The 71,900-nt window shown below is 48.1% G+C and overlaps 1 protein-coding gene across 1 annotated transcript; it reads left to right on the top strand.

The window, feature by feature from the left end:
• Nucleotides 1–18,074: 18,074 nt before the first annotated feature.
• Nucleotides 18,075–46,819, top strand: LOC311241002 (keratin, type I cytoskeletal 50 kDa-like). The gene is made up of 8 exons (XM_084329651.1): nt 18,075–18,573; nt 21,799–21,881; nt 32,025–32,181; nt 33,017–33,178; nt 34,875–35,000; nt 37,569–37,643; nt 44,369–44,520; nt 46,591–46,819. Exons 1-8 carry the CDS (start codon nt 18,121–18,123, stop codon nt 46,700–46,702), a joined length of 1,320 nt encoding a protein of 439 aa, XP_084185777.1. The 5' UTR covers nt 18,075–18,120; the 3' UTR covers nt 46,703–46,819.
• The last annotated feature ends 25,081 nt before the right edge of the window (nt 46,820–71,900 follow it).

Here is a 71,900-nt window from a genome sequence, read left to right as displayed (position 1 = left end):
AACATGGCCGCTGTAGCCAGGGCTTGCTTAGTGTTTTTAAAAGCTCCCTCCATCTCCTCCTTCCAGGTGAGAGTGAGCTTAGCAGGTTTGCCCTTCAGTGCCTCGTAGAGGGGCTGCATGAGCTGGGCTGCGCCAGGCACAAAGCGATGATAAAAATTCACCATACCCAAAAATTCCTGTAGTGCCCGGACGGTGGAGGGCTGCGGAAACTCGCTCACAGCCTGCACTTTTGATGGCAGAGGCAATGCCCCATCCTTTGTGATGCGGTGCCCGAGGAAATCAATTATTCGCAGGCCAAACTGGCACCAAGCTGGGTTAAGAATCAAGCCATGCTGACTCAGGCACTCAAAAAGGGTGCGGAGGTGAACCATGTGTTCAGCCCTGGAGGAGCTGGCGATGAGGATGTCATCTAAATAAATGAACAGGAAAGGCAGGTCCCTTAACACACTGTCCATGAGGCGCTGAAATGCTTGGGCAGCGTTCTTGAGCCCAAAAGGCATGCGGAGGAACTCAAAAAGCCCAAAAGGGGTGATTACCGCGGTCTTGGAAATGTCCTGTGACTGCACCGGCACCTGGTGATAACCACGAACCAGGTCCACTTTAGAAAATATGACCTTCCCCGCAAGGCGAGATGAAAAGTCCTGAATGTGTGGTATAGGATAGCGGTCAGGGGTCGTAGCATCATTCAGGCGGCGATAATCACCACACGGGCGCCAACCTCCGGCGGCCTTTGGCACCATATGGAGTGGCGAGGCCCAGGGGCTATTTGACCGGCGCACTATGCCGAGGCACTCCATCGCCTCAAACTCCGCTTTAGCAATAGCCAGTTTACCTGGATCCAGGCGCCGTACACGGGCATGTACTGGCGGGCCTGCAGTCGGTATATAATGTTCCACACCGTGCTTAGCTGTAGCTGCTGAAAAAGTTGGCATGGTAAGAACTGGGAACTCCGCCAACATACTCGAGAACTCAGAGGCAGTAAGGGTACTGGACAGCCTTGAGGAGCTAGAACCACTGAGTTCACATGGGAATGAGCTAAAAGTCTCTGCGCTGACCAAGCGCCGGTTTTTAATGTCCACCAGCAGCCCATGGGCACACAAAAAATCTGCACCTAACAATGGGTTAGACACCTCAGCGGTAACAAACGTCCATGAGAAATGTTGTCCCTCCAAACACAATGTCACATGCCGTTCACCATAGGTCCGTATGGGACTGCCGTTGGCCGCCTCTAGTGGTGAACCCCGTACTCCGGCTTGTATATCCAAAACAGATGCGGGTAAAACGCTCACAGTGGCCCCAGTGTCGCACAAAAAACGCCGCCCAGAAAGTGTGTCTCTAATAAATAATAAACTGCCTTCATGGCCAACACTCATGGCAGCTAGCGGGTGCTGGCCCTCTCTTTTCCCGACCCCTTGGCATGGGGGTAGTTACATGGGGGTAGGCATTTTCTAGCCTTAGAGCCAAACTGTGCATGGTAGAAACACATACCTGTGGGCTTTTGTCTCTGGGCCGGGGCGGGGGCTCTGGACAGGGCAGCAGCAACAGCAGGGGGCGGAGAGTCATCCACCTGGTACACAATATTGTTAGCCACCTGACACTGTTGTGTAGCAGAGAAAAACCTATCAGCCTCTTTAGCCAATGCCCGATAGTCTATAATGGGAGAGTTAGCCAAAGCCGACCACACTTGCCATGGTAGCTGCTGCAGAAATAGCTCCTTAAAGATAAAACAAGGCTTGTGGTTGCCTGGTAGTAAAGCCAACATTCGATCCATTAGCTCCGATGGCTTAGCATCGCCCAAGCCCGGCAAAGACAGTAGCTGACGTGCACGCTCAGACTCCGTTTGACCAAAAGTTTCCAGCAGTACGTCTTTCAGTGTGTCGTACTTACTATCCTCCGGAGGATTCCCGAGCAGATGTGCTACTCTGGATGCGGTAGCCCCGCCGAGCGCCGATACCACGTAATAATACTTTGTATCATCCTCTGTTATCCTCCGTATAGCGAACTGCGCCTCCGTTTGTGCGAACCAAACAGCAGCCTGCTGCTCCCAGAACTCCGGTAGCTTCACTGTTACAGCGTTCACAGACATGTTTGCTTGTTCAAAAAATGTAATCCAGTCTTTGGAAGCGTCCAAAAACGAACGTCAGGGTCACCACTGTAGGAATGCGGAACAAACAGACTGCCAGACGGTTGTTTAGATGCAATACACGTAACATGTCATGTTTACTTCCTACTTCATTAATACAAACTAATACGTCATCACGTCAACCCGTGTGACTACATAACGTCAATGCCCTCTAACCACACCCTGTGCATAACAATGAACATGGAGGTGACAGAATATGAATGTGAATTCTATTGTCCATTATTGTCCCCCACAGTACCACTGTATTGCACATCGTCGCGGGCAAGACCACCCGCATTTCATTGTATACTTGTATGTCGTGACAATTAAAACTCTTGACTTGACTTGATTTGTGTGTTACATTTTACTTTGTGCTTCCCTATCCGTGTGTTGGCCTACTGTTATAATAATAATAATAACTTTATTTGTATAGCACTTTTCATACAGAGGTTGCAGTTCAAAGTGCTTCACAACAGTAAAATAATACAGGCATGAGCGAGCATAGCAAGGTATGGTAAATCACAGTGTTTCACATTAGGATCTAGCATCCCAATAGGCTGTTTACAGTTTCATTCAGTAATACAAATAATAAAATAGTTTAAAATGATTAAGTTTAAAAATAGTCTAAAAATTATAAAATAGAACGGACGTACAACAACAGTAAAAAATACAGGCATAAGCGAGCATAAAAATAAAAAATTTACAGTAAAAAGTGTGATAAGATTGTTCAATCAGATGAAAATGGCCCAGTTAGGAGAATCAACCTTGGCTAGGCGGTGAATACCATGTAACTAACTGGAATGTTAAACAACTTTTAAAAGATTTAGGTCAAAAGTCATCTTCTCCTCACAACAGAGCATCAGGTATTTGCCTGCATTACCCCACAGTGAAATGCCTGAGCAAAGAGATAGGTTTTAAGCTGTCTTTTAAAGATGTCTAGCGAGTTGGCTTCTCTGATGTTTTGGGGTAGTTTGTTCCACAGTTTTGGGGCATAGTTGATAAAGGCTGCATTACCGATCCTCTTTTGACTGTTTCTGGGAGCCTCTAGTAGTCCAGCAGCTGATGATCGCAGTGTTCTTGCTGGTGTGTAATTTATTAGAGTGTTGGCGATGTAGCTAGGTCCCTGTCCATTTAGAGCTTTGTATGTAAGGAGAAGGACCTTAAAGTCAATTCTAAATGTTACAGGAAGCCAGTGTAAAGCAGCTAAGTCTGGACTAATGTGCTCTCTCCTTTTGGTTCTAGTTAGCAGTCGGGCTGCAGAGTTTTGGATTAGCTGAAGCCTCTCTGTGGTTTTCTTAGGGAGACCTGTGAAAAGTGCATTACAGTAGTCTAACCGGCTAGATATGAATGCATGAATTAGCTTCTCAGCATCGTTCTGATTAATAAATGGTCGTACTTTTGCTATATTTCTGAGATGGAAGAACGATGTTTTCGTCACTTTGCTAATATGAGAATTGAAGTTCAGTTCTGAATCTATGATAACCCCGAGACTAGTTGTCCTATTCTCTGAATTTTGTATTTTATATTATGACATTTTATGCTATGATTGTACAGCACTTTGGTTGGCTCTTGAGTTCTTAAACGTGCTTTATAAATAAATGACTTGACTTGACTTGGAAAGAAATGTATACATATGATTAAATTACTTTACGCCTCCCCGTCAGCAATGATAATGACAGGCAAAATACTCCCCTTTCTTCTCGGTCTCTAGGTCTTCTAGACAGGGTTGTCCTTTGAGTCCTGGACCTTTCGCGCTTTCCCTCGAACAATTTATAAGACAAACAGAAGAAATCGTCCCTATAACAATTAAAGACACTCCACACAAAATTGCTCTTTATGCGGACGACTTACACATTTTTATGAAGGACCCCTCCCAATCGGCCACAAATTTACTCAGGATAATTGACGAATTCGGTAAATAAAACTATCAGGCTTCAAAATGAACTGGCCCAAATCAGCTTGTTTACCTCTGAATGAATTGGCCAGAGCAGTGCAACTACCGGCCGACATCCCCATAGTCTAACATTTTAAATACCTAGGCATGGAGATGTTCCCAACCCTAAGTCAGACAATTAGATATAACTTTACAGGCACTTATAACTAAATATTTCAGGATCTCAATAGATGGTCGAACCTTCCCAACTCACTACAAGCCCAAGCATCCATAGTAAAAATTAACGTACTACCCAGGATAAACTTTGTTAGCTCAATGCTCCGCTTACCCCCTCCAATCGACCACTGGCGCAAGCTACAAACTATGATATCTAAATGAATTTGGAACAAATGCCAGAGAATCAAAAGAACCACCACTCAACGCAGGAAACAGGATGGGGGTTTAGCAATCCCTGATTTTAAATTATATTTCTGTTTCTTCTCACTGAGACCCCTGATAAGCTGGTTTGATCCTGAAATCGCCGTGTTGTGGTGTACATTAGAGGAAGCAGCAGTCTTTCCGCAAAGTGGAGTGGAGGCAGGAACTTTTAAATTTTTTTTTTATGTTATATGTTTTTTAGTTTTTTGTGAAATGTCTTTTGAAATGTCTTTGGTAATGTAGTTTTATGTTTTTATTCTGTTTTTATTATTTTAATTATTCTATTTACTGTCATTATTGTGGTTACTATTATTGTTGTAGTTGTGAAGTCTTGTTTATTATTATTACTGTATTGTGTTTTGTCTTGTTCATGTGTGGAAGAAAAATAAATAAAGATTTTTTATAAAAAGAAAATATATAAAAGAAAGGAGTAGAATAAAAGTATTACTTTTCCATACGATCCTGCTCTTATTGTGAAGTCTTGTTTATTATTATTATTATTATTATTATTATTATTATTATTATTATTATTATTATTATTATTATTATTATTATTATTATTATTATTATTATTATTATTATTATTATTATTATTATTATTATTATTATTACTGTATTGTGTTTTGTCTTGTTCATGTGTGAAAGAAAAATAAATAAAGATTTTTTATAAAAAAAATATATAAAAGAAAGATACAGAATAAAAGTATTACTTTTCCATACATACAATCATGCTCTTGTCTCTTATCTTTTTGTTGTTGTTGCTATACTACCTTGTATATGAGACATTAACCTACTGTTTCAGGTGACATGTTTTCACTCTTGGCCCGTCACCCTGCTGGCAATTTGTATTGGGTACTTAATGACTGTAATACTTGGATTGAATGATATAAAGCGATCCTTCCTCATGTCAGTTGGCTGTTGTTCAAAAGCACTTGTCACATTGTGAGAAAAAGTCTCAACATGTGTCCCATTAGTGTCTCTATGATTGGCTGTTTGTGAGCGTTCCTTATTGCATGGGGCACAGCTAGCTCCAAGGTATATGATATATTTTAACCTGGTAAGCTGTAGCCCTATTTTCAGAAATTTCGCCTACAGGTACATGCCCAAGTAAATGGAAGATTGCTCCACTTCTACAAGGTCAATTTGCATGTTCTTGGTATCTACAGGGACATCTAGGGACATGGGGGTATGGATTCCCAGTGTCCGAAATATTGTGTCTGTTACTGGGCTTGAGTAAATTGTGATGAAACAAAGGAGAATATAAATTATGAATACTTTTGCATCTTTGCAGGTGAATAACACCATGTTAGAATTGTGCAGTCACCGAGCTCGCTCACTGAGCTCATGCACCACCTTCTTGAGATCAAGTGTACAAAATATCTAAGCAAATGAATAAAGGGAAGATGATTAAACAGAAGGATTTGTAGATATAGTAAAGAATTATAATCCATTTTAATTATAAATTCATATTTGACCTTGAACTTGACCTTGACCTTATTATGGCCAAATCATACATCTATGGATAGGGAAAAAGCTCCTCTTTCCAATGGCAGTGGTAAATCTGGATTTAGTCATTTCCTTGCGGTTTTATGATAAACACATTGACTGCTGTTTTTAATTTTTTTTATCTACTTTTTTCTCCCATCCCAATTTCGTATCGTCCAATTCTACCCTCCCCTGTCTCGAACGCTGTTAGGCCATGCCTCCCACAAGCCGGCTGCAATGTGGATGAAGCCTTACATCACGTGTCCCCTCCGGTACTCCAGGAAGCAGCCGTCGCATCTTTTCACCTGCACAGCGCGATCTCTCAGTGGCGGGGTCTGCGTGGGAGGGACACGCCGCCCCCGTCGCTTCCTGATTCTGCTGCGCAGGCGCACCAACCGACCTGTAGGAGTCGCTGTCCACAACATCCGATCCCCACCCATCAGCTTTCCCACCCCTAACACTGCCAATTGTGTTAGTATGAACGACCAGCCAAGCTGATAGCAATGCGGAGAGCTGTGCTCGAACCCAGCGTCTCCTGCATTGGTGGCGAGCGCCTTGCCCACTACACTACCTAGCCGCCCGACTGCTGTTTTTTAAGGTCTTTACTCTTGGCTACATTTGAAAAAGAAACACAACATTAACTCTTAACATCCAAGGGCCCACATGTGGTACGATTCGCGACATGCCCGCCACTTTGCCGACCTCTAGCGGCTCGGGTGTACATTTCTTTTAATGCAATATATATAATTAAAGCCCTATTTGTTGCCTGTCGATTGCCGTTTCAGGCGACAAAATACGTTCAGCGGTTCTCGAGTTACATGCAGAGTACACGGCAACGACACATACACGACTCCCGGGGCTCTAGCTCCGTCAATCATTTGGCGATCTCGAAAATGTTTGGACAGGGTTGTAGCCAATGAGTGTGGCGTTCCAATTTTTTTTCATCTAATTAATTACAGGATTTGTAATTAATTAATCTAATTAATCGCATTTTAATCGCATAACCATTTTATGCCTGATATTCTATATTCTATAATTTCAAATTGCATGTGTCCGGATGGCAGAATTCAGTACTGTATCTACAAAACCTTCTGTTTAATCATCTTCCAACTATTAATTTGCTTAGATCTGTCAGGTCTGGTCAATTTGAGCATGGTGTTATTCACAGTCAAAGATAAAAAAAAATGTATTGATATTCTCATTTGGTTCATTACAATTTACTCAAAATAAAATTTTCATTCAATCAATCACAGCGCAGATTGATTGATTGAATGAAAATGTTATTAACAGATTGCAGAATGGGTACAATACAGTACGGCTCAATACACACAATTGTTAAGGGGATGCAGACCAGAGAAAGACTTTCGTCTTGTTTACATCAGGGTCCCCCATTTTCAATTCATAATGAATTGTAAGTAAGGGTGCAACTTGCACTGTGCAATCCATTCTTTGTGGATCTAGCCCACAGTATTTCTGACACTGGGAATACATTCCCTGAGATTCATAGATGTCCCTAGAATCAGATACCAAGAACATGCAAATGGACCATATTAAAAAAAGTCTGTAATGTGTATTCTACATTCTTATGGAATTAATGAGATACAAAAAAAATATATCTATTTTTTTAATTTTGAGTAAATTTTCATAACGCAATAATTTGCTGTGTAATTAATTAATCTAATTAACGCGATAAACTGACAGCCCTAATTATTATATTACAATAAAAGACAGCTCCGTCTTTTAATACACACATATAGTAACGTCAAATAAACACGTACAGTCCCCGCTGAAATAAAGGTTCTGCACGCACGTACCGGCAGTGATCTACAGCAGTGGTTTTCAACCAGTGGTAAAATACACATAAAAGATAGCCACTTGTACTATTCTGAGTAGATAATTCATCTGTATCGCAACGGAGTCACGGATCTGGTCGGCGCAGGTAGCATTATGTCGGGAAACATTTAATGAAATAAACAAATGTGAATTAAAGAATTTAAAACGAAGTTTAGCCTATTAAATCGTTGTATAAGCTTATAGCCTTTTTCGTGCTTATTTGAGAAGGGTCCACCTGCATAGCCGAAGAGCAACGCTCTCGGGGCCAAGATAGCCACTTATACTATTTTGAGAGAGACAGCAGAGAGACAGACAGCAGAGAGACAGACAGACAGACAGACACTTCCACAGTGTGTGTGTGTGTGTGTGTGTGTGTGTGTGTGTGTGTGTGTGTGTGTGTGTGTGTGTGTGTGTGTGTGTGTGTGTGTGTGTGTGTGTGTGTGTGTGTGTGTGTGTGTGTGTGTGTGTGTGTGTGTGTGTGTGTGTGTGTGTGTGTGTGTGTGTGTAGGTCGTATCGGTGTGAAGGCCGAGGATAAGGAAGCGGTTCTGTTAACCCTTTCCCTCCTGAGGAAGAACAGTAGAGATGCGTGCAGAGATTGAATCTTTCGTTTACCATGTTTCCCCCAAATCTACCCTGACCTGCATGCTGCTGCTACCTACACCCAATCTGTCCATCTCTCTCTCCCACCCTACAACCACTGCCTCTGGCTCGATGCTTCTGAGCTCCTCTCCTCTCCTGTCCTCTCCTCTCCTCTCCTCTCCTCTCCTCTCCTCTCCTCTCCTCTCCTCTCCTCTCCTCTCCTCTCCTCTCCTCTCCTCTCCTCTCCTCTCCTCTCCTCTCCTCTCCTCAACTCTCCTCTCCTCTCCTCAACTCTCCTCTCCTCTCCTCTCCTCTCCTCTCCTCTCCTCTCCTCTCCTCTCCTCTCCTCTCCTCTCCTCTCCTCTCCTCTCCTCTCCTCTCCTCTCCTCTCCTCTGCTCTCCTCAGATCTCCTGTCCTGTCCTGTCCTGTCCTGTCCTGTCCTGTCCTGTCCTGTCCTGTCCTGTCCTGTCCTGTCCTGTCCTGTCCTCTCCTCTCCCCTCCTCTCCTCTCCTCTCCTCTCCTCTCCTCTCCTCTCCTCTCCTCTCCTCTCCTCTCCTCTCCTCTCCTCTCCTCTCCTCTCCTCTCCTCTCCTCTCCTCTCCTCTCCTCTCCTCTCCTCTCATCTTCTCTGCTCTCCTCAGATCTCCTGTCCTCTCCTCACCTCTCATCTCCTCTCCTCTCCTCTCCTCTCCTCTCCTCTCCTCTCCTCTCCTCTCCTCTCCTCTCCTCACCTCTCCTCGCCTCACCTCTCCTCACCTCTCCTCACCTCTCCTCACCTCTCCTCTCCTCACCTCTCCTCTCCTCTCCTCTCCTCTCCTCTCCTCTCCTCTCCTCTCCTCTCCTCTCCTCTCCTCTCCTCTCCTCTCCTCTCCTCTCCTCTCCTCTCCTCTCCTCTCCTTTCTTCTCCACTCCTCATCTCCTCTCCTCTCCACTCCTCTCATCTGCTCTGCTCTCCTCTCCTCTCCTCTGCTCTCCTCTCCTCTGCTCTCCTCAGATCTCCTGTCCTGTCCTGTCCTGTCCTCTCCTCTCCTCTCCTCAGATTTCCTCTCCTCTCCTCTCCTCTCCTCTCCTCTCCTCTCCTCTCCTCTCCTCTCCTCTCCTCTCCTCTCCTCTCCTCTCCTCTCCTCTCCTCTCCTCTCCTCTCCTCTCCTCTCCTCTCCACTCCTCTCATCTCCTCTCCTGTCCTATGCTCTCCTCTCCTGTCTTCTCCTCTCATGTCCTCATCTCCTCTCCTCTCTACTCCTCTCCTCTCCTCTCCTCTCCTCTCCTCTCCTCTCCTCTCCTCTCCTCTCCTCTCCTCTCCTCTCCTCTCCTCACCTCTCCTCTCCTCTCCTCTCCTCTCCTCTCCTCTCCTCTCCTCTCCTCTCCTCTCCTCTCCCCTGCTCTCCTCAGATATCCTGTCCTCTCCTCTCCTCTCATCTTCTCTGCTCTCCTCAGATCTCCTGTCCTCACCTCTCCTCTCCTCTCCTCTCCTCTCCTCTCCTCTCCTCTCCTCTCCTCTCCTCTCCTCTCCTCTCCACTCCTCTCATCTCCTCTCCTCTCCTCTCCTCTCCTCTCCTCTCCTCTCCTCTCCTCTCCTCTCCTCTCCTCTCCTCTCCTCTCCTCTCCTCTCCTCTCCTCTCCACTCCTCTCATCTCCTCTCCTGTCCTCTGCTCTCCTCTCCTGTCTTCTTCTCTCATGTCCTCTCCTCTCCTGTCCTCTCCTCTCCACTTCTCTCCTCTCCTGTCCTCTCCTGTCTTCTCCTCTCCTCTCCTCTCCTCTCCTCTCCTCTCCTCTCCTCTCCTCTCCTCTCCTTTCTTCTCCACTCCTCATCTCCTCTCCTCTCCACTCCTCTCATCTGCTCTGCTCTCCTCTCCTCTCCTCTGCTCTCCTCTCCTCTGCTCTCCTCAGATCTCCTGTCCTGTCCTGTCCTGTCCTCTCCTCTCCTCTCCTCTCCTCTCCTCTCCTCTCCTCTCCTCTCCTCTCCTCTCCTCTCCTCTCCTCTCCTCTCCTCTCCTCTCCTCTCCTCTCCTCTCCTCTCCACTCCTCTCATCTCCTCTCCTGTCCTATGCTCTCCTCTCCTGTCTTCTCCTCTCATGTCCTCATCTCCTCTCCTCTCTACTCCTCTCCTCTCCTCTCCTCTCCTCTCCTCTCCTCTCCTCTCCTCTCCTCTCCTCTCCTCTCCTCTCCTCTCCTCTCCTCTCCTCTCCTCTCCTCACCTCTCCTCTCCTCTCCTCTCCTCTCCTCTCCTCTCCTCTCCTCTCCTCTCCTCTCCTCTCCTCTCCTCTCCTCTCCCCTGCTCTCCTCAGATATCCTGTCCTCTCCTCTCCTCTCATCTTCTCTGCTCTCCTCAGATCTCCTGTCCTCACCTCTCCTCTCCTCTCCTCTCCTCTCCTCTCCTCTCCTCTCCTCTCCTCTCCTCTCCTCTCCTCTCCTCTCCTCACCTCGCCTCACCTCTCCTCACCTCTCCTCTCCTCTCCTCTCCTCTCCTCTCCTCTCCTCTCCTTTCTTCTCCACTCCTCATCTCCTCTCCTCTCCACTCCTCTCATCTCCTCTCCTCTCCTCTCCTCTCCTCTCCTCTCCTCTCCTCTCCTCTCCTCTCCTCTCCTCTCCTCTCCTCTCCTCTCCTCTCCTCTCCTCTCCTCTCCTCTCCTCTCCTCTCCTCTGCTCTCCTCAGATCTCCTGTCCTGTCCTGTCCTCTCCTCAGATCTCCTCTCCTCTCCTCTCCTCTCCTCTCCTCTCCTCTCCTCTCCTCTCCTCTCCTCTCCTCTCCTCTCCACTCCTCTCCTCTCCTCTCCTCTCCTCTCCTCTCCTCTCCTCTCCTCTCCTCTCCTCTCCTCTCCTCTCATCTCCTCTCCTGTCCTCTGCTCTCCTCTCCTGTCTTCTTCTCTCATGTCCTCTCCTCTCCTGTCATCTCCTCTCCTCTCCTGTCCTCTCCTGTCTTCTCCTGTCCTCTCCTGTCCTCTCCTCTCCTCTTCTCTCCTGTCCTCTCTTCTCCTCTCCTCTCCTCTCCTCTCCTCTCCTCTCCTCTCCTCTCCTCTCCTCTCCTCTCCTCTCCTCTCCTCTCCTCTCCTCTCCTCTCCTCTCCTCTCCTCTCCTCTCCTCTCCACTCCTCTCATCTCCTCTCCTGTCCTCTGCTCTCCTCTCCTGTCTTCTTCTCTCATGTCCTCTCCTCTCCTGTCCTCTCCTCTCCACTTCTCTCCTCTCCTGTCCTCTCCTGTCTTCTCCTGTCCTCTCCTCTCCTCTCCTCTCCTCTCCTCTCCTCTCCTCTCCTCTCCTCTCCTCTCCTCTCCTCTCCTCTCCTCTCCTCTCCTCTCCTCTCCTCTCCTCTCCTCTCCTCTCCTGACCTCTCCTCTCTTATGACTGTAGTACAATAGTAATAGTAATAATAAGATGACTAGAATAGACATGGTAAAAATAGACATGTTAATAAATCTCGTGCCGTTTCCAAACCAGGCAGTGATGTTCCCAGTCAGAATGCTCTACAGCCCATGAAGAAAGCTACATTACTGAGAAAAGTTGCCATCGTTAATATACTTTGATTTAAATGTCTCAAGCTATAATCTTCTGTGCAATAATATACATTTCCTTAGGTTTTAAATTTTTTTTATTTTAAGAAAACCTTTTACCCGGAGACAACCGAATGAAACCAATAGATAAGAGGTTGCTGTTACAATGATGCTTGCATGTCATAAAGATAATAAACCTCACGTTATCAAAATAGATTTGACTATGATGTAGGGGAATTCTACTTTGGTCAAACGTTAGCACACTATTGATGTTTGATACCAGTGTATTAAAAGACGGAGCGGTTACTGCGTGCAGAACCTTTATTTCAGCAGGAACTGTACAGTATGTGTTTATTTGATGTTACAGACGTGTACTGCAGTGAAAGGGTTAAGTTTAACTTTAACCATGGTCTAGCATGATAAAGGCTCGCCAAATGCTGAAATAAGGTCCTATGTTCCCCGGGTCCCATGTTCCCCGGTAGCAATAAAGGCTCGCCAAATGCTGAAATAAGGTCCTATGTTCCCCGGGTCCTATGTTCCCCGGTAGCGATTAAGGCTTGCCACCCCAGCGCACGTACCGGCAGTGATCTACAGCAGTGGTTTTCAACAGTGTTGCGTTGCTCATATCAACACTGGTTGCACGCACGCTAATGACGCCACGTGGCGCATGCTCCCGCGCATGCGCATAAATGTTCCCTCGCATAAGGACAGACTAAAGACAGTGCCTAATTGCCTTTACGAATGGAATGTAACACCTGACGACCGGCGCTATTGATATGCAAAGTAGCCAGGTGGGTACTGGGAGTTGGCGCCTCAGTCGAGTGCAGTGCATTCCTGTGTGCACGCGCGTGCACATCTGTGCATGTGCGTGCACGCGCTTCTGCTCACAAAACTTTGGTTGCACGGAGTGCAACCCCGTCCCATGAGCAACGCATCACTGGTTTTCAACCAGTGGTAAAATATAGGTAGCATTATGTCGGGAAACATTTTATGAAATAAACAAATGTGAATTAAATAATTTAAAACGAAGTTTAGCCTATTAAATCGTTTTATAAGCTTATAGCCTTTTTGGTGCTTATTTGAGAAGGGTCCAGCTGCATAGCCGGAAGCAACGCTCTCAGGGCCAAGATAGCCACTTATACTATTTTGATAAGATAATTCATCTGTATCGCAACGGAGCCACGGATCTGGTCGGGGCAGGTAGCATTATGTCGGGAAAATTTTTATGAAATAAACAAATGTGAATTAAAGAATTTAAAACAAAGTTTAGCCTATTAAATCGTTTTATAAGCGTATAGCATTTTTCGTGCTTATTTGAGAAGGGTCCAGCTGCGAGGACTGCGAGGAGGGGGAATTACAACCACTGCAAGCAAAACTTTCACTGCAGTGCACAGCTGTAACCATGAAAAGGCACAGGTTAACCCTTTCACTGCAGTACACGGCTGTAACCATGAAAAGGCACACGTTAACCCTTTCACTGCAGTACACGGCTGTAACCATGAAAAGGCACACGTTAACCCTTTCACTGCAGTACACGGCTGTAACCATGAAAAGGCACACGTTAACCCTTTCACTGCAGTACACGGCTGTAACCATGAAAAGGCACATGTTAACCCTTTCACTGCAGTACACGGCTGTAACCATGAAAAGGCACACGTTAACCCTTTCACTGCAGTACACGGCTGTAACCATGAAAAGGCACACGTTAACCCTTTCACTGCAGTACACGGCTGTAACCATGAAAAGGCACACGTTAACCCTTTCACTGCAGTACACGGCTGTAACCATGAAAAGGCACAGGTTAACCCTTTCACTGCAGTACACGGCTGTAACCATGAAAAGGCACATGTTAACCCTTTCACTGCAGTACACGGCTGTAACATCAAATAAACACGTACAGTCCCCGCTGAAATAAAGGTTCTGCACGCAGTAACAGCTCCGTCTTTAAATTTTTATTAGAATAACTGGTCTTCACCGAATAGATAAAGGTTAAATCAAAATAAATACAAATTAAAAACAGAATTATATCTCTCCACATTCGTCTTGGCACTGGCAGCCGGCTTGTTACCTAACATCTGTTTTAAATATTCAAACTTTATCACTTGACAGGAATGTCTTGTGTTCGATATTCCCTGTTAACACAGAACTAGGGAACACAGTTTAGTATAATACAATAAATTGTGTTTCTGTATTAGAATAACTGGTCCCTCCACATTCGTCTTGGTACTGGCAGCCGGCTTGAACCATGGACAGCACCTGGCTGAAACACACACCGGCCGAGTCATTATTATAGCATTGGTGCATTGCATTGGTAATACAATATATTATGATACAATCTAGTTGTTCTAATCTAAACAAAGTTTGATCTTACCTTAATTGTTCTTCACTTTATATTTGTCGTTTGAGCGTGCAGCTTCCAGCAGAGCCTTATTCTTCATTACGCGACTGTAGAATTCAATACAACTGTATCCGAAGTTGGTCTTGATTTGGATTTCAGCCTTAATTAGCTCCACACTGCACCGGTTTCGTTGGTCGGTCCACGCCATTGCCATCAGGGAAAACACCCTCTCGACGAACGCGTTAGTAACAGGGATGCTGAGGAGAAACGATTCAAGGAGCAGTCATATTTGGCGTCTTTGTGCCTTTAAGCACGGTTGACCAATTCACTCCAACACTGTCTCTTCTCTCCACAATTTCTCGCTGTCGTGGCAGTGTCAGACAATACTCTTCGTAGAGTTCGTCCATGTCCAGTTTCTGTTTGATCTGGAGGGCCTCCACAGCATCACACAGATGGGAGAACATGACCTCCCTCTTCAGTGCCATACTTGCCACATGCTTTTGGTAGTTGTCGTCGGAGAAGTCGTACCACTTTTCGAGCTAGGTGAGTGCAGACTTGTAGAACTTTAAAATAAATCCTACTTGATTGCTGATGCCTTTGTGTTTGGACATCTTTGGAGAGTGGCACTGACTGGTCTCCACTCCAAATAATGCATCCACCTGTCGCTGCTGGAGCTTGGTCCTGAGAGTGGACATGATCTCATATAGCTCACAGACAGTCACACCATCTCCCTCCAATAGCGGCACAACATCATGGAATGTCTTCAGCCCATTCTGGAGGAAGGACAGATAGGCCTGTAGCTCAAGGGGTTGTCCATCTCCGTCCTGATCCTTTTCAAATAGCCGCCACAGTAACTTTGGGCATTGGTCCTCTCCCAGTGACAAGAAGTAGCTTTTGATAGCTGGCCAGCTGTCATGTAGTCTTTTCACAGTCTGCTTAGCCATCTTGTGGGTACGTGCCTCAGCACAGTCATATAGTCCTCTTCCACAAATGCAAACACTGCTCTCAATATCTCAGTGATAGAGGGAAAAGTTTTATGGTGCCATGATTGGAAGCATCAGAAGCGACAGAAAATAATAACTGGTCTTCACTGAATATATTGGTTAAATCAATGCAGTGAAAGGGTTAACGTGTGCCTTTTCTGGTTACAGCCGTGTACTGCAGTGAAAGGGTTAACGTGTGCCTTTTCTGGTTACAGCCGTGTACTGCAGTGAAAGGGTTAACGGGTGCCTTTTCATGGTTACAGCCGTGCACTGCAGTGAAAGGGTTAACGTGTGCCTTTTCTGGTTACAGCCGTGTACTGCAGTGAAAGGGTTAACGTGTGCCTTTTCTGGTTACAGCCGTGTACTGCAGTGAAAGGGTTAACCTGTGCCTTTTCATGGTTACAGCCGTGTACTGCAGTGAAAGGGTTAACGTGTGCCTTTTCATGGTTACAGCCGTGTACTGCAGTGAAAGGGTTAACGTGTGCCTTTTCATGGTTACAGCCGTGTACTGCAGTGAAAGGGTTAACGTGTGCCTTTTCATGGTTACAGCCGTGTACTGCAGTGAAAGGGTTAACGTGTGCCTTTTCTGGTTACAGCCGTGTACTGCAGTGAAAGGGTTAACGTGTGCCTTTTCATGGTTACAGCCGTGTACTGCAGTGAAAGGGTTAACGTGTGCCTTTTCTGGTTACAGCCGTGTACTGCAGTGAAAGGGTTAACGTGTGCCTTTTCTGGTTACAGCCGTGTACTGCAGTGAAAGGGTTAACCTGTGCCTTTTCATGGTTACAGCCGTGTACTGCAGTGAAAGGGTTAACGTGTGCCTTTTCATGGTTACAGCCGTGTACTGCAGTGAAAGGGTTAACGTGTGCCTTTTCATGGTTACAGCCGTGCACTGCAGTGAAAGGGTTAACGTGTGCCTTTTCATGGTTACAGCCGTGCACTGCAGTGAAAGGGTTAACGTGTGCCTTTTCATGGTTACAGCCGTGCACTGCAGTGAAAGGGTTAACGTGTGCCTTTTCATGGTTACAGCCGTGCACTGCAGTGAAAGGGTTAACGTGTGCCTTTTCATGGTTACAGCCGTGTACTGCAGTGAAAGGGTTAACGTGTGCCTTTTCATGGTTACAGCCGTGTACTGCAGTGAAAGGGTTAACGTGTGCCTTTTCATGGTTACAGCCGTGTACTGCAGTGAAAGGGTTAACGTGTGCCTTTTCATGGTTACAGCCGTGCACTGCAGTGAAAGTTTTGCTTGCAGTGGTTGTAATTCCCCCTCCTTGCAGTCCTCGCAGCTGGACCCTTCTCAAATAAGCACGAAAAATGCTATACGCTTATAAAACGATTTAATAGGCTAAACTTTGTTTTAAATTCTTTAATTCACATTTGTTTATTTCATAAAAATGTTCCCGACATAATGCTACCTGCCCCGACCAGATCCGTGGCTCCGTTGCGATACAGATGAATTATCTTATCAAAATAGTATAAGTGGCTATCTTGGCCCTGAGAGCGTTGCTTCCGGCTATGCAGCTGGACCCTTCTCAAATAAGCACCAAAAAGGCTATAAGCTTATAAAACGATTTAATAGGCTAAACTTCGTTTTAAATTATTTAATTCACATTTGTTTATTTCATAAAATGTTTCCCGACATAATGCTACCTATATTTTACCACTGGTTGAAAACCAGTGATGCGTTGCTCATGGGACGGGGTTGCACTCCGTGCAACCAAAGTTTTGTGAGCAGAAGCGCGTGCACGCACATGCACAGATGTGCACGCGCGTGCACACAGGAATGCACTGCACTCGACTGAGGCGCCAACTCCCAGTACCCACCTGGCTACTTTGCATATCAATAGCGCCGGTCGTCAGGTGTTACATTCCATTCGTAAAGGCAATTAGGCACTGTCTTTAGTCTGTCCTTATGCGAGGGAACATTTATGCGCATGCGCGGGAGCGTGCGCCACGTGGCGTCATTAGCGTGCGTGCAACCAGTGTTGATATGAGCAACGCAACACTGTTGAAAACCACTGCTGTAGATCACTGCCGGTACGTGCGCTGGGGTGGCAAGCCTTAATCGCTACCGGGGAACATAGGACCCGGGGAACATAGGACCTTATTTCAGCATTTGGCGAGCCTTTATTGCTACCGGGGAACATGGGACCCGGGGAACATAGGACCTTATTTCAGCATTTGGCGAGCCTTTATCATGCTAGACCATGGCTAGCCCCAGCCTGACATAGTTAATGGAGACAAGGCAATAGTTGGCTATATTCACCTCATACTATTCACTTGGTTAGCATATCTACAACTTTAACTTTAAACTTTAACTTTAAAAACTTTAACTTTAAACTTTAATCTATCTATCCGCAGTTGCTATTTCTGAGATGGCGACAGCAGAAGGTAACTGTGCTGCTACCGTCCCTCGAACTAAACCAGAAGTTTATAGAACAACTGACGGCCAAGTTATTGTCGAGGATGAACTATTACATTTCCTCGTCATTAAGATGAGTACTCTCAGTCAAGACGACATTGTATTGTTGGCCACTAACAATATCAGTTCAGAGTGGATTGAATCGTCGAAGAAACTGCTGTTTGAATTGTGTCCTACCACCTCGCAATGCTGTGTCTCACACAAAGGGTCACATAAGGACGTAAAAAACATCAAAGCTTGCCTCAACTAAGGTATTGAACGAATGCGGAGAGGATATACTAGTCTCGCATTACCTAGATGAGCTACCTCCAATTTCGTATGACAACATTGACGTCTCAACACTGTAAAAAAAAAAAGATAATTGATGTGTTTGTCATGGAGCCGCCTGGCCTGTCAGGGCTGTTGTTAAAGACTGATTGACGGCACTCACAATGTCATTGTTCTCAAATGGTTTAAAAGGAAGTGAGAGTTCCTCGCCTCTGCACACACTCTCTCTCTCTCTCTCTCTCCGTATCTCTCTCTCTCTCCCAGAGCAGATAGACACCACATCATTCCTGCATCATGGCAAGGCGTTCCTCCTTCTCCAGCGGCTCTCTGATGGGCTCTAGTGGCTCCCGCAGTGGCGGAGGCCTCTTTACTCAGAAGGCTGGTAGTGTGTACGGGGGCGGAGGAGCTTATGGAGTGCACATCTCCAGCGTCCCCCAAAGCTTCAATTGCGATGCATTTCGGTGGCAGTACGGTGGCGGTGGTGGTGGCGGTGGTGGCGGCGGTGGCGGCGGTGGCGGCGGTGGCGGTGGTGGCGGTGGTGGCGGCGGCTCCCAGATCGGCAACGAAAAGTTCACCATGCAGAACTTGAACGACCGTCTGGCCAACTACCTGGTCAAGGTGCACACCCTGGAGACGGCCAACGCTGAGCTGGAGCTGAAGATCAGACAGTTCCTGGAGAGCAAGGCCGGCCCCATGGTCAGAGAGTACGATGCCTATCAGGTCACCATCAGAGACCTCGGAGACAAGGTAATGCCATGGGGGAGGGGGTTCTCAGATGTCCCATATTATGTGAACCTGTCTGCAACCTGAGATGAAATGGAATGTGATTTAAAACCAAGGGAAGGTTTTCTGATGCCCTTCTTCCTCGATGCTCTGCATTTAGCTTCACTTATTTTCTACTGTTTGCCACACAGAGTAGCATCCTTACACGGGGAAAAGTGCCTTGCTCAAGGGCACTTCAACAGCAGGTGTTGAGACAGGGGAAGTGTTAGCGCTCGGCTACATTGATCCATCACCTGAACAGACAGACATTTTACGGAAGGCATTGCTGTCCATTGGTATCTTTTTGGTAACACTTTATAATACAGTGATGCTATTTTTAAAACACAGTCCGTGTTGTACAGTGTAATTACCCAGAACCTACACTAACTTACACATTATTTCACCGTAGGCTGTATTATAAGTGTTATCTTCTTTTTTAATTAGAACGTTAATAATGTGTTTGCAGAGATGACAGCGATGACATGCTGAAATGACATTCATCCTCACTGAACATTACTGTCCGTGAAAACAGACACAAATCTAGCAGAAACGGACACGTCATCAAAGTCAAAAGTCAAAGTCAGCTTCTCATAATGTGCAAGACATACAGAGAAATGAAATTGTGTTCCCCCCTTCCCACGGTGTATATAAAAAAAGATCTAATATAAACATAAAGTAACATATAGGACACTATAAACATATTAAGTAACATATTGAACACGATGTACATACACTATACAGGACAGTATAAACAGTGGCTAAATTTTTTTTATGTATGATTGAAATAAATATAGGAGGTAAAAGAGAACTTAGTGCAAATATTCTTTTAGCAGCAGTGGTACATTAGTAGGTATAACTCATAAATAATGGCAGTATTGATTGATTGATTGATTGAAAAGTTTATTAACAGATTGCAGAATGGGTACAGTACAGTACAGCTCAATACATACAATTGTTAAGAGGATGCAGACCTGAGAAAGACTTTCGTCTTGTTTCCATCAGGGTCCCCCATTTTCAATTCATCATATGACACACATGACATACAGATAGACAGTACTGCTACATCTATACATTTATGACATACCAGATTTTCAAATACAGTACTGTTTGTGATACTAAAAAAATCCAGAAGAAGAGTATATACATTTGACATAGAAACTGTGCATTGGGGGAGGTTGGGTAGGTGGGGTGGGGCTGTACATTGGAGGTGGGGGGGGGGGGGGGGGGGGGGGGGGGTTGGGTAGGGGGGGGGGGACACTGTACATTGGAATACTGACATACATTTGACATGGAAACTGTACATTGGAGGAGGTTGGGTAGGTGTTGGGTTGGGTGGGGCTGTACATTGGAATACTGACAAAGCCATGCTTGGTCTTTATTGTACAACTGGGTTAGGACATTTGTAGGGGCCAGTTTTGAATTGCAGTCTCCCGTAGGTGTTCTTTGAGAGTGTTTTTGAAGGTGGGTAGTGATAATACAATAATACAATAATGGCAGTGAGATGATAGATATGGCAGTAAACTAATATAATCTAAACTAAAATAATGGTAAAGTGGCAGTGAGTTTGTGAAGTGGCAGTGTGTGTCTGTGTGTGTGTCAGTGGTGGTGGGGGGGGGGGTCATCATCCCTGTCCAGACAGATGTTGAAAGACGAATTAAAGACTCAACGAATCGACGTAGCCGGGAGGGGCCACGACTCGTTCACTGCCTCCTTCCAGGTTTCCCTGCCAGCCTTGATCATAAGCCCACTTCTACAACCAATAAGCTACTGCTGCCCCCCAATATAATCAAACATTTGGTTAAATGCAGCCATCAAATCTACCTGTATCATGGCATGCACCAGTCAAAGACAACAAGTAGGAAGGTGATGTCATTATTTTCAAGCACCCATGCTTGTCTCTGCCTTGCTTGATTGACCGGTATCTTCTTATTTAAAGGGGAACTATCTTATAAATGGCCTTTTTCAGTGTTTAGTATTGTTTCCTAGCTATGTGGACTTATATTAATAGGATCTATGTCTCTAATTCTCATATTGGCGCATTCTTCCAATTCTCCTCTCACAATATTCACCCTCACTGAACTGAGTCATCTGAAAATGTGCATATAATGTGCATATATATGTGATGTCAGAGATTTCTCAGCTGCATAATAATGTGGCAGTTGATGTGGCAGTTGGCACCAGGCCACACAGTGGTTGGAGCCCAGCCTCAAAACGGCTTAAGATCTTGAGGTAGAAAAATGCTGTTTTTGAGTACTTGATTAGAAATACAAAACAATGCATTTAAGAAAAAATAACTTACAGAGGTGTTCCATAGACTCACAGGAATTGTGTAAAAGTGCCCAAATAGTGAAATAAATAGTAAAATAGTTCCCCTTTAAGGTCCTCCTCCTTATATACAAAGCACTAAATGGAACAGGACCAAGCTACGTTGCCAATTCTCTTGTCAGATATGTGTCCCCAAGAACAAGGATCATCTACTACTGGTTTATTGAAGGGTCCCAACAGCAGCCAAAAGAAAATCGGCGATGCAGCCTTTGCTAAGGACCATTAGGGAGGCACCTCTTCAGCTTGGCCTTTTAATAAATGTTGCCACTTAGACTCATTACATCCACACTGTGATTATTGTACTGTAAATGGGAGCTATTTTTATTGCACTGCATATATTCTGTCTATTTTATACTAATTGCATGATTGTTTGTCCATTTATGTCAATTGTACTATTGTGAAGCACACTATTTGTATGAAATGTGCTGGTTTATTGTTATTATTATTATTATTATTATTATTATTATTATTATTATTATTATTATTATTATTATTATTATTATTATTATTATTATTATTATTATTATTATTATTATTATTATTATTATTATTATTATTATTATTATTATTATTATTATTATTATTATTATTATTATTATTATTATTATTATTATTATTATTATTATTATTATTATTATTATTATTATTATTATTATTATTATTATTATTATTATTATTATTATTATTATTATTATTATTATTATTATTATTATTATTATTATTATTATTATTATTATTATTATTATTATTATTATTATTATTATTATTATTATTATTATTATTATTATTATTATTATTATTATTATTATTATTATTATTATTATAGTTCCTATATTATTTGCAATTGGAGATGTCACTCTAAATGAATCTGTTCCATGTGCTCAGATCCAGGCTGCTATCCGCCTGAACGGCAGTCTTCTCCTCAGCATCGACAACACTAGGCTGGCCTTTGGTGACTTCGAGATGAAGTGAGTATCACTGAGTTTCACACAGAGGCCAAACAAAATGACCTTTTAAGCTAAACTGAGCTGAAGCTATTGTCAAGTCATCCTATTTGACACCAGGTTTGAATGAAAAGTACTGCTGCTAACGGATACAACATATAACCCTTTTGTTATATCCCGGACAAAAGTTAAAGGGGCACTTCACCAAAGAAATGTATGAGTTAATTTGCACATAATCTCACACATCCAAAAACTCTTCAACAGTTTTGCACACATTGATTTAGTTTGACAATTAGTTTTTTATTTAGTTTATGAGACTACATTTGTTTGAATATGGCCACCAGTGATGTCATCGGCGACATTGAATCCTTGTGTTGTGTTAAGTTAAATAAAATGATAAGGTAGCAGTCCCTATAAGACAAGGTATTTATAGTTTCGCCTACTGTGAGAACAGGAGCATGGAGGATGCTATCTCCTACAAGCTACATTCCACCCTCTCCCACCTGGACAGGCCCGGACTGGCCATCGGGAGCACTGGAATATAAAAATTATATTAAAAAAAAAAAAAAAAAAAAAAAAAAACGTTTTTTTATTATTATTTTTTTTATTTTTTTTTGCCAGGCCATTGTTTCTAGTTGTGGCGGCGGCGCGGCGCGATAGTTAGATAACCTAGGTGGGTGGGGGAACAACCAGGATTTCACTGTCTGCGACAGAGTTGGAGAACTATCTGACTCTCTCCCTCACGCGGACACACACACACAATGGACCCGTGCTGCCGCTTGTGATTGGTGGAGGCGGGACCAGGCGATACAACTGATTGACAGCGGAGGCGGCGAATGGAATGGCAGACGGCACTCAGATGCAGAATAACAGCCAGGCAGTGAGCCAGGTAGTGAGGGACTCGGGAGAGATCAGAGAGCGAAAGTCAATTAACGTTGATGTCAAGATGGACAGTGGAAGAAAGAGAAAGGGTGGAGGAGAGAGGGATAAAACAAAGAAAAAGAAAGGCCCTTACAGGAGAGAGTGGTATTATAATAGTAAATAGAAAAATATGTTGTGCTCTTGCTTTTTTCTTTTTGAAGGTGGAGAGAGTAGCATTGCTAGTGCCACAACAGTTTTATTTGAGGTCCATAACAGTACATTGTACTAAACAATTGTTGGCTCATTAGTTTGTGATTCACATGCACTAAAATTCACCAGAATGCAGGAAATTAAGTCTTTGTAACAAAAAATGTCCTGGTGGGGGACCCCCAGACCCCCAGCTTAAAAAGTGGCCTGATTGGGGCTATATTTCGCGCTATATCTCCCGGTATGAATTATTTCTCCAGTCCGGCCCTGCACCTGGATGAGAGCAATACCCATGTGAGAATGCTGTTTCTCAAGTTTCTTTAATAGTTGTCATACAGAAGTACAGAATACTTTCATACAAAATGCTTCTTACTGTTACGCTCCAGAGACTGTGCTAGACAAGATAGTATCAAATAACATAGTATAGCATGTAATTTAGAAGAAGAAAATGAGGTCACAGTGTTCGGTATAGACATATGTACAATGTTCTGAGTTACCATATAATATACAATACTATGCAGTGTACTAATGTACAGTACTATATAGTGCAAAGCAGAAATGGGATGAGGTACAATTTAGGTACAATTTACAGTAAGGTGTACGAGTTGTAGTGCAATCCTTCATCAATAAATATAAAGTGTGGGGAGTGGGTGCTACAGTGTGTTTGTTTAAAGTGGGTGTGTGCTATAAAGTGTGTGGAGTGGGTGCTACAGTGTGTTTGTTTAAAGTGAGTGTGTGCTATAAAGTGTGTGGAGTGGGTGCTACAGTGTGTTTGTTTAAAGTGAGTGTGTGCGTGTGGATGTGTGTGCTATGTGCGTTTGGTGGTTGTTGTTGTGTAGTGTTCATTGTTCGTTTAGCAGCCTGATGGCCTGGGGATAGAAGCTTCTTCTGAGTCTTTCTGTGCTCGCCTTGAGACTCCGGTATCGCTTGCCTGACCGCAGCAGTTCAAAGAGGCAGTTGTTCGGGTGACTGGAGTCTTTAATGATTCTCTTAGCCTTGCCCTTGCAACGCTTGTAGTAAATGTTCTGGAGGGTGGGGAGCCCCCCTCCAATTGTGCGTTCGGCTGAACGTGTCACTCTTTGTAGTCTGCTTCGGTCTTGTGCAGTGCTATTCCAAAACCAGGAGGTGATGTTGCCGGTCAAGATGCTCTCTATTGTACATGAGTAGAAGTTCTTAAGGATCTTCTGACTGACTTGGAACTTCCTTAGGCGCCTGAGGAAGTAGAGGCGTTGTCGTGCCTTCTTCACAACACTGTCAATGTGTGTGGTCCATGTCAAGTCCTCGGATATGTAGGCTCCGAGGTACTTAAAGCTGTTGACTCTCTCAACCGGTGCCCCATCGATGCTGAGGGGGCTGTAGTCCTTGACCCCCGACCTCCTGAAGTCCACAATCATCTCCTTTGTTTTGCTGACGTTCAGGGAGAGGCTGTTTTCCTGGCACCATCCCGCCAGGACCTTGACCTCTTCCAGGTAGGCCCTCTCGTCGTTGGCAGAGATCAGGCCCACCACCACTGTGTCGTCAGCAAATTTGATGATTGTATTGCTACTCCGCTGAGCCACACAGTCGTGTGTGTACAGGGAGTAGAGGAGGGGACTCAGAACACAGCCCTGGGGGGCCCCTATGTTGAGGGTGATGGATGAGGAGGTGCAGTTGCCTGCTCTCACCACCTGGGGTCTGCCAGTCAGGAAGTCCAAGACCCACTGGCAGAGGTCATAGTTCAAGCCCAGGTCCCTGAGCTTGGCTATGAGTATGGAGGGGACTATGGTATTGAATGCTGAGCTGTAGTCGATGAATAGCATTCTCACATAGTTCCCCTGCCTCTTGTCCTCTTGTTCATTGTGGACATCAGGAAGACTAGATGCCCCGATCCATATCAATGGTATGGAGGTTGAGCGTGTCTCCATCTTAGAATTCCTGGGAGTCCACATCTCCAAGGACCTCTCTTAGACCCTCAACACCTCATCACTGATCAAGAACGCTTACCAATGCCTCTTCTTCCTGAGGAGACAGAGGAAATTCTGGGGAACTTTTACCGGTGCACCATAGAAAGCATTCTCATCAACTACAGTACATCACAGTCTGGTACGGCAACTGGACTGCCTCAGACCGGAAAGCACTGCAGAGGGTGGTGAAAATCACCCGGTACATCACTCCCTACTATTTGTTTTCAAAAAGCAACAAGGCTTTTGAGGCGATGAAATCACTGCGCCCAGGCAGCAGTGGACCAGCAACATTTATTTTTATATAGTATATATCTGCTTAGAAAACGAAAATTATTTTAAAATATTGAATTTTTTGTACGTGGTAAACAAGGTCACAACATGTTTACATGAACGTTTTGGAGTTGTATTTGCAGGGCCGGACCTGGCACATTTGGCGCCCTAGGCAAGCTTCACCACTGCACCAACACGCCAACTTTTTGGGAAATTTGCTTATTTGCTATCTACCCTGGAGTTAGACAAGCAGATACATATACCCTTTTCTTCTCTCTGCATGCATTAGGCTTAGGGAACAGCCGCACTGTTAGCCTAGCTTTGCGTCATTCACTGGAAGTAGGTGTGCAGTGTAGCCTAGTTCCCAACAGTCACGAAATACACTCCAAATACAACTCCAAAACCTTCCTGTAAACATGTTGTGACCTGTGTATTTACCACGTGAAGAATTTGACATTTTCGTTTTCTAAGCAGATATATACTCAGAATATTTCTTTGCCAAACTACTGCTGCCTGGGCGCAGTGATTTAATCACCTCAAAGGCCCCGTTTTTCAAAAAGCAACAGGGCTTTTGAGGTGATGTTTTTTGAGGTTAAGTGATCACTTTAACGACATACTTGTAACACTAACCAACCACAACAGAGACAGAGAACAGGAGCCAAAAATATAGCATAGGCCAACAGGTGCCTTATCTATTCTGGTCCTGATCAGGGGATTTGTTTGAGGAGTCAAGCCTGCAGGGCTGTGTTCACTAACACACGATTAAGACAAGATAAGATAAGATAAGATAAGATGTTTTATTCATCCCCTTGGGCCTTGGGGATATTTTGGGCGTCATACCAGCATGAGGGAGATGAGTTACAGGTATGGGCAGGGTAATAGAAGAAAGACATAAATATAGGCAATACGATTAAATCTGAATATAAAATAATGTGTAAAATAAACAGTATACACAAGGTGAAGGTGAAGATCTATAGGCTAACTGGCATGCCTTGCACATCCCTTGCACATGACTTGCTCTAAGGGGAGCATTGCCCACTGCGTCGGACATTAAAGAGGAATGTTGTTTATAGGGTTTAGAGCAAGGTGACCATGTGCCAACTTAATATGACTCCAGGCAAGAAATACCTATATTGTAGCTATGTATCCTCTCCTCCTTTCCTCTCTCCTATCCTGTCCTCTCCATACTGTACCCTCCTCCTGTCATCTCCTCACCCCTCTCCTAGTCCCTTCTGGTCTCTCCATTCCTCTTCTCTCCTCTGTCATGTCCTCTCCTCACCCCTCTCCTAGTCCCTCCTTGTCTCTCCATTCCTCCCCTCTCTCCTGTCATCTTTTCACCCCTTTCTTAGTCCCTTCTTGTCTTTCCATTCCTCTCCTGTCATCTCCTCATCCCTCTCCTAGTCCCTTGTCCTAACTCAAGGACACTTCGACACACTCCCGGGAGAGTACATTTATTGTATCCCTTGAAAACCATCCAAACATTTCAAAAACATAACCAATTATTTCTGAAACGCTTACTTTTTTTTTTTGCTTTTTTTTTGTGCTTTTTTCTCCTTATTTTCTATTTTTCTCCCATCCCAATTTCGCATTGCCAATTCTCCCCTCCAATTCTCCCCTCCCCTGTCTTGAACGTTGCTAGACTATGCCTCCCACTGGTCAGCTGTAGTGAGGATAGAAGCCTTGCATCACGTGTCTCCTCCGGTACACAAGGAGGCAGCCTGTCGCATCTTTTCACCAGACAGCGCGGACTCTCAGTGGCGAGGAGTAACGCGTGGGAGGCTCACGCTGCCCCCGATACTTCCTGTCTCTGCTGTGCAGGCGTCACCCAACCGACCTGTAGGAGTCGCTGTCCACAATGTCCAATCCCCACCCATCGATTATCCACCCGCTACCTCTGCCAATTGAAATAGTATGACGACTGGCCCAAGCCGCAGGCAATGCTGACTCGGGGAGTCTGAAACGCTTACTTTTTGAAGAATTTTCATCCAACAACAACATTGTGATGTTCTGAATTCACCTGCCTGGTTAAGGATCGGGCAAAAATGGGTCTAGTTTATTATATATTTTTTGACCATTGCATACCCAAAGTAATTAGGTATTTATTATACTTTATTTTTAAAGCACATGCATGAGTCTGGTCTCTTTTGAAAGGTAACATTCTGACTTTTCTTACACAATAAAGAAGAATCACTTAGAGTGCTAATGAAATAGAGTAACAGAGGTTTGAACACACTGAAGTAAAGGTTTTGTGTACTCACTAGGGCTGTCTGTTTATTGCGTTAATTAGATTAATTAATTACACAGCAAATTATCGCATTATGAAAATTAACAAAAAATTCATTTAAAATCTTTTATTTTTTATTTTATTTAAATATTTTTTTAATCTCATCTTCATTCCATAAGAACGTAGAATACACATTTACAGCCTTTTTTTTAATATGGCCCATTTGCATGTTCTTGGTATCTGATTCTAGGGACATCTATGGATCTCAGGGAATGTATTCCCAGTGTCAGATATACTGTGTCTGTTACTAGGCTTGAGTAAATTGTAATGAACCAAATGAGAATATAAATAATTTTTTTTATCATCTTTGACTGTGAATAACATCATGCTAAAATTGACCAGACCTGAAAAATCTAAGCAAATGAATAAATGGAAGATGATTAACCCTTTCATGGTGCACACCACAGTGGAGGTTGCTGTTTGCAACCACCAATGGTGCTCCGTGTTAACATCAGTCCTTTGCTTTTGACATATTGAAACAGTGCCCCGCCCGGCCGACGCCATGGGTGGGTCGGCCTGGCGAGTGGCTGGTGGGCTGCTAAAGCCTGTACCGCCACGGTATGGAATTGGCAGCGATTAGAACTGTGTTCGAATTGCTGTTTTTTCTATCAAAAAAATGGTGTCTGGTGGCGGGGCCTTGAGGGCCAGCCGACGTCGACACATCGCGCGAGGTTGTTGACGTAATAGCTTTGACCTAGCCGCAAGCTATAACCGCTCAGGGTTCCCCTCTCCGCAGGGGATTTTGGTCTTCTGCTGGAGCGCGGGCGGTATTGTCCTAGGCCCCACACCGCCTCACACCGCGCAGCCAGAAGAAGAGAGAGCACGGCCTCGTCAGCGGCGATGACGAGGCCCTCGACAGGCGGCCATGTTTTCCCCTGCCAGAGGTATCCTGGGCGTTGATTCGACAGGTGTCCACAAGGCCGACAGCCTTGGCGGCCGAGGGATCGGCCATGTTGGATGGGTTCGGCTTGAACAACAAGCCGTCACCGTCCTGCCGCGAGCAGCCCGCTCTCCGATCACTCCCTTCCCCAACACCAGCGGAAAAAGTGGGCTCTGATTGTTTCCTTTGGCTGCGGGCCGCGTGCCTTCGCTGAAGCGCGGGCGGCCCCACTTTTCGCTTCTCATGGGGACAGGGGCTGACACCCAGTTGATGGCTGAGCCTGGGTCTGTCCGTGAGAATGTTGTGCTGTCAAGCGGCTCCCACACCATAAGCTGTGTTGGTTGAGCCTGGTGTTACGTCTGTCAACTATAAGTGTTGTCAGCAGGGGGGCTCGAAACCTTTTGAGGCACACAGTGCGGGCTTCCCCGGCCTCACCTTCGCCAGGCCAGGTATCATGTTGGTGCCTCCCACTCCTGAAAGATTGGCAGTGGTCTCGCAGGCACTCGTGATTTGGGTGGTAGTAATATCACTGCAGGGCTACGGTGTGTAGGAACCCATGGGGTCCTTACACCTTGCATGTCCGGCTGCAGAACAACTCCTCAGCATGTTCTGGAGGGGTGTTCAGTGGGGGGGCTTTTTTCACCTAGAAAGCCCCCTGTATCAAACCGGCCCTTTCTGTCGGGGTCCCCCCTTGGGTGCGATTGCCTCATGGGTGGTGTCAGGGTCAGATGTCCCGACACGGAGCGCTCCGCTCGCACGGTTCCAGGGTTGGCTACGCACAGCGGGTGGGACCGGGCCAACTATCTAAAGTTCCTGGCGGACCTGCGCCACATGGCGGCGGGTGCGTTGGGAGTGTCATCACATATGACTACGGCAGTACCATATGTCGAGGTGGATGGAGAGAACGCTGAGGCGGGGACTTGTGTTTACACAACCCCACCCGTTTTCGGGTTTGGTACAGACCCTATTGTCAGGGTCTCCAGCAGTGACAGCTCTGGTCAACGAGATCCAATCTCTGTGGACGAAGCAAGCCATCGTCGTGGCGTTCTCCTCCCGGTCTTCTCTGGTGCCTGAGAAATCCGTAGGGGGGGGTGTCAGACCCAGGCTGGACCTGTCCCATGGGAAGGTTCAGCATTTTTTGGATCGTCTCCTACCTGTTGAACACTATCAGGTGGGGGTCTGGTTCTCCTCCATAGACCTGTAGGATGCGTATGCGCATCTCCGATCTTCCATCCTAGGGCTTACCTACGCTTCCTTTGCAGGGTTAGCGTATGAGTACCAGAGGCTGCCGTTCGGTTTTCTCTGGCTCCCCGCATCTTCACCAAGTGCGTGGAGGCCGCACTGGGGCCTCTGCGTCGTCAGGGGTTACGGAGTGTATTCTGCCCTGACGACGTTCTGGTCCTTCGCGGTCAAGGTGGATCGTCAGGTCTCGTACCAGGCAGGTCCCTACCAGCCTGGGGTTTGCTATAGACTGGAAGTAGAGTACTCCTCTTCCCAGTCAACGGTTGGAGGGCTATGGGCATCCCTCTCAGAGCGTGTTGTCAACTAGGACGGTTACGGCGCTGTCTCACGTCACGTTTTTCACCGACGCCTCCCTCGCTGGTGACGCGTCGGACCAACGCAGTAGGGGGCAGCTGGCAAACCATGCTGCCCGGTCTGCGCTACGTTCAATGTGTTGGTATTGAAAGCGGTCCTTCTGGTCCTCAAACGGTGTTGATCAGGATGGACAATATGACGTCAGTGTCGTATATCGACAGACAGGGAGGAGTACGCTCCCCCCGTCTGCACCAGGCGGCGGGCGGCTGGCTATGGGCGTCCTCCATCTGCGCGGCCTGAGGGCTCCCCACATCCCCGGCAGGGAGAATGTGGGTACAGGTGTACTGTCGCGGGGCGGTCCTCATCCTGACGGGTGGGGATTACGTCCGGACATAGCTAGGCAGGTCTGGGACCGATGCCGTGCCGCCTGGGATTCTTCCCCATACATCTGTTAGGTCAGTTGTTGGGACGGGTACGTTGAGGGGCGCAGGTTCTTGATCCTGATGGTGTTACCATCCGGAATGCGCATGCTCCCTCCACTGTCACGCTTTACGCGGGCAGATGACGTATGTTCCAAGTGTGGTGTAAGGCGGGGGGCCGGGACCCAGTCTCCTGCCCCCTGTATGCTGTCCTTAGTTACCTCCAGTCTCTCCTTGATAGACTGTCGGCTTCGACGGTGAGGGTATATGCAGCAGCTATATCCTCCTATCATGAGGGATTTGAGGGGATGTCTTGTTCAGCCACCCTCTTGTGAAGCGTTTCCTGCTTGGCGCTCGACGCGTTAAGCCGGTGCAACGCTCCTTGGCTCCGACTTGGGATCTTCAATTGGTCCTCGGTCGGTTGTCCTTGGCCCCGTTTGAGCCGCTCGAGCAGGCGCCGTTGGAACAGCTGTCGTTCATGACCGTGTTCTTGCTGGCCGTCACCTCCGCTGAACGCGTGGGTGTGCTTTGTGCTCTCTCGGTACATTCAGAGTGCCTGTCTTTCATCCGATTGCGGTGCCACTCTGCGGCCTAATCCTGCCTTCGTGCCTGTAAATATCCGGAGCTTCCGCTCCAGGGATATTGTGGTTCAGGCGTTTCATCCGCCTCCTCATGCTAGTGAGTTAGATGCGGGCCTTCACCTGTCATGTCCGGTGCGTGCTTTGGGAATGACCTCAGCCGTACTCAGGACCTCGGGGTCACCGTTCAGCTTTTTGTCTGTCGCGGTGGTTCTCATGCCGGTAAGGCACTATCGAACAACGCCTGTCCCATTGGTTGTGCGAGGGCATTGCCCTCTGCTACACGTTGGCTGGGCAGGATCCCCCTGGGGGCGTCAGGGCGCACTCCACTCATGGGGTGGCTGCCTCTGCCGCTCTCCTGGGTGGGGCTTCGGTGGAGGATCATGGTCCTCCCCGGGCCCCTTTGTAAGGTTTTACCTCATGGACATGACCGGGGGTTCTGTCTCCCAGGCGGTTCTGGGGTCTGTGGCCTTTCCTGCTTCCCGTCCTTTGGTAGGGTAGCAGGAGTGTGTGGGTATGGGCCACAGTGTGTTAGGTCACACGTGGTTCCGCCTGTGCGGTGTGTTCAAGGGGTTCTAGTTCCCTCTTGCTCGCACTCAGGTGGAGTTGACTGCGCCCCCCCTTCATTAGGAAGGATGGGGTGACAGGGCTCCCCGAACCCCTTGATGTGGGCTTACGGGTCCTCAGGGGGTACATCTGTCGGGTCTCGCGTCCGCTCTAACCCATATCTCAATAGGCTTAAGAGCAGGACGCGATAAGCCAGATACGAAATATAACGATAGGTTATGTATATAACCTAGTTATATGAGTACTGGCTGAGCGTCCCGCTCTTAAGCGGCCCTGAGTTCCCTTTTGAGGGATCTTTTACTGGAACAGGATTTTGGCGAGGAAGGGTGTGTTGGTGACCATGGCCATGGTCTTATAGGCTACGCTTCCATAGAGGCGAGACCCGGTCAGGTGTGGGTGTACAAGTTGTTTTCGTGGTGGAATACAGTAGGTACAGGAGATAAGGGGTATCTCAATAGGCTTAAGAGCGGGACTCTCAGCCAGTACTCATATAACTAGGTTATATACATAACCTATCGTTAGTATTTAACATCTATAAATCATGTATATGGTCAACAACATTTTAAAGGGACTTTTTTTGTATTGATCATTTAGAATAAACTCTCTCCTCTTCATTCTGTAGGTATAACAATGAGCTGACCATTCGCCAGTCAGTGGAGGGTGACACCGCTGGTCTGAGGAACGTTGCGAATGAGCTGTCGGCGGCTAAGATTGACCTCACCATGCAGATCGATGGTTTGAACGAAGAGCTGGCCTACATGAAGAAGAACCACGAAGAGGTCAGTTATTAACTACTACACAGCTACATTCTGTGTGTAGTTAACCTTCTGTGTGTTAAGACCATGTGTAAACCTGACAAGGTAACCATCAGTGTGTTAATACTATGTGTAAACCCGACAAGTTAGCCTTATATCTGTGTTAAGACCATGTGTAAACCCGACAAGTTAACCTTCTATCTGTGTTAAGACCATGTGTAAACCCGACAAGTTAACCTTCTATCTGTGTTAAGACCATGTGTAAACCTGACAAGTTAATCTTCTGTCTGTGTTAAGACCATGTGTAAACCCAACAAGTTAGCCTTCTATCTGTGTTAAGACCATGTGTAAACCCGACAAGTTAACCTTCTATCTGTGTTAAGACCATGTGTAAACCCGACAAGTTAACCTTCTGTCTGTGTTAAGACCATGTGTAAACCTGACAAGTTAACCTTCTGTCTGTGTTAAGACCATGTGTAAACCCAACAAGTTAATCTTCTGTCTGTGTTAAGACCATGTGTAAACCTGACAAGTTAGCCTTCTATCTGTGTTAAGACCATGTGTAAACCTGACAAGTTAACCTTCTATCTGTGTTAAGACCATGTGTAAACCTGACAAGTTAACCTTCTATCTGTGTTAAGACCATGTAAACCCTAAGTGAACCTTCTACTGTATGTGTGTGTTAAGATCATGTGTAGACCCTAAGTTAACCTTCTATGTGTGTGTTAAGACCATGTGTAGACCCTAAGTTAACCTTCTATGTGTGTGTTAAGACCATGTGTAGACCCTAAGTTAACCTTCTATGTGTGTGTTAAGACCATGTAAACCCTAAATTAACCTTCTGTGTGTGTTGCTGTAGGACCTGCTGGCCATGCGCTCCCAGATGAGCGGTCAGATCACCGTGGAGGTGGACGCTGCCCCTCAGCAGGACCTCACTGTCATCATGGCTGAGATCAGAGAACACTACGAGGAAGTCACGGCCAAGAACCAGAGGGAACTAGAGTCGTGGTTCGAGGCTAAGGTGGGTGGTGTAGGCATATAGACAGTCTGCTGGCGACTGAGACAGTGATATATTTGTAGACATACAGTTAGTGGGTCTGGTAGACCCAGGAGCAGATATATTATAGACAGTGGTTTAGTGGGTCTAGTAGTAGATGCAGGAGCAGGTAGATTATACAGTAGATAGAGAGTTAGTGGGTCTGGTAGATGCAGGGGCAGGTAGATTATAGACAGAGTTAGTGGGTCTTGTAGATGACACTAGATTATAGACAGAGAGTTAGTGGGTCTTGTAGATGACACTAGATTATAGACAGAGAGTTAGTGGGTCTTGTAGATGACACTAGATTATAGACAGAGGGCTCTCCCTTGCCTTCAACCCCCCCCACCCTTAAACCCCCCCTCCCATCCAACCTGATTGATGTCTGTCTCCAGTGTTTTTTGTGCTTTCATGCTGTCTCCCCTGTTCCCCCCATGGTCTCATGTTCCTTTTGTTTTTGTTTCTTTGTTGTTGTTTTGTTTTTGTTTCTTTGCTTTCGTTTCTTTGTTTGTACTCTTGCTCCCGACTACTGTCAGCGACTTCGGGTTACTGAGAAGCGCTATATAAATTAAATGAATTATTATTATTTATTTTATGTGGGTCTGGTAGATGCAGGGGCAGGTAGATTATATACAGAGAGTTAGTGGGTCTGGTACAGTAGATGCAGGGGCAGATATAGACAGTATTTCTTAGTTTGTTTTATGTACAAACACTTTAGCCACTCTAATGAACCAGTACAATGAAAATTGTGTTTTTCAATCTTGTTGTATTGTTTTGAAGGCATGTCAATGTAAAGTTACCCAAAATGTTATAGCCGTGAGTATTGTGGAAATGTGCCTGAATCCCCTTGAGAAGCTACAGCAACTGTGACAATTTATCTATCACCTGCTAGCACATGTTAGCCAACGTTAATCTCCCATAGCAACCGATCACACTGGCCCCATGAATGTGTTTACATTTGACAACTTCATGTATTATTGCTTCGTGTATTATGATACTACAACGTGGAAAATGATCAAATCAAATAATACATCTGACGCTGGAAAAATTACACTCACTTTAAAGTAGTGATTCACTGCTGTTCTTTTTCATGCCATAAAAAGAGTTTATAAATAAATAAATGTAATACAAAATAATAATAATAATAATAATAATAATAATAATAATAATAATAATAATAATAATAATAATAATAATAATAATAATAATAATAATAATAATAATAATAATAATAATAATAATAATAATAATAACAATAATAATAATAATAATAATAATAATAATAATAATAATAATAATAATAATAATAATAATAATAATAATAATAATAATAATAATAATAATAATAATAATAATAATAATAATAATAATAATAATAATAATAATAATAATAATAATAATAATACAAAATATAAATTAATTAAAAACAGAAAAATGCATTTTCATAATTTTCACCTTATTTCCATGTGACCTAGCCTGACCTTGTCCTACCTGTGTCTGTGTGTGTGTGTGTGTTTGTATGTGTGTGTGTGTGTGTGTGTGTGTGTGTGTGTTTGTTTGTATGCGTGTGTGTGTGTGTGTGTGTGTGTGTGTGTGTGTGTGTGTGTGTGTGTGTGTGTGTGTGTGTGTGTGTGTGTGTGTGTGTGTGTTTGTTTGTATGCATGTGTGTGTGTGTGTGCAGAGTGAGTCACTGAACCAGGAGGTGGTCACGCAGACGCTCACCGTGCAGACTTCCAGGTCGGAGGTCACAGAGGTCAAACGCACACTTCAGTCCCTGGAGATAGAACTACAGTCCATGCTGGGGATGGTGAGAGGATCCGGGTTGACGTGATGTTTAGTCTAGTTTAGCTTATTTGATAATTATTAAAATAAATGTTGCAGCAAGTCATGCATCCTAAAATGATCAAGGATGGAACAAAAATGGTTATTTACATTGTGGTCATTGGTCTCAGCACATAATATATACATAAACATTATTATCATAAGCCTACATCATTAGAGTTGCCATGCTGACTGTAACAGGGTTGACATGATGACTAACAGGGTTGCCATGATGACTGTAACAAGGTTGACATGATGACTAACAGGGTTGACATGATGACAGTAACAGGGTTGACATGATAACTGTAACAGAGTTGATCACTGTAACTCAAGTCAAGTCAAGTCAAGAGTTTTAATTGTCACGGCATACAGGTATACAATGAAATGCGGGTGGTCTTGCCCGCAACGATGTGCAATACAGTGGTACATATAATAGAATCAAAAGAAGAAAACAACATTGTGCAGTAACAGGTAACAGGTAACATGGAGTGACATCTCGGTATCTGTACATAGTTATTTACAGAGCATATGGGACATGCTAGTTAGCTTTGGTAGTGCAATACACTGTTCCTGTTATTCTAATTTAAAGTGTCCTTTCCTTTGGCCATAAGTGTGCGTGTGTGCGACATGAGTGTGTGCCCGCTCATGTTAAAGTGTTAAGTGGCTGCTCGTGTGTGAGCGTGCACAGTGTGCGTGTCGTGTGTGTGTTCATGTGTGCTTGTGTGTGGACAGTTCAATGTTCTGAGCACTCAATGTTCATTGTTCATGGCTCTGATGGCCTGGGGGAAGAAGCTGAGCCTAAGCCGCTCTGTCCTAGTAGCTGGGGTTCGCAGGCGTCTGCCTGACCTCAGCAGCTGAAACAGGCTGTTATTGGGGTGGTGAGGGTCTTTCATTATCCTGCAGGCTCTGGATTTGCACCTCTTGTTGTATAGAACCTGCAGGGGGGGTAGTGCAATACCCGTGGTACGCTCGGCTGAGCGCACCACTCTCTGTAGGGCCTTCTTGTCCTGTGCCGTGCTGTTTCCATACCAGGCAGTGATGTTTCCGGTCAGGATGCTCTCTACAGCTCCTGAGTAGAAGGACTGGAGTATCTTTCCCGATACTCTGAACTTCCTTAACTGTCTCAGGTGGTAGAGACGCTGTTTCGCCTTTTTTACTACTGTGTCTATGTGTGTTGACCATGTCAGGTCCTCTGAGATGTGGACCCCCAGGTACTTGAAGCTGCTCACCCTGTCCACGGTAGCCCCGTTGATCATCAGTGGTGTGTGCGTCTCCTGCTGTCCTCTCCTATAATCCACGATCAGCTCCTTGGTTTTACCAATGTTCAGGAGCAGGCTGTTGTCCTGGCACCAGCGTTCCAGTACCTCAACCTCCTCCCGGTAGGCCTTCTCGTCGTTGTCCGAGATCAGCCCCACCACCACCGTGTCATCTGCGAACTTCACTATGGAGTTGGAGCTGAACTTGGCCACACAGTCGTGTGTGTAGAGTGAGTACAGCAGGGGGCTCAGAACACAGCCCTGGGGGGACCTGATGCTCAGGGTGATGGTGTTGGAGGTCTGGCCCCCCACCCTGACCGCCTGGGGTCTTTCGCCCAGAAAGTCCAGTACCCAGGCGCTCAGGGCGGAGCTCAGACCTAGCTCGATCAGCTTGTCCACCAGTCTGGTGGGGACTATGGTGTTGAGCGCTGAGCTGTAGTCAATGAACAACAGTCTCACATAGCCCCCCTTCTGACGGTCAAGGTGCGAGAGGGTGCTGTGCAGTACCTGGGAGACCGCGTCGTCAGTGGACCTGTTTGTCCTGTATGCAAATTGCATAGGGTCCATATCACTGGGGAGGGAGGCACAAATGTGGTCCTTGACCAGCCTCTCGAAACATTTCATGACCACAGAGGTGAGTGCCACCGGTCTGTAGTCATTTGGACATGCTGGGGAGGGTTTCTTCGGCACAGGGATGATGGTAGAAGCAGGCAGGGACCACTGACTCCGCCAGTGATTGATTAAATATGGCGGTGAACACAGGGGCCAGCTGGTTGGCACAGGTCTTGAGTATACGTCCTGTTATGCCATCTGGGCCAGCAGCCTTCCTGGTGTTCACCTGCATAAATGCTTTTCTCACACTGTGTTCCGACAACGAGAGAGCGCCCCCCCCCCCTCGCGGTTGCCCCCCCCCCTCCCCAACAGCCGGCGCGCCAGTGACGTCACTAGCCGGAGAGCCAGCAGCGCCACTGTCTACACCAAACCGAGCGTAGAAGATGTTGAGCTACAACAGGGATGACATGATGACAACAGTGACAGGGATGACATGATAACTGTAACAGGGTTGACATGATAACTGTAACAAAATTGATCACTGTAACATAGTTGACATGATAACTGTAACAGGGTTGACATGATAACTGTAACAGAGTTGCTCACTGTAACAGAGTTGACATGATAACTGTAACAGGGTTGACATGATGACTGTAACATGATTGATAACTGTAACAGGGTTGACATGATGACTGACAGACTGTGATGACCATTCCCTTGTTTCTGTGTCCTCCCTTTACCTTCAGAAAGCCTCCCTGGAGTCCAGCCTGTTCGAAACACAGAGTCGCTACTCCATGCAGCTAACAGGCTACCAGATGAAGGTAAGAAACTATTACTAACCCTTATGTTGGATCTAAAGGGACAATCCCCCCAATGCATAAACCACACATCGCTGCTATTGTTATGGTTTGACACCGACCCCAAACGCAAACGGCACAGAGAGAGTTGTTTCAGAGTTAGCCAAAATCAAGGGCGTGTTTATTTACTGAGTAAACAGAAAGAACTTGGTGGAGAACAGAACAAACTGGGAAACAGGCATGTGAGGAATGTTTGCTGCTCTGCAGCTTCTCCCGGAGGGTTACGTTTGTGGAATTTGTCCGTGACGTCTGAGCCGCTCTGCAGATCCTCCCAGCATATACTCCGGGGTGGAGGCGGATAGGGAGAGAGAGAGTCCGAGTTAGCTCAGTGCACAATTGAAAACTGACAGGTGACTGGTGAAGTGACTTGTCCAAACAATAAATCCAAGTGACAGAATCTTCGGTGTGAAACACACAGTGAGCAGTGTCCAAACAATAAATCCAAGTGACAGAATCTTTGGTGTGAAACACACAGTGAGCAGTCTCCAGAGTGAAAACAATTAGGTAATCCAAAAGTGAATATCCAACAGGCAAAAAGGGTGAGAACAGTCTGAACGAAAAACAGGATCTCTTCAGTGCTTTAACACACACAAAAAACGATTGAATCCAAAAGACTGTTTTACAAAAAACTCACCAGAGCGCAGCGCGTGAAGCGGGCGGATCAAACAGGGCGAACGCTTCGTAACGGGGAAGCAGGTTCTCCAAACGGAATATTTCTCGAGAGTCCTGGGAGGCAAAGAACAGGTAAAGCAGCGACGGAAGGAACAGGCAAATGCAGAGAATATTTCAGAACGATCCAACATCAATAATAGGGGGATCAGGGTATATAAAGCCAAGGGGTGCTTAATGACAAGCTGTGACAGCTGCGGGATGAAATTGATCATTGCTCCAGAAGCGTGTGGTTGGGGGAGCACCAATCAAACGGCATCTACAGGAAGAAGCGTGTGGAGAGGAGAATGCAATTAATTAACCGAAATACCTTAAAGGAACAGAGCGAGTGGGTGAGCAGCGGACAAAACCTCACAGTACCCCCCCCTCCACGGGAGCCACCCGGCAACCAGGCCGACCCGGCTCGCCCGGATGGGCACGATGGAAGTCTGTGATCAGGCCGGGATCCACGATGAGCTGGCGGGAGACCCAGCTCCGTTCCTCCGGGCCGTAACCCTCCCAGTCCACCAGGTACTGGAACCCCCGACCCCGCCGTCGAACGCCCATCAACCGGCGGACCTGCCACTGGGGGTGACCGTCCACCATCTCGGGAGGTGGTGGATCCGGAGCAGGAGGTATCAGGGGACTGAGGGAGACAGGCTTAACCCGGGACACATGGAAAACGGGGTGAATGTGCATGGACGCAGGAAGTTTAAGACGCAGAGCCGCCGGACTGAGTACCTTCAGAACCTCGAAAGGTCCGACGAACCGGGGGTTAAGTTTCTTGGCCGAGGACCGAAGCGGGAGGTCCCTCGCGGAAAGCCACACCCTCTGCCCAGGGTGGTACGTCGGCGCAGGAACCCGGCGCCGGTCAGCCCCACGACAGGCGCGCTCTGATGTCCGGAGCAGCGCGGTCCTGGTGATCTCCCAGACCCGTCGGCACCGGTCGAGGTGGTCCTGCACGGAGGGAACTGCCACCTCCGTCTCCTGTGCAGGGAAAAGAGGGGGTTGGTAGCCCAGGGATACCTCAAAGGGTGAGAGGCCGGTGGCGGAACTGACCATGGAGTTGATGGAGTACTCGACCCAGGGAAGGAAACGGCTCCAAGAAGCTGGTCTCTCGGCTGCCACACACCGAAGAGCAGACTCCACGCTCTGGTTCATCCTTTCCGTTTGTCCGTTAGTCTGGGGATGATAACCAGAGGAAAGACTGACCGTCGCCCCCAATCCCTTGCAAAAAGCCCGCCATACCTGGGAAGTGAACTGGGGCCCCCGGTCCGAGACGATGTCCTGGGGAAAACCATGGAGGCGAAACACGTGGTGTGTCAGGAGGTCCGCCGTCTCGGCCGCCGAGGGAAGCTTGGAAAGGGCCACGAGGTGAACCCCCTTGCTGAACCGATCCACCACGGTCAGAAGGCAAGTGTTCCCCTGGGAGGAGGGAAGACCTGTGACGAAGTCCAGCGCCACATGTGACCAAGGACGGCTCGGAACGGGAAGTGGCTGTAACAGCCCGGAGGGTGCCTGGTGGGAGGCCTTGCTGCGGGCGCAGACCGCGCAGGCCAGTACGAACTCCTTGACGTCGTTCCTCATGGTGGGCCACCAGAATCGACGAGCCAGGAAGGAGAACGTGCGATGAACGCCCGGGTGGCAGGCGAACCGGCTGGTATGGCCCCACTGGAGGACCCGGGACCGGACTGAGTCGGGGACGAAGAGACGATGAATCGGTACATTGCTTGGAGCGTGATGGAAGCGTAGGGCACGCCTTACCACCCCCTCGATGCCCAAGGTGACGACTCCTACCACCCTGGCCTCCGGGAGGATGGGAGTCGGGTCCTCAGTGGTTGGAGCCCCCTTGGAGTGTAACCGGGACAGGGAGTCGGCCTTCGTGTTGCGGGAACCAGGACGAAACGTCAGCGAGAAGTCGAACCGACTGAGGAAGCTGGCCCATCTTGCCTGCCGGCCGTTGAGGCGCTTGGAAGCACGGATGTACGTCAGGTTCTTGTGGTCCGTCCAGATGGTAAACGGCTCCTCGGCCCCCTCAAGCCAATGACGCCACTCCTCCAAAGCAGCCACGACCGCCAGCAGCTCCCGATTGCCGATGTCATAGTTCCTCTCGGCAGGGAGGAACCAACGCGAGTAGAAGGCGCACGGATGTACCTTCTGGTCCGTTGCCGATCGCTGGGATAAGATAGCTCCCAGTCCAGTATCCGAGGCGTCCACCTCAACGATGAACTGTCTCTTGGGGTCTGGGTGGAGCAAGATCGGGGCGGAAGTGAACCTCTTCTTGAGGGAGCGGAACGCAGCACACGCCGCTGGGGACCAGTCGAACGGCAGGGCGGGAGAGGTCAGTCTGGTAAGCGGTTCCGCCACTTGACTGTAGTTCCGGATGAACCTTCGGTAGAAGTTGGCGAACCCGAGGAAACTCTGTAACTCCTTCCGAGAGGTGGGTTCAGGCCATTCCTCCACTGCTTGGATCTTGCGAGGATCAGCTCGGGTCAAGCCCTTCTCCACGATGAAGCCCAAGTAATCGACGGAGTCGGAGTGGAATCGGCACTTCTCCGCCTTGACGAAGAGCCGATTGTGGAGGAGGCGCTCCAGCACACGGCGGACATGCTGGATGTGCTCCTCGAGGGTCTTGGAGAAGATGAGGATGTCGTCCAGGTACACTACCACAAACTCCTCCAGCATGTCACGAAGGACGTCGTTCATGAGCGCCTGGAATACCGCCGGAGCGTTGGTGAGGCCGAACGGCATCACCAGGTACTCGTAGTGGCCCCTGGGAGTCTTGAAGGCGGTCTTCCATTCATCGCCCTCACGGATACGGACTAGATGGTAGGCACTCCGGAGGTCCAGCTTGGTAAAGACGGTAGCCTGGGTGAGAGGCTCGAAGGTGGAGTTCATGAGAGGTAGAGGGTACTTGTTCTTAATGGTGATCTCGTTGAGCTGGCGATAGTCGATGCAGGGTCGAAGGTCCCCGTCCTTCTTCCCAACAAAGAAGAAACCGGCCGCCACCGGGGAGGAGGAAGGCCGAATGAGTCCTGCTTCCAAGGACTCAGAGATGTATTGATCCATCGCCGCCTTCTCCGGAACGGTCAGACTGTAGAGACGGCTGCCGGGAAGGGGAGCCCCTTGGCGGAGGTCGATGGCACAGTCGTACGGACGGTGGGGTGGAAGGGCCTGAGCCCTGGACTTACTGAAAACCTCCATGAGGTTGTGGTACTCGGGGGGTATGGTCGAAAGGTCTGGAGGCGGCTCACCAACGGACCTCCGGGGCGGGGGACAGGACGCCGCCTGTAGACACTGGGCATGACAGGAGGAGCTCCAGCCCTTGATGGTACCAGAGGACCAGGCGATGTGGGGCTCGTGCAGCGCGAGCCAGGGCCGACCCAGGACTACTGGGACAAGAGGGGATCTGGTGATAAGGAACTGGAGTCTCTCAACGTGGTTACCAGAAATGGTCAGCATGACAGGGCAGGTGCGTTGAGAGATGTCGGCCAGGCGGTGTTGGTCCAATGCGAATATCTCCAAAGGCCTCACAAGGTCCTCTAGTGGAATGTTGGCCCGGGTAGCAAACTCGAAGTCGAGGAAACTCTCGTCTGCCCCCGAGTCAATGAGTGCCTCCACTGTGGCCCGTTGGTCCGCCCAGGCCAGGGTGACGCTCATCAGATGGCCAGGTGGTGCACGGCTCTGGGAATGAGAAAAACGGCTCACCAGGATCTCCCGGGGTCCCGGCGAGCCTGGTCTTTTGGCCGGGTGGGGCAGTTGGCGATTCGGTGTCCCTCCCGACCGCAGTAGAGGCAAAGACCGGACCTGAACCTCGCCTCCCGTTCAGCTTGGCTCAGATGAGAACGTCCCAGCTGCATGGGTTCCTCCTCGGGTACCGAACGGGAGGGGAAAAAACCACCAGTCGTGTTGGGGGCAGAGCGACCAGCAGTACCGTCACGAGTACGGGGGGTTCGGAGTACCTCAGGAGGTCCCTGTCGGGTTCTCTCACGTCTTCTCTCCTGGAGGCGTCCGTCGATGCGAATGGCGAGGCTGAACAGGTCCTCGAGGGACTCAGGTTCCTCCCGAGTCGCGAGCTGGTCCCTGACTGCATCGCTGAGCCCCCTCATGAAGGTAAGACGAAGTGCTTGGTCGTTCCAACCGCTCTCCACCGCCGCCAGTCTGAACTCCAGCACGTAGTCGGTAACCCCGCCGCTGCCCTGCCGGAAGGTACCCAACCGGGCTCCAGGGTCCAGACCACGGGCTGGATGGTGGAACACCCTGCGGAGCTCAGCCACGAAGTCTGGATAGGAGAAACAGAAGTCTGCCTGGGCTGCCCGGCCTGAGAGCAAGTTAGTCATATAGGCCACTTGGGCTCCTCTTGAAGTGAAACGACTGGGTTGATGACGAAAAACCAACTCACATTGCATGATGAATGTGGCACAATCCTCGAAGTTGCCGTCGAACAGCCGTGGTTCGGAGAGACGGGGCTCCCGAGGTGCGGGATCGGGAAGCGCGGGGCCTGCCAGGGCTGCGGGTGATGCTCCGGCCAAGGTTCCTGAAGGAAGTGGGGGTACAAGCAAGGCGTTAACGGTGTCACTCAGCGTGTGTAGATGGAGGAGAATACTTGACTGCTGGCTTGCCAGAGCGCCCAGGGACCCCTGAATAGGCTGGACCTGCTCCCTGAGTTCCTGTACTGCAGCCGCAGCCCTGTCTAGTTGGTGACTGTGATCCTTGGTTAACTCAATCTGGCCAGCTAGTGCTGTTCTGACTCTCTCTGTGTCGGCTGGGGTCGTCATATTGGTTGGATCGTAATGTTATGGTTTGACACCGACCCCAAACGCAAACGGCACAGAGAGAGTTGTTTCAGAGTTAGCCAAAATCAAGGGCGTGTTTATTTACTGAGTAAACAGAAAGAACTTGGTGGAGAACAGAACAAACTGGGAAACAGGCATGTGAGGAATGTTTGCTGCTCTGCAGCTTCTCCCGGAGGGCTACGTTTGTGGAATTTGTCCGTGACGTCTGAGCCGCTCTGCAGATCCTCCCAGCATATACTCCGGGGTGGAGGCGGATAGGGAGAGAGAGAGTCCGAGTTAGCTCAGTGCACAATTGAAAACTGACAGGTGACTGGTGAAGTGACTTGTCCAAACAATAAATCCAAGTGACAGAATCTTCGGTGTGAAACACACAGTGAGCAGTGTCCAAACAATAAATCCAAGTGACAGAATCTTCGGTGTGAAACACACAGTGAGCAGTCTCCAGAGTGAAAACAATTAGGTAATCCAAAAGTGAATATCCAACAGGCAAAAAGGGTGAGAACAGTCTGAACGAAAAACAGGATCTCTTCAGTGCTTTAACACACACAAAAAACGATTGAATCCAAAAGACTGTTTTACAAAAAACTCACCAGAGCACAGCGCGTGAAGCGGGCGGATCAAACAGGGCGAACGCTTCGTAACGGGGAAGCAGGTTCTCCAAACGGAATATTTCTCGAGAGTCCTGGGAGGCAAAGAACAGGGAAAGCAGCGACGGAAGGAACAGGCAAATGCAGAGAATATTTCAGAACGATCCAACATCAATAATAGGGGGATCAGGGTATATAAAGCCAAGGGGTGCTTAATGACAAGCTGTGACAGCTGCGGGATGAAATTGATCATTGCTCCAGAAGTGTGTGGTTGGGGGAGCACCAATCAAACGGCATCTACAGGAAGAAGCGTGTGGAGAGGAGAATGCAATTAATTAACCGAAATACCTTAAAGGAACAGAGCGAGTGGGTGAGCAGCGGACAAAACCTCACAGCTATCACATTAAAACATCTTAACTTAAATTTAGTTTGCTTGTTTGTTTGCTTGTTTGTTTGTTTCTTGTTGACAAATTAAGACGGATTGCAGGAGAGGTAGGATGGCTTCTCTTGTCAGGAAGGGGCAGATCCTTCTGATGTTGCTCAGGAAGAATCCATAGGTTCTAGTCGTTGAGGCGATGTGAGCAGAGAAGTCCAGCTGGGTCGCCAAGGACCGATGTTTTTTTAAATGGACTCTGTGACTGTGTCATCATTCTCTCAGGTAACCGGCATGGAGGAGCAGCTGGGTCTGCTCCGAGCGGACCTGGAGCGCCAGGGGCAGGAGTACCAGATGCTGCTGGACATCAAGTCCAGACTGGAGCTGGAGATCGCTGAGTACAGGAGGCTGATGGACGGAGAGGGCTCTGGTGGCAGGTGAGGCCCAGGGGTTCAGAAGAAGTACTCGGTTCCTTTACTGAAGTAAAAGTAGAAATACCCAGATAAAATAGCACTCTAAAGGTTTTAGTAAAAGTAAAAGTCCATTTAAAAATTTAAAGTGGAAAAATATTTGATATATTACTTGTATAATCCTTTCTATATACCTATTTATACACCTGCATATAACCCATATACCTGTATGATAGCATGTACAATAATGCTGTATATACTGTATACATATTTATGTTTACCGTATATATATTCAGTTTGTATATACCTGCGTATAATCCTTTTTACATACCTGTAGATACTATATCTATATCTGTACATATCCCTTACTAGTTATACCACTGGCCAGTATGACTTACTACCATAGTGTCTACCTTTCTCACTGAACAATAAATAATATAATAAAAATAATAAAAAAAACAAGAAATAATACTAGAACACTGTACATACATCTGTACATACATTTCTATATCTTATATCCAGTTTAATCACCTGTACATTGTATATTACTATTGCACTTTATTGTTACATTTGCACTCTGGTTGGATGACAAACTTTGTTTCGTTGTACTGTACTTGTACTGTATAATGACAATACATTTAAATCTAAATCTAAAAGTATTTGATATTGTACAAAGTATCAAGTATCAAAAGTATCAAATGCAAGAGTACTGATCTTCATCAACTTATGCCATATGTTTTGTATACTACTGTAGTAACAGATGTGTTCAGATGAAGAGTAACAAGTACAATAAATCCTTTGAAATGTAATTGAGTACAAAGTTCACCTAAAATGAAAATATTCAACTTGAACTTATATCCTTATCTAATTACTAATTTACTAATGTCAGATACCTGTGGTAACTGCTGGAGTTTTGGTGAGGGGCCGAAAGACAGCAATTGAGATTGCAAGCAAATACTAGTATACTGCTCAATGATAGCAGCAGTACATTTTCATGTACTGTAAACAGAACAATAATCTAATATTACTCACGCTTTAGCTGCCCGTAGGCAGCTAAATACTTATTTACAACACATGCCAGCTCTTATAACAAGTGTGGCCTGGCCCTGACAGTCAACACCCAATTTAGCACAACAATGGCAGTACCGAAACCTTTACATCACCCACATCAGTTTAAACCAGTTTAAACCAGACACAGTTTAATTATTTTGACTAATGACTAAATATAGTATGATACAGAATTGGCTGTATCTCAAAAACGACAAGGAGTTATATCAAATGCGTGGTCCCGCTGGATTCAGAACAAGTTGGATTTTAATAATATGTGAATATCTGATCCAATATATCAGCAAATCTGAGATTTTGCATATTGAAATTGGTCACTTAAAGCATGATACATGTGTGAAATATAATGTCTTGTGTAGCCACATGTCTTGACAGATCTCACAGTAAATGTATTATTATTATTATTATAATATTTTTTATAAATATGTTTATTGAAATTTTTCAATGTACATCCTTTATAATTTTGTTTATAGAAAATTAAACATATTACACCCACAACACTCCCACCCTCCCCATCCCAACACCCCTCACTGCCCCAGTTCAACTGCCCTCCCCCAAAGACCCCCAATCCCAGGACTATTTCCTACTTCCCATCCTTCCTGCCTTCAAAACATGAAAAGAGTAAATAATATTGAGCTTGAAATAATTATAAATGAATAAATAATACGTTGTAGTAAAATACAATACAATACAAAGTAAAAAAATAAAATACGTAAATAAGTAATGTGAAATGCATTATGCAAGTATGCATGATTTGTGTGTGGGTGATAAGGGGTATTTCAATGAAAACCTTAATTTTGGCCTATGTAGGACCAATTTTATTTCTACCTCTAACAGAAAAGTAGAGGTAGAAAATATTGTCTACTAAATATCAATGGTTAATAATCACTTGTCATTTGCCTACCAAGATGTCTGCTATTTACCTGTTTACGATTCACATTTATGTATTGTACATTGATTTGACCAAATCAGTTTTGACTGGCGAATAAGACAAATTGGTCTAACACTGTGTGTTTTCTGGTTGGTTGACAGCTCGTCCTCGTCCTCGTCCACCACTAAGAGGGTGGTGAGGGTGGTGGAAGAGGTGGTTGATGGGAGGGTGATCTCCTCCTCCCAATCTGCATCTTCAGGATATCGCTACTGAGACGTACCCAGAGTAGAGGGCCTGATCCTGGGAGGAACAAGGGTCTAACACCGGGAACCAATTCTACTACGTCTGGTCATTTGAACGCTGACATGTACTCAGTCTGACTTCCCAATAAAGAAAATACCCACCATGCTGCCTTTGTGTTTTATTGAAAAGTTATAACTAAGGTCAAAACGTGACTGATTGATATGACTGTCGCTAGCCCCTTCCACACTGCCCATTCAAGGCAGGAATCTTACCCCATCATTCCATCCACCTCACCGTTCTGTATAGTTGTCAGCAGGTATAGTAAAATTGCCAGTTCTGCCAGGGACTGCCCGGAATTACGTGAGAAGATGCAACTTTTACCTTAACTCATTAACCGCCACGCTGTTTTCCCATCTCTACTCATTGGCGCCAGCGTTATTGACCATTTTAGCGATGTTTGTGGACCCATCGTGTGTTCTGTATTATAGCTAGGGAGACAATAGTATGGCTCATTTGACAGGCATTGTTCATAGTCCAACACTGAATAATCCGTTAATTTCTACATACTGTAGTTTGTGCACTATTCCATGCTAAACATCGCCCCTTTCCAAAATAATCCAGTCTTTTTGCATAGATCCCGAGATATGACGCGTTATATGCATTATGCCCAAATCGTTTGGGTTGCTCGCCTGAAACTCCAAATACTTCCAAATCAAAGGTATACCATATACATATGTGTCTTCACATATGGGGGGTCGTTTTAACTCGAAACTGCGATCGTTACCAAAAGCATGTTTTAGGTCCAGTAAAATACGGCACTGTGATCGGTACAGACGCATGTTTTAGGTTAAAAAAATACCAGCAGGTTGCCTAAAATAGACCTTACCTCAGTCAGAAGGTACTCCATAATTTATAAATCCCAGTCGTCCCATCGCGATCGCAATTACTTGTGTATATTGGGCATGGCTACCATACGGGAATGAATAGGTCTGAGGCACCAAATCTTCCACCGATTGCTATGTCCTGATCCACTTTGAGGGGGAAGCAGCCGGAGGTAACTCAGTACTGGAAGACAACTGATATCCCCAGTTCAAAAGGTAGGTGATATTGCCACCTGGCGGGATTCGATCGTCATTGCAATTCCAGCGTAGGCAGCTGTGCCAGGGCGACCCAGGCAGCTCCGAGCGAGTGTTTAGAACGGGGATCAAAGGAAAAAGATCAAAGGAATTCGCGTTGGCGACGAAACACGAGATTATTAGTTTTTGGCGCCCAATGAGTTAATGAGTATTGGTAAAACACTCCCGGACTCATCCGACTCAAACAAAAATGGAAAATGAGCTAAAGAAAAGGTTTGAGGTGCTGGACTACATCGCGACCACCGCAGTCATTTGGTCCATCCACAATAAAAGCTTCCTCAGGGTAACATCTCACTGGATAAACCCCACTACTTTACAACGCCAGAAAGCTGCATTGGCCTGCAAAAGGATATATAGGGTAGGCACACGTACAATGTCATTGCTGGTGAGATTGACCACATTCAAGCGATTGAAATAATGTTGTTTTAGTTTTACTAAAAAGTTACTTTTCACAGTAACGCATTACTTTTTGGTGTAAGTAATCAGTAAAGTAACTGAGTTACTTTTGAAATGAAGTAACTAGTAATGGTAACTAGTTACTATTTTTCAGTAACTAGCACAACACTGCACACAACAAAGGGTTAGCCCTTTCACTATCACACTACATAAGATTAACCCTTTCACTACCACACTATACTATAGATGGTTAAGAAAGAAAGAAATAGAGAGAGAGAGAGAGAGAGAGAGATAGAGAGAGAGAGAGAGAGAGAGAGAGAGAGAGAGAGAGAGAGAGAGAGAGAGAGAGAGAGAGAGAGAGAGAGAGAGAGAGAGAGAGAGAGAGAGAGAGAGAGAGAGAGAGAGAGAGCAGGGGCGTCATTTTGGTATGGCAAGGTATGGCACCCGCCATACCTTGGCAAAACAAATGTGATTTTTTTTCTTTTTTTTTTTACAATTTTTTATGTTGATTTAGAATTTGAATGTCAACATTATGAACGAAGCTTCGAACTATTCGGTACAGCCCTAGCATGTTTTGATATTGTCAATTATCTCACTTTTACTAGGTGACTTTTACTGTGACTAACTGAAATATGCCCAAAAAAAAAGGAAAATGGACATAGGGACGTTTTTTAATCAAAGGGCAGCAGAGACAAGTGATTCAGGGACACAGGTAAGGTCTGGCTTAGTGATTATAATAGTGCAGTTCAGCATTCAGTAACCCATACTTTTTGTGAATGTGTTTTTGATACTACATTCTGTTGAACCGTACCTAAGGAAAATTGGCTCAATTGCAAGAAAAGTAATAGACAGTTATGATATTACATTCTGCATAATTTGTATGCAAAATATTGTGGTTCCCTGCTTTAGTCTGTTGACACATTTCTATACTAAACATGCTTGTGTAGTCCTGTGTCATACCTAAATGTCATATAACTGAATTGTATAGAAACAACTCACCAAAAGTGTGAGGTTCGCCTCTTCCCTGGACCTTTAATTCCTGTTCCCTGGACCTTTTATTCCCTGTTCTCCTCAACTCACCAGCCCCCACCCTCGCGTTGTCGTTACTGTGAGGTTCGCCTCTTCCCTGGACCTTTAATTCCTGTTCCCTGGACCTTTAATTCCCTGTCTCCTCACCTCTCCAGCCCCCACCCTCGCGTTCGTTTACTCTCGTCTGCTCTTCAGCAGCCCACACCCTGGACTACCTTATTTATGTGTTTGATTGGTCCGTGCCGAACACACACTTCTAGTCAAGTATCAATTACCATCACGCACCTGATGTGTGTTCTAATTAGCGCCCCAGTGGGCTTTAAATACCTGGATCTCCCCCCCAGTCCTTGTCGGGTCGTTCTCTATCTGTAAGCTCCTACGGGAGATTCCCTATCTGTATCTGTTTCTGTATTCTGGATGCTGTTTCATCTCCGGCGTGAGACGAGGTGCCAGCCTTCGCCACCTGTCGCCGTTTGCCTGGAGTGGGACACAGTATGCGCTCCTACAGCAGACGCGCTCCTTCAGCAGACGCGCTCCACTCCAGACGCGCATCGCTCTCTAATTCTCTACGGGAGGATGTGTCTCTCCGAGCCGGCGCGCTCTCCGAACCGGCGCGTTCTCCAAGCTGACGCGCACCACTCCAGACTCCGCGCTGATGCGCTCCTACAGCAGACGCGCACCACTCCAGACTCCGCGCTGATGCGCTCCTACAGCAGACGCACACCACTCCAGACTCCGCGCTGATGCGCTCCTACAGCAGACGCGCTCCTTCAGCAGACGCGCTCCACTCCAGACGCGCATCGCTCTCTAATTCTCTACGGGAGGATGTGTCTCTCCGAGCCGGCGCGCTCTCCGAACCGGCGCGTTCTCCAAGCTGACGCGCACCACTCCAGACTCCGCGCTGATGCGCTCCTACAGCAGACGCGCACCACTCCAGACTCCGCGCTGATGCGCTCCTACAGCAGACGCGCACCACTCCAGACTCCGCACTGATGCGCTCCTACAGCAGACGCGCTCCTTCAGCAGACGCGCTCCTTCAGCAGACGCGCTCCACTCCAGACGCGCATCGCTCTCTAATTCTCTACGGGAGGATGTGTCTCTCCGAGCCGGCGCGCTCTCCGAACCGGCACGTTCTCCAAGCTGACGCGCACCACTCCAGACTCCGCGCTGATGCGCTCCTACAGCAGACGCGCACCACTCCAGACTCTGCGCTGATGCGCTCCTACAGCAGACGCGCACCACTCCAGACTCCGCGCTGATGCGCTCCTACAGCAGACGCGCTCCTTCAGCAGACGCGCTCCACTCCAGACGCGCATCGCTCTCTAATTCTCTACGGGAGGATGTGTCTCTCCGAGCCGGCGCGCTCTCCGAACCGGCGCGTTCTCCAAGCCGACGCGCCCCTCTCCAGACGTCTAGCCTGCGCGCTCCTACTCCATCCCTGTAAGCAGCTCTGACCCTCGCCCTGTCCAAGGCCTTAACCCTGTTCTCTCTGTCTCTGTCTCCAGCCCGCCTCCGCGGGCCTCTGTCCCTGTTCCCCTCTCCAGTGCCCCTGTCCCTCGCCCTGTCCAAGGCCTTAATCCTGTTCTCTCTGTCCCTGTCTCCAGCCCGCCTCCGCGGGCCTCTGTCCCTGTTTCCCCTCTCCGTTGCCCCTGTTCCTGCCCTGTCCTTGCCCTGGCCCTGTCCTTTAGCCTTGGCCCCTTGGCCTGCTCGCCTCTTAAAGGCATAGTGCCTATTTTCCAGTATTTTGTGTTCCCCCTTAAAGGCACAGTGCCTATTTTCCCTAGTTCTTGTTTTCCAGTATTTTGTGTTCTCCCTTAAAGGGACTGTGCCGCTTTTCTGTTGTATTCAATAAATGCCCAGTTCTTGGCTTACTCTCATACCTGTCTTGTGTTGTGCGATTGGGGTCGGTTACAAACCATAACAGTACGACCCGACCAGTCGACGACCCCAGCCAGCACAGACAGTGTATGTTGAGTTTGTCCTTTGTTAGCTCCCCTGTTAGCCTTTGTTAGCTCCCCTGTTAGCTTCCCTGTTAGCTCCCCTGTTAGCCTGTCAGCAGACGCGCTCCACTCCAGACGCGCATCGCTCTCTAATTCTCTACGGGAGGATGTGTCTCTCCGAGCCGGCGCGCTCTCCGAACCGGCGCGTTCTCCAAGCTGACGCGCACCACTCCAGACTCCGCGCTGATGCGCTCCTACAGCAGACGCGCACCACTCCAGACTCAACTGCTGATCCACTTTGAGGGGGAAGCAGCCGGAGGTAACTCAGTACTGGAAGACAACTGATATCCCCAGTTCAAAAGGTAGGTGATATTGCCACCTGGCGGGATTCGATCGTCATTGCAATTCCAGCGTAGGCAGCTGTGCCAGGGCGACCCAGGCAGCTCCGAGCGAGTGTTTAGAACGGGGATCAAAGGAAAAAGATCAAAGGAATTCGCGTTGGCGACGAAACACGAGATTATTAGTTTTTGGCGCCCAATGAGTTAATGAGTATTGGTAAAACACTCCCGGACTCATCCGACTCAAACAAAAATGGAAAATGAGCTAAAGAAAAGGTTTGAGGTGCTGGACTACATCGCGACCACCGCAGTCATTTGGTCCATCCACAATAAAAGCTTCCTCAGGGTAACATCTCACTGGATAAACCCCACTACTTTACAACGCCAGAAAGCTGCATTGGCCTGCAAAAGGATATATAGGGTAGGCACACGTACAATGTCATTGCTGGTGAGATTGACCACATTCAAGCGATTGAAATAATGTTGTTTTAGTTTTACTAAAAAGTTACTTTTCACAGTAACGCATTACTTTTTGGTGTAAGTAATCAGTAAAGTAACTGAGTTACTTTTGAAATGAAGTAACTAGTAATGGTAACTAGTTACTATTTTTCAGTAACTAGCACAACACTGCACACAACAAAGGGTTAGCCCTTTCACTATCACACTACATAAGATTAACCCTTTCACTACCACACTATACTATAGATGGTTAAGAAAGAAAGAAATAGAGAGAGAGAGAGAGAGAGAGAGAGAGAGAGAGAGAGAGAGAGAGAGAGAGAGAGAGAGAGAGAGAGAGAGAGAGAGAGAGAGAGAGAGAGAGAGAGAGAGAGAGAGAGAGAGAGAGAGAGAGAGAGAGAGAGAGAGAGAGAGAGAGAGAGAGAGAGAGAGAGAGAGAGAGAGAGAGCAGGGGCGTCATTTTGGTATGGCAAGGTATGGCACCCGCCATACCTTGGCAAAACAAATGTAATTTTTTTTTCTTTTTTTTTTTACAATTTTTTATGTTGATTTAGAATTTGAATGTCAACATTATGAACGAAGCTTCGAACTATTCGGTACAGCCCTAGCATGTTTTGATATTGTCAATTATCTCACTTTTACTAGGTGACTTTTACTGTGACTAACTGAAATATGCCCAAAAAAAAAGGAAAATGGACATAGGGAAGTTTTTTAATCAAAGGGCAGCAGAGACAAGTGATTCAGGGACACAGGTAAGGTCTGGCTTAGTGATTATAATAGTGCAGTTCAGCATTCAGTAACCCATACTTTTTGTGAATGTGTTTTTGATACTACATTCTGTTGAACCGTACCTAAGGAAAATTGGCTCAATTGCAAGAAAAGTAATAGACAGTTATGATATTACATTCTGCATAATTTGTATGCAAAATATTGTGGTTCCCTGCTTTAGTCTGTTGACACATTTCTATACTAAACATGCTTGTGTAGTCCTGTGTCATACCTAAATGTCATATAACTGAATTGTATAGAAACAACTCACCAAAAGTGTGAGGTTCGCCTCTTCCCTGGACCTTTAATTCCTGTTCCCTGGACCTTTTATTCCCTGTTCTCCTCAACTCACCAGCCCCCACCCTCGCGTTGTCGTTACTGTGAGGTTCGCCTCTTCCCTGGACCTTTAATTCCTGTTCCCTGGACCTTTAATTCCCTGTCTCCTCACCTCTCCAGCCCCCACCCTCGCGTTCGTTTACTCTCGTCTGCTCTTCAGCAGCCCACACCCTGGACTACCTTATTTATGTGTTTGATTGGTCCGTGCCGAACACACACTTCTAGTCAAGTATCAATTACCATCACGCACCTGATGTGTGTTCTAATTAGCGCCCCAGTGGGCTTTAAATACCTGGATCTCCCCCCCAGTCCTTGTCGGGTCGTTCTCTATCTGTAAGCTCCTACGGGAGATTCCCTATCTGTATCTGTTTCTGTATTCTGGATGCTGTTTCATCTCCGGCGTGAGACGAGGTGCCAGCCTTCGCCACCTGTCGCCGTTTGCCTGGAGTGGGACACAGTATGCGCTCCTACAGCAGACGCGCTCCTTCAGCAGACGCGCTCCACTCCAGACGCGCATCGCTCTCTAATTCTCTACGGGAGGATGTGTCCCTCCGAGCCGGCGCGCTCTCCGAACCGGCGCGTTCTCCAAGCTGACGCGCACCACTCCAGACTCCGCACTGATGCGCTCCTACAGCAGACGCGCACCACTCCAGACTCCGCGCTGATGCGCTCCTACAGCAGACGCGCACCACTCCAGACTCCGCGCTGATGCGCTCCTACAGCAGACGCGCTCCTTCAGCAGACGCGCTCCACTCCAGACGCGCATCGCTCTCTAATTCTCTACGGGAGGATGTGTCTCTCCGAGCCGGCGCGCTCTCCGAACCGGCGCGTTCTCCAAGCTGACGCGCACCACTCCAGACTCCGCGCTGATGCGCTCCTACAGCAGACGCGCACCACTCCAGACTCTGCGCTGATGCGCTCCTACAGCAGACGCGCACCACTCCAGACTCCGCGCTGATGCGCTCCTACAGCAGACGCGCTCCTTCAGCAGACGCGCTCCACTCCAGACGCGCATCGCTCTCTAATTCTCTACGGGAGGATGTGTCTCTCCGAGCCGGCGCGCTCTCCGAACCGGCGCGTTCTCCAAGCCGACGCGCCCCTCTCCAGACGTCTAGCCTGCGCGCTCCTACTCCATCCCTGTAAGCAGCTCTGACCCTCGCCCTGTCCAAGGCCTTAACCCTGTTCTCTCTGTCTCTGTCTCCAGCCCGCCTCCGCGGGCCTCTGTCCCTGTTCCCCTCTCCAGTGCCCCTGTCCCTCGCCCTGTCCAAGGCCTTAATCCTGTTCTCTCTGTCCCTGTCTCCAGCCCGCCTCCGCGGGCCTCTGTCCCTGTTTCCCCTCTCCGTTGCCCCTGTTCCTGCCCTGTCCTTGCCCTGGCCCTGTCCTTTAGCCTTGGCCCCTTGGCCTGCTCGCCTCTTAAAGGCATAGTGCCTATTTTCCCTAGTTCTTGTTTTCCAGTATTTTGTGTTCCCCCTTAAAGGCACAGTGCCTATTTTCCCTAGTTCTTGTTTTCCAGTATTTTGTGTTCTCCCTTAAAGGGACTGTGCCGCTTTTCTGTTGTATTCAATAAATGCCCAGTTCTTGGCTTACTCTCATACCTGTCTTGTGTTGTGCGATTGGGGTCGGTTACAAACCATAACAGTACGACCCGACCAGTCGACGACCCCAGCCAGCACAGACAGTGTATGTTGAGTTTGTCCTTTGTTAGCTCCCCTGTTAGCCTTTGTTAGCTCCCCTGTTAGCTTCCCTGTTAGCTCCCCTGTTAGCCTGTTAGTCTCCCCTGTTAGCTTCCCTGTTAGCTCCCCTGTTAGCCTGTTAGTCTCCCCTGTTAGCTCCCCTGTTAGCTTCCCTGTTGGCCTCGTTAGCTCCCCTGCAGCTTGCCAGGCCTCTACTACCAGCATGGCCCCAGTCTGCTAGCTTAGCCCCGGCTGCTAGCACAGCCTCTATGTTAATGCAGCCCTTGCAGCTAGCATAGGCCCTGTAGCTAGCCATGCCCAGGCAGCTAACCCGGTCCCTCTGCATGGCCTCCACTTTTTGTGTAGCCTTCCCACTGCTAGGACTGCCCCTTCAGCTAGCAAGGTCAGTTTTCTCCCACTGCTAGGACTGCCCTTTCAGCTAGCAAGGTCAGTTTTCCCCACTGCTAGGACTGCCCCTTCAGCTAGCAAGGTCAGTTTCTCCCACTGCTAGGACTGCCCTTTCAGCTAGCAAGGTCAGTTTCCCCACTGCTAGGACTGCCCCTTCAGCTAGCAAGGTCAGTTTTACCCACTGCTAGGACTGCCCCTTCAGCTAGCAAGGTCAGTCTTCCCCACTGCTAGGACTGCCCCTTCAGCTAGCAAGGTCAGTTTCCCCACTGCTAGGACTGCCCCTTCAGCTAGCAAGGTCAGTTTTCTCCCACTGCTAGGACTGCCCCTTCAGCTAGCAAGGTCAGTTTCCCCACTGCTAGGACTGCCCCTTCAGCTAGCAAGGTCAGTTATCTCCCACTGCTAGGACTGCCCTTTCAGCTAGCAAGGTCAGTTTTCTCCCACTGCTAGGACTGCCCCTTCAGCTAGCAAGGTCAGTTTCCCCACTGCTAGGACTGCCCCTTCAGCTAGCAAGGTCAGTGTTCCCCACTGCTAGGACTGCCCCTTCAGCTAGCAAGGTCAGTTTCCCCACAGCTAGGACTGTCCTTCCAGCTAGCTTGTTCTCTCATGCTGGTCCAGCCCTGTCTGCTAGCCTAGCTCCGGCAGCTAGCGCAGCCTCTATGTTAATGTAGCATTACAGCTAGCATAGGCCCTGTAGCTATCAGCTACCCTAGTTACCCCTCAGCTACCATAGTTACCCCTCAGCTACCCTAGTTACCCCTCAGCTACCCTAGTTACCCCTCAGCTACCCTAGTTACCCCTCAGCTACCCTAGTTACCCCTCAGCTACCCTAGTTACCCCTCAGCTACCCTAGTTACCCCTCAGCTACCCTAGTTACCCCTCAGCTACCATAGTTACCCCTCAGCTACCCTAGTTACCCCTCAGCTACCCTAGTTACCCCTCAGCTACCCTAGTTACCCCTCGGCTACCCTAGTTACCCCTCAGCTACCCTAGTTACCCCTCAGCTACCCTAGTTACCCCTCAGCTACCCTAGTTACCCCTCAGCTACCCTGTCCCTTTGCTAGCCCCATTTTTGGTGTAGCTTCCCCTGCTAGCATGGCCCAGTAATTTTTTGTTTGTTGCCTTGGTTATGTCCCCTGCCCCTTTGTCTTTATTTTTGGGTCGCCCGGTGGCTCCCGTGGAGGGGGGAGTACTGTGAGGTTCGCCTCTTCCCTGGACCTTTAATTCCTGTTCCCTGGACCTTTTATTCCCTGTTCTCCTCACCTCACCAGCCCCCACCCTCGCGTTGTCGTTACTGTGAGGTTCGCCTCTTCCCTGGACCTTTAATTCCTGTTCCCTGGACCTTTAATTCCCTGTCTCCTCACCTCTCCAGCCCCCACCCTCGCGTTCGTTTACTCTCGTCTGCTCTTCAGCAGCCCACACCCTGGACTACCTTATTTATGTGTTTGATTGGTCCGTGCCAAACACACACTTCTAGTCAAGTATCAATTACCATCACGCACCTGATGTGTGTTCTAATTAGCGCCCCAGTGGGCTTTAAATACCTGGATCTCCCCCCCAGTCCTTGTCGGGTCGTTCTCTATCTGTAAGCTCCTACGGGAGATTCCCTATCTGTATCTGTTTCTGTATTCTGGATGCTGTTTCATCTCCGGCGTGAGACGAGGTGCCAGCCTTCGCCACCTGTCGCCGTTTGCCTGGAGTGGGACACAGTATGCGCTCCTACAGCAGACGCGCTCCTTCAGCAGACGCGCTCCACTCCAGACGCGCATCGCTCTCTAATTCTCTACGGGAGGATGTGTCTCTCCGAGCCGGCGCGCTCTCCGAACCGGCGCGTTCTCCAAGCTGACGCGCACCACTCCAGACTCCGCGCTGATGCGCTCCTACAGCAGACGCGCACCACTCCAGACTCCGCGCTGATGCGCTCCTACAGCAGACGCGCACCACTCCAGACTCCGCGCTGATGCGCTCCTACAGCAGACGCGCTCCTTCAGCAGACGCGCTCCACTCCAGACGCGCATCGCTCTCTAATTCTCTACGGGAGGATGTGTCTCTCCGAGCCGGCGCGCTCTCCGAACCGGCGCGTTCTCCAAGCTGACGCGCACCACTCCAGACTCCGCGCTGATGCGCTCCTACAGCAGACGCGCACCACTCCAGACTCCGCGCTGATGCGCTCCTACAGCAGACGCGCACCACTCCAGACTCCGCGCTGATGCGCTCCTACAGCAGACGCGCTCCTTCAGCAGACGCGCTCCACTCCAGACGCGCATCGCTCTCTAATTCTCTACGGGAGGATGTGTCTCTCCGAGCCGGCGCGCTCTCCGAACCGGCGCGTTCTCCAAGCTGACGCGCACCACTCCAGACTCCGCGCTGATGCGCTCCTACAGCAGACGCGCACCACTCCAGACTCCGCGCTGATGCGCTCCTACAGCAGACGCGCACCACTCCAGACTCCGCGCTGATGCGCTCCTACAGCAGACGCGCTCCTTCAGCAGACGCGCTCCACTCCAGACGCGCATCGCTCTCTAATTCTCTACGGGAGGATGTGTCTCTCCGAGCCGGCGCGCTCTCCGAGCCGACGCGCCCCTCTCCAGACGTCTAGCCTGCGCGCTCCTCTCCAGACGTCTAGCCTGCGCGCTCCTACTCCATCCCTGTAAGCAGCTCTGACCCTCCAAGGCCTTAACCCTGTTCTCTCTGTCCCTGTCTCCAGCCCGCCTCCGCGGGCCTCTGTCCCTGTTCCCCTCTCCAGTGCCCCTGTCCCTCGCCCTGTCCAAGGCCTTAACCCTGTTCTCTCTGTCCCTGTCTCCAGCCCGCCTCCGCGGGCCTCTGTCCCTGTTTCCCCTCTCCGTTGCCCCTGTTCCTGCCCTGTCCTTGCCCTGGCCCTGTCCTTTAGCCTTGGCCCCTTGGCCTGCTCGCCTCTTAAAGGCACAGTGCCTATTTTCCCTAGTTCTTGTTTTCCAGTATTTTGTGTTCCCCCTTAAAGGCACAGTGCCTATTTTCCCTAGTTCTTGTTTTCCAGTATTTTGTGTTCTCCCTTAAAGGGACTGTGCCGCTTTTCTGTTGTATTCAATAAATGCCCAGTTCTTGGCTTACTCTCATACCTGTCTTGTGTTGTGCGATTGGGGTCGGTTACAAACCATAACAAAAAGTGACTATTGCACAACTGATTTGACAAAAAAAAACTTCACACCACCCCCCACTGAAATGACACCACTGAGAGAGAGAGAGAGAGAGAGAGAGAGAGAGAGAGAGAGAGAGAGAGAGAGAGAGAGAGAGAGAGAGAGAGAGAGAGAGAGAGAGAGAGAGAGAGAGAGAGAACATGATTATTAAATAAGATGCATACTGGCAGGGCCCTGTCTTCAGGTATCCTGATACTATGGGCCTGTATGTACAGTACACCCCTATACAACACGCCACAGACAGGTTCACCAGGTAAACAGCCTCCCCTGCTGGCTGAGGCTAGTACTAACACAGAGAGAGGATGTGGCAGTGTTGGGCAAGCTACTTGGAAAGTGTAGTGAGCTAAGCTACCAGTTACTCGGCATTAAATTAAGCTTCACTACACTGAAACTACCAGTTACTGTTATGGTTTGTAACCGACCCCAATCGCACAACACAAGACAGGTATGGTGGTTTGCCAAGAAACACATATTTATTGTGAACAGGGAAAAAGGGCACTGTCCCTTTAAGGGAGAAAACACAAAACACTGGAATAACACAAGAGGGGAAGGTAAAGTGCCTTTAAGAGGCGGGCAGGAAAAGGGAACACTATGGGAAAGTAAGGGAACGCCTAAGGGAAGGTTAAGGGAACGCCTTGGGACAGAGGAACTAGAGACTAGGTAAACCAGGGACAAGGAGAACTAGGGAGAGAGGACTAGGGACTAGGAGAGCTAGGGATAGAGGACTAGGGACTAGGAGAACTAGGGATAGAGGACTAGGGACTAGGAGAACTAGGGATAGAGGGGACTGAGGCCCGCGGCTCGGAACTGGGGACTGGTGGGAAAACATCTGGGCCGCTCTGCAGAACAGAGGAGAGGGTTAATATTCAAAGGGAACAAACAGAGCAGATGCAGAACAGTCCAAATAACAAAGTAACAAAGTAAATACTATCTTCGTGTGAATAAACACACAGTGGGAGATGAAATGTCCAAAATAATATCCACGAGAGAACAAAACAGAGTGGGAGATGAAATGTCCAAACTAATAACTAAGTGAGAACTAAAGGAGGCAATACGCTGGGAGAGTGACATCACAATCAAAACTCACCCAGGCGTATGCGTAATGGTACAGGAACAGCAGCGGGAACGGGGGCAAGAGGCATTACGCTGAGTGAGTGACATCACAATCAAAACTCACCCAGGCGTATGCGTAAAGGTACAGGGACAGCAGCGGGAACGGGGGCAAGGGCACTACGCTGAGTGAGTGACATCACAATCAAAACTCACCCAGGCGTATGCGTAAAGGTACAGGGACAGCAGCGGGAACGGGGGTAAGGGCACTACGCTGAGTGAGTGACATCACAATCAAAACTCACCCAGGCGTATGCGTAAAGGTACAGGGACAGCAGCGGGAACGGGCAGCGGGGCGAGGGCATCGCCACCGGGTGGCTGGCTGTCCGAGCCGAGGAACAGAGTGCTGGAACAGTGGCGGTGACGAGGGTGTCGTCCACCGGGTAGCCGACTGTCGGAGCCGAGGAACAGAGTGCTGGAACAGTGGCGGTGGCGAGGGTGTCGTCCACCGGGTAGCCGCTGTCGGAGCCGAGGAACAGAGTGCGCGCCACACCTTGGTGTGCGCGTCGGAACAGTGGCGGTGGCGAGGGTGTCGTCCACCGGGTAGCCGCTGTCGGAGCCGAGGAACAGAGTGCGCGCCACACCTTGGTGTGCGCGTCGGAACAGTGGCGGTGGCGAGGGTGTCGTCCACCGGGTAGCCGCTGTCGGAGCCGAGGAACAGAGTGCGCGCCACACCTTGGTGTGCGCGTCGGAACAGTGGCGGTGGCGAGGGTGTCGTCCACCGGGTAGCCGCTGTCGGAGCCGAGGAACAGAGTGCGCGCCACACCTTGGTGTGCGCGTCGGAACCGAGAGACGCCTCGGGGTGCGTCTGCGAGGAGGAGTGTGCCAAGCACGAAGGTCTGGAAGATGCGCGTCGGCGCGCTGAGGTCTGGAGAGCGTGCCAAGCTCGAAGGTCTGGAAGATGCGCGTCTGTGCGCTGGTACGGAGGAGCGTGCCAAGCTCGAAGGTCTGGAAGATGCGCGTCAGTGCGCTGGTACGGAGGAGCGTGCCAAGCTCGAAGGTCTGGAAGATGCGCGTCTGTGCGCTGGTACGGAGGAGCGTGCCAAGCTCGAAGGTCTGAAGTGGAACACTGGAATACCTCCCGTAGAGGATTAGAGAGCGCAGTACAGTGTCTCCCTCCAGGCAAACGGCGGCAGGTGGCGAAGGCTTGAGCGCATCTGGCGCGCTGGTCTGGAGTGGAACACTGGAATACCTCCCGTAGAGAATTAGAGAGCGCAGTACAATGTCTCCCTCCAGGCAAACGGCGACAGGTGGCCAAAGCCCTTGAAGATGCGCGTTGCGCGCTGGTGACTGGAGAGCGTGCCAAGCCCGAGGGTCCGGGAGATGCGCGTTGGTCTAGATGTGCGTCAGGACGAACAGCTGCGCTGGGGTCTGCAGTGGAGCGCTGGGGTGCCTCCCGTGGAAGTTACAGGGAGCGCAGAACAGTCTCCTCCACAGGCTACGGCGACAGCAGACGAAGGCTGGAGCAAACATCTCAAGGCTGGAGAGATCCATCTTACAGCATTGGTAGACCAGAGGATCTCCCGAAAGAGTCTAGATGTTAGAGAATATGACTCAGCATGAATACAACACGACCCCACGCCGAAACGAGGGGAAGAGCCCTGGTATTTAAAGCCCACAGGGGAACTAATTAGCCTGCCACCACAGGTGCGAGAGGTAATTGATAATAGTCCAGGTGTGGCCACTGAGAGTAAACGAGAGTAAAGAACGAGAGGGTGGGGGCTAGAGAGAGTGAGTGAGAAGGGAATTTCTAACAGTAGGCTTTAAAGAAACAGAGAAAAGGTGGTGAGCAGCGGGCAAAACCTCACAGTACCCCCCCCTCAACGGGAGCCACCCGGCGACCCAAAACAAATACAGACAGAGTGGCAGGGGGCAAAACAAGAGGTACTGGCCAAGCCAGCAGGGGAAGCCACCACAAGAGTGGGGCTAGCAAAAGAAACAGGGTCGCCGAGGGGTAACTAGGGTAGCAGAGGGGCAACTGGTCTAGAGGAACTGGGTCTAGAGAACTAGTCTAGCGAACTGGGCAAGAGAACTGGTCTAGAGAACTGGTTTAGAGAACTGGTCTAGAGAACTGGTCTAGAGGAACTGGTCTAGAGGAACTGGGTCTAGAGAACTGGTCTAGAGCAACTGGTCTAGAGGAACTGAGGGGCAAGCAGGGTAGCTAAGGGGTAACCATGGAAGCACCGGGAAAGGGCTAGCAGAGGGAAAGGGTAGCTGCCAGGGCACTGATAGCTACAGGGCCTATGCTAGCTGTACTGCTACATCAACATAGAGGCTGCGCTAGCTGCCGGAGCTAGGCTGGCAGACAGGGCTGGACCAGCATGAGAGCACAAGCTAGCTGGAAGGACAGTCCTAGCTGTGTGAGAAAAACTGACCTTGCTAGCTGAAAGGGCAGTCCTAGCAGTGGGATAAACTACACAAAAAAGTGGAGGCCATGCAGAGGGACCGGGTTAGCTGCTTGGGCCTGGCTAGCTACAGGGCCTATGCCAGCTGCAAGGCTGCATTAACATAGAGGCTGTGCTAACAGCCGGGGCCAAGCTAGCAGACCGGGGCCATGCAGAGGGAAACTGGGTTAGCCGCCAGGGCATGGCTAGCTACAGGGCCTATGCCAGCAGCAAGGGCTGCATAAACATAGAGGCTGTGCTAGCAGCCGGGGCTAAGCTAGCAGACAGGGGCTCTGCTGAGGGACTGGGTTAGCTGCCAGGGCATGGCTAGCTACAGGGGGGTCAAACAGGGCAAAACGGGAAGCAAACAGGGGAGCTAACCGGGGAGACTAACAAGCTAAACAGGGGAGTAACAGGCTAACAAGGGAGCTAAACAGGACTAACAGGGAAGCTAAACTGGGCAAACAGGGAAGCTAACAGGGCTAACAGGGGAGCTAGAGGGAACAAGAAAAAAAAAAGGCAAACTCAACATACACCGTCTGTGCTGGCTGGGGTCGTCGATTTGGTGGGGTCGTACTGTTATGGTTTGTAACCGACCCCAATCGCACAACACAAGACAGGTATGGTGGTTTGCCAAGAAACAGATATTTATTGTGAACAGGGAAAAAGGGCACTGTCCCTTTAAGGGAGAAAACACAAAACACTGGAATAACACAAGAGGGGAAGGTAAAGTGCCTTTAAGAGGCGGGCAGGAAAAGGGAACACTATGGGAAAGTAAGGGAACGCCTAAGGGAAGGTTAAGGGAACGCCTTGGGACAGAGGAACTAGAGACTAGGTAAACCAGGGACAAGGAGAACTAGGGAGAGAGGACTAGGGACTAGGAGAGCTAGGGATAGAGGACTAGGGACTAGGAGAACTAGGGATAGAGGACTAGGGACTAGGAGAACTAGGGATAGAGGGGACTGAGGCCCGCGGAGGCGGGCTGGGGAACAGGGAGGAACTGGGGACAGAGAACCGCGGAGGCGGGCTGGGGACAGGGAGGAACTGGGGACTGGTGGGAAAACATCTGGGCCGCTCTGCAGAACAGAGGAGAGGGTTAATATTCAAAGGGAACAAACAGAGCAGATGCAGAACAGTCCAAATAACAAAGTAACAAAGTAAATACTATCTTCGTGTGAATAAACACACAGTGGGAGATGAAATGTCCAAAATAATATCCACGAGAGAACAAAACAGAGTGGGAGATGAAATGTCCAAACTAATAACTAAGTGAGAACTAAAGGAGGCAATACGCTGGGAGAGTGACATCACAATCAAAACTCACCCAGGCGTATGCGTAATGGTACAGGAACAGCAGCGGGAACGGGGGCAAGAGGCATTACGCTGAGTGAGTGACATCACAATCAAAACTCACCCAGGCGTATGCGTAAAGGTACAGGGACAGCAGCGGGAACGGGGGCAAGGGCACTACGCTGAGTGAGTGACATCACAATCAAAACTCACCCAGGCGTATGCGTAAAGGTACAGGGACAGCAGCGGGAACGGGGGTAAGGGCACTACGCTGAGTGAGTGACATCACAATCAAAACTCACCCAGGCGTATGCGTAAAGGTACAGGGACAGCAGCGGGAACGGGCAGCGGGGCGAGGGCATCGCCACCGGGTGGCTGGCTGTCCGAGCCGAGGAACAGAGTGCTGGAACAGTGGCGGTGACGAGGGTGTCGTCCACCGGGTAGCCGACTGTCGGAGCCGAGGAACAGAGTGCTGGAACAGTGGCGGTGGCGAGGGTGTCGTCCACCGGGTAGCCGCTGTCGGAGCCGAGGAACAGAGTGCGCGCCACACCTTGGTGTGCGCGTCGGAACAGTGGCGGTGGCGAGGGTGTCGTCCACCGGGTAGCCGCTGTCGGAGCCGAGGAACAGAGTGCGCGCCACACCTTGGTGTGCGCGTCGGAACAGTGGCGGTGGCGAGGGTGTCGTCCACCGGGTAGCCGCTGTCGGAGCCGAGGAACAGAGTGCGCGCCACACCTTGGTGTGCGCGTCGGAACAGTGGCGGTGGCGAGGGTGTCGTCCACCGGGTAGCCGCTGTCGGAGCCGAGGAACAGAGTGCGCGCCACACCTTGGTGTGCGCGTCGGAACCGAGAGACGCCTCGGGGTGCGTCTGCGAGGAGGAGTGTGCCAAGCACGAAGGTCTGGAAGATGCGCGTCGGCGCGCTGAGGTCTGGAGAGCGTGCCAAGCTCGAAGGTCTGGAAGATGCGCGTCTGTGCGCTGGTACGGAGGAGCGTGCCAAGCTCGAAGGTCTGGAAGATGCGCGTCAGTGCGCTGGTACGGAGGAGCGTGCCAAGCTCGAAGGTCTGGAAGATGCGCGTCTGTGCGCTGGTACGGAGGAGCGTGCCAAGCTCGAAGGTCTGAAGTGGAACACTGGAATACCTCCCGTAGAGGATTAGAGAGCGCAGTACAGTGTCTCCCTCCAGGCAAACGGCGGCAGGTGGCGAAGGCTTGAGCGCATCTGGCGCGCTGGTCTGGAGTGGAACACTGGAATACCTCCCGTAGAGAATTAGAGAGCGCAGTACAATGTCTCCCTCCAGGCAAACGGCGACAGGTAGCCAAAGCCCTTGAAGATGCGCGTTGCGCGCTGGTGACTGGAGAGCGTGCCAAGCCCGAGGGTCCGGGAGATGCGCGTTGGTCTAGATGTGCGTCAGGACGAACAGCTGCGCTGGGGTCTGCAGTGGAGCGCTGGGGTGCCTCCCGTGGAAGTTACAGGGAGCGCAGAACAGTCTCCTCCACAGGCTACGGCGACAGCAGACGAAGGCTGGAGCAAACATCTCAAGGCTGGAGAGATCCATCTTACAGCATTGGTAGACCAGAGGATCTCCCGAAAGAGTCTAGATGTTAGAGAATATGACTCAGCATGAATACAACACGACCCCACGCCGAAACGAGGGGAATAGCCCTGGTATTTAAAGCCCACAGGGGAACTAATTAGCCTGCCACCACAGGTGCGAGAGGTAATTGATAATAGTCCAGGTGTGGCCACTGAGAGTAAACGAGAGTAAAGAACGAGAGGGTGGGGGCTAGAGAGAGTGAGTGAGAAGGGAATTTCTAACAGTAGGCTTTAAAGAAACAGAGAAAAGGTGGTGAGCAGCGGGCAAAACCTCACAGTTACTCTGCATTAAATGAAGCTTCACTACACTGAAGCTAGTTACTCTGCATTAAATGACACCTCACTACACCTCACTACACTGAGGCTGCGGTTACACTATATCCAAAAACGAAGCATTTCATTTAGCTTTTCAGAACGCTGCGTAATGGCAGGCAAGTTAGACGTTGTTTTGTCTCGTGAGCACTGAGTGATGTATATACATGTAGTACAATGCCAAAGCAATAGGTGGCGATGTAGTTCAAACATGAAGGCCATTTTCAACCAATCAGAAAGGTTGAACGAGTCACTCCACATTCTGCTCAAAATCTCAGAAAGCCACCATCTTTAAATACCTCACATGAGCCATTTAGCAACATAGCATTTATTTTTCTCGTTTGTTGATGATTTGTTGATGAAACAAAACTAACATCAGCACGATTGACCACCAAGAGCGGAGTTTATAGTCTCACAAAAAGATAGCTGATTTTGTTAGCTTACATGCTAATATGATTGGGATATGCCATTATAACAGTATAGCATTGTGGCTATCGTACATTAACCTAGTAACGTTAATGCTAGCAGAATGAATGGATGAAAACGTTATTTAACAGATTGCAGAATGGGTACAATACAATACGGCTCAATACAAACAATTGTTAAGGGGATGCAGACTGTTGTAGTTTGGACTGGGTTCCTTATTTTTTTTTAATTTTATTTATCCTTTATTTATCCAGGAATGTCCCATTGAGATACAAGGTCTCTTCTTCCAGGGAGTCCTGACCAACACAGCACACAACAAGTTTCAACATAAAACAGGGCATTAAACAAAAAACATACAATTCAAATATAAATACAGAGGGTCATTTGTGCAGTGGCAAGGAGCATAATCACATCAACAATAGCATCAGGTAAAACAGTTACATGTTTCATAAAGGGCTAATCGTAGCATACCTTTAAAAGCATTCACAGTAGGAAGTGCCTGTAGACAAAGTTTCACTTGCAGCGTATTCCATAAAAAGGGAGCATAGTGGGAGAATGCAGCTTTACCAAGCTCTGACTGCATCAAAGGAACATTTAACAGCATCCCATTTGCTGCTCGTCTGGTATTAAAAAAGCAAGTATAAAAGGACAGAAGTCTGGAGATATATAAGGGCAGCTTACCTAGCAATGACTTAAGGATAAAAATCAACATGTGTGATTGTCTTCTTTGGTACAGAGAGGACCATCCTAATGACTGATACAAAGTGCAGTGGTGGGTGCGAGAGCCTGCACCCGTTACAAAACGTATGGCAGTATGGTACGCAGAATCCAGCTTTTTAAGCAGGGAGGAAGGAGCATGCATATAGATTACATCGCCATAGTCTAATACAGGCAGAAAGGAACTCTGCACAATTCTCTTCCTGGCTTCAGACGGGAAACATTTCTTTAACCGGAAGAAAAAGCCCAGTTTAGGTCTAAGTTTTCTCAGTAGGTTCCCAATATGAACATCAAAGGCCATCTTTTCATCAATCCATATGCCCAGATATTTATAGGATGCTACTTTGTCAAGGCATGTCCCTTCCAGTGTCAGAATCGGGGGGACAGCTGTATTAGCTCGAGAGCGAGAGAAGGTCATGTACTTGGTCTTTTTTGCATTAAGGACCAGTCTTAGCCTTAGCAAGGAGTGTTGTAGTGTATTAAAAGCATCCTGTAGAAGCTCTATGGCCTGAGTTAAAGAGGAAGCCACTGTGTAAACAACTGTATCATCGGCGTATAAATGAAAACGTGCTGGGTTTATCCCATTTCCTAGTTCATTTATAAAGATGGAAAATAAGACAGGGGCCAAAATAGAACCTTGTGGAACACCTTTGTTTACAGTAAGAGCAGCTGAGGTATAATCTTCTACTGAAACACACTGAGTTCTTTCAGATAGATAGTTTTTAAACCAGCTCAAAGCCATTTTACCAAGACCTATGCAGCCAAGCCTTTGCAGTAGCAATGCATGATCCACAGAATCAAAAGCTTTAGACAGATCAACAAACAATGCTGCACAGTGTTTTTTCTTGTCCAGTGCTTCAATTATGTCATTTGAGACTAGCATAGTCGCTGAAGTAGTACTATGGCCTGATCTGAAGCCTGACTGAGACTCGTTAAGAATATTATGGTCAGTTAGAAACTTTTTCAGTTGTTCGTTTACAAGAGATTCAAAGACTTTGGCCATTACAGACAGTCTGGAAATAGGGCGATAATTATTTAGGTCAGAGGGGTCTCCGCCCTTTAACAAGGGGAGAACCATGGCCGACTTCCATGAGCTAGGTAATTCACCAGCACAAAGACTGAGATTCAAAATAGAGGTTATGGGTTCTGCAATCAGACCTGCAGCAACTTTGAAGAAGAACGGCTCTATCTTGTCTGGGCCTGAAGATTTCTTTACATCTAGGCTCATTAAAGCTTTGTGAACCTGAGAGGTCAAGATGGGGGCAAAGGTGAACAGTTGATCAGGGTCAAGTGGCGGAGGACCTGGCTCTCCTTCTGCAGCGATCATCCCTGAGTTGCTAGAATCAAAGATTGAGCCAGCAGAAATAAAATGATTATTAAAGCTGTCTGCAATATCCATTTTGCCCTTGATTTCACTCTGATTTACCCTTAAGAGATCAGGAAGGCTGTTTGGAGTGATAGAACCTGAGGAGGATTTAACAAGTTTCCAAAACTTTGCAGGGTTATTCAAATTGTCATGAATTGCATTAAGATAGTAGGCACATTTAGAGTTTTTAATCAGCTTAGTGCATTTGTTTCTTAGTGTCCTATACAGATTCCAATCTAATGGAATATTCGATTTCTTTGCTTTAGCCCAGGCAGTGTCTCTCTGTCGAATGAGAGAGGACATAGAATCATTAAACCAGGGGTTATCTTTACCGCTTATCCTAGATGTCCTAAAAGGAGCATGCTTGTTACATATAGCCAAGAAGGTGGATTTAAAATAATTCCATGCTAACTCAACATCGGTCATAAGTGAAACAATGTGTAAATCAGTGGCGGCTCTACCACTAGGGGCGCTAGGGCGCCGACCCACCTGCTGGCCAGCTGCTGTTAAATCAGAGAAGAAGAGAATAAAACTTTTTCGTTTTTGTGTTTTATAGCCCTATAAATAATATAAACATGTTTAAAATTAATAATATTTACTCATTTTAAGTATGTTTGTATTTCCAATGCACAATATAACGTTATTATCTAAATAAAAAAAACACCGTTTTCCAGAGCAGGAAGTGACATCACGTTTTTTTTATTTTTTTTATTTTTTCGTATTTCTCGGGGGCAATACGCGATAGCGCTCTGCGTGCGCGTCACAGTTTGATCGCTGTCTCCGTCACAGCCAATCAGTGCATACGGCGTTGTGCGTTGAAATATGACTATTATGTTGGAATCCGAGCGCGATTTGAAGCGGTCTAGCCAGAAGCGTGAACTTCCGTGAAGGATTTTCCATAGCCGCATTTCGCGGAGACGCTCTCTGATTGGCCGACGCCAGTATTTCTTTCCATGGCAGAATTTCACAGAGACGATATCTGATTGGCCGAATCCAATTTCTAGCTTCTAGCTTGGTTGAGATAGTTGTGTTGTTGTGAGATGCATGCAGCTGTTTGCCGTGCCGTGACTGCAAGTTCTTAAGCTTAGGCACTCTTTCAAAGTTGGTTAAGGTTAGAGTTTGTCTTAGAGCATGGCGATAGAACGCCAGGTAGTTTTGCAGTCTGTTCGAGCGGAAATGGACAAAGGTGTACTTGTTGAGTGTTGTGGCAACGAGCTCAGCTGAGCTAACACTTGGCTAACTGCTAACTTGGCCCTGGACGTTCAACTAAACAGTGAGTCTCTCTCTCTCTCTCTCTCTCTCTCTCTCTCTCTCTGTATCTGTATCAATCTTGGATGCAATAATAACGTTACTTACCACACTGACTATCTCGATGGCTCATTGATTTAACTACTGCAGCTCTCTCGGATTGAAAATACGTGGATTATGGCTTGTTCAATATCGTCTATGTTTGAATGAATGAATGAATGAATGAGAACTTTATTAACAGATTGCAGAATGGGTACAATACAGTACGGCTCAATACACACAATTGTTAAGGGGATGCAGACCAGAGAAAGACGTTTGTCTTGTTTACATCAGGGTCCCAGATTTTCGATTCATATCGATAGTTTAATAGCTAGCCTTGGCTCGTTTAACAATATGCAAAATATGTGTACAGCCCTGTACTCATACTGAAGTTATTCTTGGTATATAATAGGTCTGATTGTGTAACGAATCGATTCCACGTCGCGCTGTGTGTGAGAGAGAGAAGGAGAGAGGGAGAGATCTGCCTGTGTTTGTAGACGGGCGAGTTTTGTTTCTAACTTTTCTATTTATATATTGTGTTTCAAGTTGTGAATTAGAGTCTAGACTATACTTTATTTGACTGGTTGTGTGTTGTTGTAGTAACAGCTGAGCGACTCGTTCATAAGAGCCGATTCATTGCCGTGAGCGTGAGTCGAATCGCTCACGTCTGGCAATGAGTGTTGCGTGGTACTGTACTGTACATGTTTGGTATATGTTTGGTATAGCGCCCCCTAGTGGCGAAACCCACCGGCCGCCACTGGTGTAAATCACTATTAAAAACATCATGTAGAAACGCTTGCTCATCGAAATGTTTGAATCGTCTCTTATGAATGAAACGTGGCTTTCCTTTAGGGACCTTACAGGTTCTCACACAAGCAATTGCGCAGTGGTCGCTTATATCATTACAAAACGTGCCTACTGCGGAGAAACGGTGAGGTGCGTTTGTAAGAATAACATCAATCAAAGTGGACTTCTCTAAATCTTTTTGGTTTAACCGAGTTGGCGAGTTAACTAGTTGCACCAAGCAGAGAGAGTCACAAGTGTCCTTGAAAGAGTTTTGTAAATAACAATGACTTGACAACACATGAGCTTAGTTTAGCTGCAGCTACAGGCAATCTGAGGAGGACGCAGCTGATATCCTGTATAGGTCCAGCCAGGGGAGAATTTGGCGTTGGTGTTTACTACTGCGCATGGGCGTTGGGCAAGAACGGCTCCGTATCTGGCTCGCGCAAATTACATGGCACTGTTGTCGGCGAGTTTCCAAAACGAAAACACCCTTTCAGCGCTGCCACTAGAAAAACGCGTTGCCAAATATTGCTCTGTCTCAGCTATTATTGGCAGCTTAGCCATGTGGAGAAGGAGGTGCTATGTGTACCCTTAAGTGTTCAGTGCTGCTTGGCCCCGATACATTTGATTCCCTATTTATGTAATATAATTTGTGGAACCAAATAAAGTATTAAAATGTGTGTGTGTGTGTGTGTGTGTGTGTGTGTGTGTGTGTGTGTGTGTGTGTGTGTGTGTGTGTGTGTTTGCATGGGTATACAGGTTCAATTTAGGCACATTTGCAGGACAACTTAAAACTCAATAACTAACATGGAAAAAACATGTCATCTAAATAACAATTAATGTGTGTGTGTGTGTGTGTGTGTGTGTGTGTGTGTGTGTGTGTGTGTGCGTGCGTGCGTGCGTGCGTGCGTGGGCGTGCGTGTGTGTGTGTGTGTGTGTGTGTGTGTGTGTGTGTGTGTGTGTGCGTGTCTGTGTGTGTGACAAGAGTTTTTTTGTGTGTTATTATCATGTTTGTGTGCAGCAATGTGTTTCAGCCAATCAGGCACCTTTGTAACTATAACTGTCTCTCAATATCTCATTGCATTATTAGTGTTTATGTCCTTGACATACTTGTATTTAAATGAACATAAACAAATCATTCAAATGTGTGTGTGTGTGTGTGTGTGTGTGTGTGTGTGTGTGTGTGTGTGTGTGTGTGTGTGTGTGTGTGTGTGTGTGTGTGTGTGTGTGTGTGTGTGTGTGTGTGTGTGTGTGAGAGAGAGAGAGAGAGAGAGAGAGAGAGAGAGAGAGAGAGAGAGAGAGAGAGAGAGAGAGAGAGAGAGAGAGAGAGAGAGAGAGAGAGAGAGAGATTGCATTAAATGAAGCTTCACTATACTGAAGCTACCAGTTAATCTGCATTAAATGATGCTTCACTATACTGAAGCTACCCCCCCTCCCAAGAAACATGGCAACAGTAGTTTACTACATCAAAGTTATTTATTTATTTATGTATTTTACATTGAACCAACATGATTCCAAGTCGATGTAGGGGCTGCTGATGAGGGAATCCCTCACAGCCGCGCTAATTGATGTCCCTCTGGCAGCGTGGGAATGCTGGGGTCGGATGCTGCCCATATAAGGGTGAGGAAGCAGGGGGGAAGAGCAAGGCTCTCACCGTGATTATGACAGGACCCCCCCCTCTATGGGCGCCTCCTGGCGACCCTCCAGGCTTGCCAGGGTTGGCCCGATGGAAGTCCCGGATGAGGTCAGGACACAGGATCATCTGGCGGGAGACCCAGCTGCGCTCCTCCGGGCCGTAGCCCTCCCAGTCCACCAGGTACTGGAAGCTGCGACCACGACAACGCACGTCCAGTAACTGCCGGATGGTGTAGGCAGGATGGTCATCAATGATCAGCGGATGGGGAGGTTCCGGAGCTGGAGGGGACAGAGGACTGGAGACTACCGGCTTCAACTGGGACACATGGAAAGAGGGATGAATGCGCATATGGGATGGCAGCTTGAGTCTGACGACTGAGGGGTTAATGACAGACAGAATTTCATAGGGACCAACAAAACGGGGGGTGAGTTTCTGGGAAATTTTAGAGGAAGGTTCCGAGATGAGAGCCAAGCCCTGGTGTCCTCCCATATCCTCCTGTAGCAGTGAAGGTGCGCCTGCACCGAGGGGACTGAGATCTCCTCCTCCTGGGTAGGGAACAGTGGAGGCTGGTAGCCCAGAGAAGGGAGACTGACCTGTGGCAGCAGCGGACAAGGAGTTGTGGGCGTACTCGATCCATGGCAGGAAGGCGCTCCATCCAGAGGGGTCCCGGGT

The sequence above is a fragment of the Notolepis coatsorum genome, assembly GCF_963971535.1.
Source record: "Notolepis coatsorum genome assembly, chromosome: 14".
NCBI classification, from domain to species: Eukaryota; Metazoa; Chordata; class Actinopteri; order Aulopiformes; family Paralepididae; genus Notolepis; species Notolepis coatsorum.
The sequence above is the reverse complement of the archived record's forward strand: the minus strand, read 5'-3'. Positions and strand labels throughout refer to the sequence as shown.

What these genes read in the sequence shown, in the direction of transcription:
- LOC311241002 (XM_084329651.1), top strand. Translation starts at nt 18,121, where the DNA reads ATGGCAAGGCGTTCCTCCTTCTCCAGCGGCTCTCTGATGGGCTCTAGT. An exon ending in TCAGAGACCTCGGAGACAAG is followed by an intron (nt 18,574 to 21,798) that starts GTAATGCCATGG and finishes CCATGTGCTCAG; the next exon opens with ATCCAGGCTGCTATCCGCCT. An exon ending in TTTGGTGACTTCGAGATGAA is followed by an intron (nt 21,882 to 32,024) that starts GTGAGTATCACT and finishes TTCATTCTGTAG; the next exon opens with GTATAACAATGAGCTGACCA.